The sequence below is a fragment of the Carya illinoinensis genome, chromosome 3 (assembly GCF_018687715.1).
Source record: "Carya illinoinensis cultivar Pawnee chromosome 3, C.illinoinensisPawnee_v1, whole genome shotgun sequence".
Classification (NCBI taxonomy): domain Eukaryota; kingdom Viridiplantae; phylum Streptophyta; class Magnoliopsida; order Fagales; family Juglandaceae; genus Carya; species Carya illinoinensis.
In genome coordinates this window covers 30532132-30604220 of record NC_056754.1, presented here as the reverse complement: position 1 = coordinate 30604220, position 72089 = coordinate 30532132, and the positions used below count along the sequence as shown (strand labels likewise).

The 72089-nt window shown below is 39.2% G+C and overlaps 2 protein-coding genes across 2 annotated transcripts; one reads left to right on the top strand and one right to left on the bottom strand.

Moving 5' to 3' along the window:
- Positions 1-42824: 42824 nt before the first annotated feature.
- Positions 42825-47700, top strand: LOC122304722. The gene is made up of 2 exons (XM_043116992.1): positions 42825-42852; positions 46385-47700. The coding sequence occupies exons 1-2, from the start codon at positions 42825-42827 to the stop codon at positions 47698-47700; spliced, it is 1344 nt and encodes a 447-aa protein (XP_042972926.1).
- Positions 47701-52507: 4807 nt separating this feature from the next.
- Positions 52508-57438, bottom strand: LOC122304721. The gene is made up of 6 exons (XM_043116991.1): positions 57236-57438; positions 56929-57079; positions 56430-56790; positions 54187-56090; positions 53317-53785; positions 52508-52632 (listed from the first exon to the last, which is right to left on the bottom strand). The coding sequence occupies exons 1-6, from the start codon at positions 57436-57438 to the stop codon at positions 52508-52510; spliced, it is 3213 nt and encodes a 1070-aa protein (XP_042972925.1).
- Positions 57439-72089: the final 14651 nt, after the last annotated feature.

Below are 72089 nucleotides of genomic sequence, written 5' to 3'. Positions count from 1 at the left end.
CCCCACGCACGGACACGGGAAAATCAAGACGTCTGGATGGTGACATCACGGGTCACCACCCTATCGACGAGTGCCAAGTGTGTGTACAAACAACAAATGTGCACGAAAGAACACGTAGCGGATACTAAAGTCATAAAACTAAGTACCAGAATTTCATTGTTTAATACAAAGCTATTCAAATCATATATACTAAAATATTACAAGATACAAACATAGTTTCAAACCAAATACAAAGCATAAACTTCAACTCAGAACTCCGGCAGAGCTGCATCCTCGGGCTCAGCCTCCTCCTTTTCCTCGATCTCTGCATCAAAATCTATGTTACCAAAAATGGTGCTGCAGGTAAGTAAAATCCAAACATCACTAGATAAAAACATATTAACTCAAACAACATGCATGAAAGAAAAGCCAATGCACATGAGTCATAAAACCATATATTTTCTACGCACGCCAAAAAAACCCGTCTGGCCCAAAAAACATATCATTTTCTGACTCATGCCAAAAGTCTCATTTGGCCCAAAACATTTCCTTTAAACAAAGCCTCGCCATTATCCCAGATAATGGCCCAAATCCAACTCATATCAATTATCCAATTAATCCGAATGCACCATGACCTCCCCTAGGGGTCATCCGCACACCCTGGCTCCTATGACACACCACAGGTAACGACCACGCGTGTGACACCTAAACGAGCGATGCCCAGTTCCGCGCCCCGCGTGTTTGTAGCCAAGTATCCTCTAGCCCTCGCCAGCGAATGGCCACGGAGTCGGTACGAGAGCGTTACCATCCCGCCCGCTCCCGTTGTCGCCCAACGACAACCCAAGGCACATCACTCAGTATATTACACTCCCGAGTGAATATATGAGCTCCACCGAGATAATATCCCATCTCGACTTGGGGTCGTGATACACACGCACCCGAAAGTCCATTTACGCCAATAAAACAGGATTTTCTCAAATAAATAAAATGCACATGCATGCACCATGTAAATGTAACCACAAGGCACAAACCAACCAACCAAGCACAAATCAATAAACCAAGCAACTCCGTCCTCAATCCATCTGACTCCCGAACTCCTCAGACTCAGTCTGGAATCAACCAACCAACAGATAAATTATTGTAAGAGCAAAATATGTTTAAATCTAAAAGTAGAGTTTGGAAAATATCTACAGTGTTATACGGTATTTTTTGAAAGCTCGCGGCGTTGCAAACTGCGGAGGAAAAGCAACGTAACAGTGTATTTTACACTGTAGCCAAGCAGTCCATCCTCAATCCATCCGACCCCCGAACTCCTCGGACTCAGTCCAGAATCAGCCAACCAACAACAATTAATTATGGAACGAGAAAAATATATTTAAATCTAAAAGTAAGGTTTGGAAATACTTACGACACTATATGGTATTTTTAGAAAGTTCGCGGCATTGCAAACGGCGGAAGAAAAGCAACGTAACAGTAAAATTTCACTGTGGCCGTGGGTTGTAAAATACCCACTTTTGAACAGGGACAAACTGTGACGCCCCCAAATTCCATTTGGGATCGAACGGAAATTTGAAGCGTCGAGACATGCAACACAAGGTTACCTGCCCCCTTTCATGACATATAAGATGCAATGTTCCTAACATGCATCTAACAATATGCAGTATTCGCAGCGGATAATTCTTTTTTTTTTCTTCAGCAATACTATGCACCAAATTGAAAATATCCCAAATGCTTAAAACATACTCCATACATAAAAACCTATTGAACAACTAAAATCACAACACTAGTCCAAAATAGTTATGATCCAAAAGTACTGGAGATACAACTCCATCGTACAAGTAGTAATTTAACTACTATATTAACATTAACGACGCACCGTCGTTCAATCGACTGTGTCTAGTTGGTCAGCTCCTGATCCTTCTTCAGGTCCTGTAACAAGATCTGCCATTCGAGGGGAATGGTAGTTGGGACTACCACAGTGAGATTTGATTTCAAATCTCAGCAAGTTAACAAAAAACTTCCACACATGCTAATGATGCATGGATGACAGTAAAAGCATAAATGTATAATCAAATTCATAAATAATTAAAGCATAATTTAGCGTACAACATAGCATAATTGACATAACTTAAATTGAAACATGAACTGAACTTGACTTGACATGAACTTGATCTGAAACTTGACTTAGTATGAACTTACTCTGAAACTTGAATTAACATGAAAAATACATACTCCACAGTTGTTGTGGCCCCATGTATTCTACGTGTAAATACATACTCCATAGTTGTTGTGGCCCCATGTATTCTACGCAAACTTGACTTAACATGAAAAATACATACTCCACAGTTGTTGTGGCCCCATGTATTCTACGTGTAAATACATACTCCACAGTTGTTGTGGGCCCATGTATTCTACACATCACAATGCTGTTAAATACATACTCCACAATTGTTGTGGCCCCATGTATTCTACACAAACTGAATGTACTCAAGATGAAACGTGACTAGAAAACTAAAGGACTGGAGCCCTGACGTAACATAACTTGATTTGAACATAACTTGAAATACATGACCAACTTGAGATAGAAACATTTCGTAACATGGCATAACATATAATAGACAACATATTTAACATGACATACTTGTAATGTACAGTAATACATGACAGAATATATTATGTAACAGATAAAAATTGATGGCAGAATAAATTCTGTATAATAGATAATTACGTGATAACTTGGCATGGCATGAAATATATGATAACATACATACATACACTATAGTTCCTTTACTTAGCACACATACACAGTAGACTGCTAGTAAGTTAAAAGCTAACTTACCTCGATCTCCGCATTTCTTATAAAACCTCAAGTGCGATTACGAGGAACTGTAATTAGTGATTTTAAAAGTTAGCACTAAATCACTAATAATTTGAAATATGGAAAAATACTAACTTAAAGAGTAAAATTTCCATTTTACTTTCTACATGTAGGAAAATGACCGTTTTACCCATAACTTAAGGATTTTGCATACTAACTCCAAAAGTTACCAAAATTTACATGCCTCATGTAAATTTTATCCTCAACTCAAATATCAATTTAGAAAAATTTAAAATTAATCACAACTATTAAAACTCCATAGGGCCGAAATTCCCATATGCTATTTCTATTGATTTTTGTTTCCAACTTGTTTTGATCAACCTTTTGATCTATGACTTATAAATATGTGATCTTCAAACCAAACCATCACATGGTTTAAAAAGATGTCTTAAAACCTATATAAGCTTCTAATTCAAGATCACATGGTTAAAAATTAACCAAAACATAAATTTAGCCAAGAACATCCACACTTTGGCTTATCTGAATATCTCTTTACATAAAATTTCATATCTTTGAAACTAACATCAAATATCTTCAAAATAATAATATAACATGTATATAAGATACTTAGGATCCTCCAATAAAATTATCAAAGTCATTAGAATAGGTTTAGACCACCAAAGAGTTAAACTTTCTCAAAACAGAAACTGTTTTTCCTCTTCCAGTTTCTAAGTTTCTAAATCTAAGAAAATCTTTCATCAAAACCTTTAATCATGCAAAAATCATCAACCAATAGTCATATATACATGTTAACAATACTCCATAAAAATTTCGGACCAATATCTATCCATTAGCTTGGTCAAAAACTCCAAACTATAACATATTCTCCAGTTTATCTCCCAGAATGACCTTTCTATAGTTTACATAATATTTGACTGACCAAATGATCTTAAAATGGGGCAAAGAAGATATCCATGTAAACTAGACTCAAAAAGGAACAACTTATATGAAGGAGACTTTATGATAAAACACTTACAACAGCTTCGAAATGGGCGTGCAAAAGAACTCCTAAAAGCTGTCCGAGAGAAAGTGTTTGATATTCTTTTAAAGGAACGTGTAAATGAAGATAAGTTCGTGGGTGATGGCTGGAGATGCTTATGGACGAGATAAGGGAGATTATAAGGCTGGAGTTGAGAGTTGAGTGTGGTTTTCTCCTACCCAAAATATCTATAAAAGATTATCTCAAAATATTCTATCCAATCATATCTATAAAAATCAGCTCAATATATTTTCCAAATGTGGAGTAGACTTGGAAGAGTAAGGTGGCTAAAATATTTCCATGTATATTTTAAATCTCTATTCTTAAGATATTTTCCAAATGTGTATTTTGCTTAGGTGTCATGATCTCACACCTTGATTTCCTTCACAATTCCATCTAATGGTTTCTCTTTGTACCAAGTATCTAATACTATTCATTATGTGTGGTTAAGATCTTGCCAAGTGTCCAAATAAAATATCGCTAACCTAATTTGGACATTTCACATTGTGATTTTGAAAACACTGCGCTTAGTACATTTACCAAGGTTACTATTCACTCCAAAAATAAACGTAATAAACTTAGTACTGAAAAATCCTAAATATTCAATTAAGCCTAGTGGTGTAGGCTATAATCTATTCTGACACTTTTAACTATTTCAAATAATTAAAATCGCATTTCTGGCACCATAGTGAGAGATAACACTAACTATGTTGACAGGCTAAAATTTATGCGATTAGTCGATTCGTGTAAACTTACAGAGTTTTCACGAGGTTCTTAAAGTCAATAGAAATTCCTTAATTGAATTTCTAGCAGACTGTTACACAAACCAAGGCTTGGGATTGATAGGGAAGGGTCTAAGGATGTTTATGAAGCTAGTGGAAGTGGAGTTTGGCCCTGGGTGGCGGCGGAAACGGTGGAGGAATGGCCGAAATGCCCAAAACGGAAACTAGCTCGTGGGAGCTGTTCCGGTGGCTGTTAGAGGCCGGAAATGGGTGGGTTAGGACAGCAAGGAGTCGGTGGTGAAGTGGTGAAGAGGTGGTGGCTGGAGGTGGAGCGACGGCGGCAGATCGAAGCAAAAACCGCTCTGCTTGGAGGTGGATTTCCGGCTAAACGGCGACTCCGTTGGTGGTGGAAATTGGTGGGGTGGTTCACCGGAGGGAGGGGAAGATTTTGGTGGGGGTGGTGTACTGCACGATGGCCGGCGGCGGTGGGTCTGGGCAGAAGAAGCTTCCGACATGGGAGAGGAGAGAGAGAGAGATGAACGGGGAGGGTTACGAGCGGGAAGGGGAGGGAAAAGGAAGAAGAAAAAAGAAAAAGAAAAAAAGAAAAAAGAAAGAAAAGAGAAAAAGAGAAAAAGGAAAAAGGGAAAAGAAAAGATGGAGGGAAGAAATGAGGTCCAGTCCTCACTCCGGAAACCAAAACAGATCCGCCGAAAACAACATTAAAAACCGTAAAATGACTAATTAAAATAAACACCGCATCAAATAAATAAAACCCAATTTATAACGCAATAATTTAAAATAAATAAACCAATATATTAATTAAATTAAAAACAACCCTTTAGTGAAAATAAACTTAAAAGCGGGTCATCACATCCTCCCCCCCTTAAAACAAATTTCATCCTCGAAATTTGCAAGATCAACCACCAACTTAAAACAAGTCACATAAAATCCTTTAAACCATCTGTGACCAAGATTAAGAAACGTACCATCTTTACTCAAACAAGTATGGGTATTGTTCCCTCATGTCCGCTACTCGCTCCCAAGAGAAGTCTTGAGCTAACGGATCTCCCCATGCCACCTTAACCAAAGGTATCGTCTTGGACCTCAACTGTTGCTCCTTCCAATCCATGATCTGCGACGGAACAACCTCACAAGTGAGATCCGGTTGCAACTGAATACTCTCTGGGTCAACAAAGCGTGGCTCTTGTTGTCCAAAGCTCTTCTTCAAGGACGATACGTGGAAGACATCATGAATATCCTCAAAATACTCTGGCAAAGCAACTCTATAGGCGATAGACCCTACCTTCTCCAGAATCTGAAAAGGGCCGACATACCTCGGATCTAGTTTCCTCTTCTTACCAAAATGCTTAACACCTCTCATGGGAGAGACTTTAAGATAAACCCAATCACCTTCTTCAAAAGATAACTCTCTCCTATTGGTATCAGCGTAGCTTTTCTGGCGACTCTGAGCTGCCGCCATTTTATCCCTGATGATCCGAACTTGGCTTTGCATCTCTTGAATTATTTCGGGTCCAATAATCTCACTCTCCCCGACTTTATCCCAACACAAGGGCGATCTGTACTTCCTCCCGTAAAGAGCTTTATAGGGAGCCATCTGAATGGTCGCATGGAAGCTGTTATTATATGCAAACTCTATGAGCGGCAAATGGTTTTCCCAACTCCCTTGAAATTCCATGACACATGCTCGCAACATGTCTTCAAGGGTCTGAATGGTGCTATCCAATTGGTCGTCTGCCTGTGGATGATATGCAGTACTGAACTTCAACTTAGTACCCAAAGCTGCCTATAAACTCTTCCAGAACTGGGACGTGAACCTTGGGTCTCGATCCGACACTATACTCTTTGGTATGCCATGCAGCCGCACTATTTCTTTCACATACAAGCGTGTCAACTTACCCAAAGAATCGGTGTTATTAACAGGCAAGAAATGAGCACTCTTCGTTAACCGGTCAACAATCACCCAAACAGAATTTTTCCCACTAGGCATTCTCGGTAAACCCACTACAAAGTCCATCGTGATGTCATCCCATTTCCACTCAGGAATAAGGAGGGGTTGGAGCATACCAGTGGGTCTTTGATGCTCGGCCTTCACTTGACGGCAAGTGTGGCATTTCTCAACATACAAGGCAATATCCCTCTTCATTCCATCCCACCAATAATTTTTCTTCAAGTCCCGGTACATCTTTGTACTGCCGGGATGAACTAAATAAGGGGCCGCATGAGCTTCTGCCATGATCCGCTCCTTGAATTCTGAATCCTTGGGGACCACTCTGCGATCTCGGAACTGAAGTATTCCATCTTTATCCATACTATAGTGCAACGGCCTCGAGATTTTCTGACTCTTTTTCTGATATTCAACAGCTTCGGATTCTTCCTTTGAAGAGTCTTTAATTCCTCAAAATCAGTTACCCGAATGTCAAGAACTGAAGATAGAATCTCTTCTTGCTGTGAACTTTCAATAAGGAGCCTTCTCATCCCACAAAGCAAAGAATCCAATTTCGACGGCTCGACTTCATCTTCCAAGTGCAATTTTCGGCTCAAAGCATCAGCAACTATATTAGCCTTCCCCGGATGGTACTTGATCTCGCACTGGTAGTCACTGATTAACTCCAGCCATCGCCTCTGCCTCATGTTCAGATTTTTCTAGGAAAACAAATGTTTCAAGCTCTTGTGATCAGTGTATACTTCACAAGCTTCCTCGTACAAAAGATGCCGTCAAATCTTGAGAGCAAAAACAATCGCAGCCAATTCCAAATCATGCGTCGGATAATTCTTCTCATGGTCCTTTAGCTGACGAGATGCATAGGCAACAACCCGTCCTTCTTGCATAAGGACACAACCCAAACTGAATTTAGACGCATCGCTGAAGACTACGAATGGCTTATGCGGTTCTGGAAGCGCTAACGTTGGTGCTGTCATCAACCTGTTCTTCAATTCTTGGAAGCTTCTCTCACACTTATCTGACCAAACAAATTCTGCATTCTTCCAAGTCAAAGCTGTGAGAGGTCCGGATAGGCGAGCAAATCCCTCAACAAATCTTCGGTAGTATCCGGCAAGTCCCAAGAAACTTCGGATCTCGAGCACTATAGTCGGATGCTGCCATGACAAAATGGCTTCCACCTTACTAGGATCAATAGCCACTCCGTCTCGGGAAATCACATGCCCAAGAAATCTGATTTCCTCTAACCAGAATTCACACTTGCTGAGCTTGGCGTACAACTGGTTTTCTCTCAATTTCCCAAGTACCAGACGAAGATGATACACATGCTCTTCAACATCTCGAGAATAAATCAGAATATCATCAATGAATACCACCACAAAGGAGATAAGGTCGAAATACTCAATTCATTAAATCCATAAAAGCAGTAGGGGCATTAGCTAACCCAAACAACATCACCTTAAATTCATAATGCCCATATCTCGACCTGAAAGCAGTTTTGGGCACATCCTTGTCTCTGATCCTCAGCTGGTAGTATCCCGACCTCAAATATCTTCGAGAACACGGCTGCTCCTTGAAGCTAATCAAATAAATCGTCAATCTGCTGGAGAGGATATTTATTTTTGATGGTCACTTTATTTAATTCCCGATAATCTATGCACATACGGAGGGTTCCATCTTTCTTTTTAACGAACAGCACTGGCGCACCCCACGACGAAGTACTAGGCTGAATAAATCCCTTGTCTACCAGCTCTTGCAACTGAGTCTTCAACTCTTTTAATTCAGCCGGTGCCATGCGATAAGGAGCTTTATGCACAGGAGCCGCTCCAGGTTCTAAGTTTATAACAAACTCCATTTCTCGGACAGGGGGTAGACCAGACAAGTCATCCACAAACACATCGGGGAATTCTTCCACAACTGGAATGTCTGCCAAAGTCTTCTTCTCAGACAGCGTAGACACCATCTGAACTAAGAATGCATCCGCTCCCCATGCAATCTCTCTTCTTGCTTGAATTGCCGATATAATTACCAGCTTTTCTTTTAACTTACTCCCTGCAAATTCCAGACAATCACCATCTGGAAGTTGAAAGGTAATTTCCCGATTTCTGCAATTAATACTCGCAGAATATCGGTAGAGCCAATCCATCCTGAGAATGATATCAAAACCCAACAGCTTAAACACCACCAAATCGGCATCCAAGAACCTTCCATTAAAATTTAACGGGCACCTTGGAACACCACACCATTTCACCATCGGGTAAAGCCACTACCAATGACTTTGGTAAAGGTTCCGCGACCAAATTACACATCTGCGCAAACGTGGAAGATACAAATGACTGTGAAGCACCGGAATCAAACAAAGTGCAAGCATAAAACTCATATAAACGAACTCTTCCTGAACCAAACACATCAACCCATGAAATCCAAAAACAAAGGAGAAACCAAATACACCAAAAATTAAATCCAACATAAAATTAAATTAAATTAATCCATACCTGTAATTACTCCAGCATCATGCGTGGTTGGCGTCTCATCATCCACATCTCCGGGTGTGACAGCATAAACCTGGGCTTGCACTGCTTGCCTTGGATTTGTTCTTCCACCGCGTCTACCTCCACTGCTTCCTTGAACTGGTCTTGGACACTCACGGGCAAAGTGACCCTGCTGGCCACAATTATAACATCGAGCCCCACCAGAAGGGCACTCACCCACATGGGCTCTATTACAAACTCCGCAAACAGGCACACGTCCTCCCATGCGAACACCTGAGGATGCTTGCGGTCGAGTTCCGGTTCGCTGAACAAATTTCTGAGGTGAACCCGAGCTGCATCCTTCACCAGAAAAACTCCGTCTCTTATGACCCGGAGGGGAGCCCATACTCAGATTATTCTCTCGCTCCACAAGGGTGGCCACATCCACTAAGTCCTGAAAAGTGGATATCCGGTGGCTGACCACCATACGGCGTATATCAAGGCGTAGTCCCTCCTGAGAATGCTCAGCTCGCATCTCCTCTGTGGCAATGAGGTGGGGAGCAAACCGCCCAAGTTCTATAAATCTTCGGGCGTACTGTTCCACTGTTGTGCTCCCTTGGACCAAATTTGAGAACTCTCTTGCCTTTTGCTTTCTTACAGAAGCGGGGAAGAAACGGTCGTTAAATTCTTTCTTGAAGCGCTGCCAGGTCACGGTGGCGAAAGATCCCAATTCTGCTTCTAGCATCACCCTCTTGGTATCCCACCAATCAGAAGCGGTGCCTTGCAACAGATAGCTGGCGTAGAGTACTTGTTATGCCTCGGTGCAACCACACACCTCAAAAGTTCTTTCCAAGTCCTTGATCCACTTTCTAGCTTGAAGTGGATCCTCTTCTCCAGTGAAGTGTGGAGTCATATGTACCAGAAAGCGCTCATAGGTGCATCCGGCTTGCACCATGCTACTAGGTCCTCCCGGGTATAGCCAAGGCCCTCCCTGATGTGGCCAAGGACCTCCTGGTTGCGGCCAAAGTCCTCCTTGTTGAGGACAAGGCCCTCATTGTGGCGGCCAGGGACCCCCTTATGGCCAAGGCCCTGTCTGCTGTGGCCTAAAATTCTGCTGCATAAACTCCGTCATCTGCCGTATTGCTTGGGCTATGGAGTCATCTCTTGATGTATTGTCTCGTGGCTCCTGAGTAGATTTCCTTGGTCTCACCATTTTTTTTCCTGCCACCACAACCTTTGACCCCCTTTAAGAAAACAAAAACAAATAAAACCAACAACAAACAAAAACAAAAACCAAAGACCAACACCACATAACAAGAAACAAAAAGAAACCAGCTTGCAAAAACATACTAAATAAATAAAAACAAGCAAACAAGCTCAAACAAATAAAACAAGTCAAATAACAACTTTACTTAACATAATTTTTAAAACATCCTGGTACTATCTACGGGACATGTGGTTTTACCCAGAGCCAAACCGTTCTGATACCACCTGTGACGCCCCCAAATCCCCACGCACGAACACGGGGAAATCGAGACTTCTGGATGATGACATCACAGGTCATCACCCTATCAACGTGTGCTAAGTGTGTGTATAAGCGACGAATGTGCATGAGAAATACGCAACGAAAAGCAAGTCAATAACTAAGTACTAGAATTTTTCTTGTTTAATACAAAGCTATTCAAAACATACATAAATAAATATTACAAGACACAAATATAATTTTAAATCAAATACAAAACATAACATCAGCATCCTGGCGGAGCCGCATCGTCGGGCTCAGCCTCCTCCTCCTCATCCTCGATCTCTGTACCAAAATCTACGATACCAAAAATAGTGCCGCAGGTAAGTAAACTTCAAACAACACTAGATAAAAACATATAAAACTCAACCAATATGCATGAAAGAAAAACCAATACACATGCGCCATAAAACCATAATTTTTCCACGCACACCAAAAAAACCTATTTGGCCCACAAAAACATATCCTTAAAACCAAGCCTCGCCATTATCCCAGATAATGGCCCAAACTACCATTTTCCCAAAAAATGGATCAGAAGCCTCAGTACATCCTTGCCATTATCCCCGATAATGGCCCAAACCACAATTTTTCCAGAAAATGGCCCACATCCGAAAAACCATAAAAACAATCCGGTTATGCATGCACCATGATCTCCCCTAGGGATCATCCGCACACCCTGGCTCTGTGCCACATCGCAGGTAACAACTACGCGTGTGACACCTAAACGAGCGATGCCCAGACTCGCGCCCTGCGCGTACCTAGCCAGGCCATCCTCTAGTCCCCGCCACTCTAGGGACCACAGAGTCGACACGACAGCGTTATCGTATCGTGCGATCCGGTCGTCACCCTGCGACAACCCAGAGGATGTCACTCAGTTTTATCCGCTCCCGAGTGACCAGAGGAGCTCCACCGAGATAACAACCCATCCCGGCTTGGGCCCGTGAGACACACGCACCCAAAACCATTTACGCCAATAAAACGTGATTTTCTCGATTAAAACAAAATGCACATAAACACAATATGCAACTCACGCCTCATGGCTCAAATAATCAAGCAATCACAAACAACCAAAACCAAGCACTCCGTCCTCAATCCATCCAACCCCCGAACTCCTCGGACTCAGTCTGGAATCAGCCAACCAATAACAATTAATTATTGAACGAGCAAAATATAATTAAATCTAAAAGTAGGGTTTGGAAAATACTTACGGCTCTACATGGTATTTTTAGAAAGCTCGTAGCATTGCAAACGGCGGAAGGAAAGCAACGTAACAGTGAAATTTCACTGTGGCCGTGGGTTGTAAAATACCCACTTTTGAACGGGGACAAACCAAGGCTCGCGATTGATAGGCAAGGGTCTAAGGATGTTTATGAAGCTAGTGGAAGTGGAGTTTGGCCGTGGGTGGCGGCGGAAATGGCGGAGGAAGGGCCGAAATGCCCAAAACGGAAACTAGCTCGTGGGAGCTGTTTCGGTGGCTATTAGAGGCCAGAAATTGGTGGGTTAGGACGGCAAGGAGTCGGTGATGAAGTGGTGAAGAGGTGGTGGCCGGAGGTGGAGCGACGGCATCAGATCGGAGCAAAAACCGCTCGGCTTGGAGGTGGATTTCCGGCTAAACGGTGGCTCCGTTGGTGGTGGAAATTGGTGGGGTGGTTCATTGGAGGGAGGGGAAGATTTTGATGGGGGTGGTGTGCCACACGGTGGCCGGCGGCGGTGGGTCTGGGCAGAAGAAGCTTCCGGCATGGGAGAGGAGAGAGAGAGAGACGAACGGGGGGGTTACGCGCGGGAAGGGGAGGGAAAAGGAAGAAGAAAAAAGAAAAAGAAAAAAAGAAAAAAGAAAGAAAAGAGAAAAAGAGAAAAAGGAAAAAGGGAAAAGAAAAGATGGAGGGAAGAAATGAGGTCCAGTGCTCACTCCGGAAACCAAAACAGATCCGCCGAAAACGACATTAAAAACCGTAAAACGACTAATTAAAATAAACACCACATCAAATAAATAAAACCCAATTTAAAACGCAATAATTTAAAATAAATAAACCAATATATTAATTAAATTAAAAACAACCCTTCAGTGAAAATACACGTAAAAGCGGGTCATCACAGTGTTACCATCCCGCCCGCTCCCGTTGTCGCCCAGCGACAACCCAGGGCACATCACTCAGTATATTATGCTCCTGAGTGAACAGAGGAGCTCCGCCGAGATAATACCCCGTGGTCGTGATACACACGCACCCGAAAGTCCATTTACGCCAATAAAATAAGATTTTCTCAAATAAATAAAATGCACGTGCATGCACCATGTAACTACAACCACAAGGCACAAACGAACCAACCAAGGACAAATCAATAAACCAAGCAACTCTGTCCTCAATCCATCCGACCCCTAAACTCCTCGGACTCAGTCCGGAATCAACCAACGAATAGATAAATTATTGTAAGAGAAAAATATATTTAAATCTAAAAGTAGATTTTGGAAAATACTTACAGCGCTATACTGTATTTTTTGAAAGCTCGCGGCGTTGTAAACGGCGGAGGAAAAGCAACGTAACAGTATATTTTACACTGTAGCCATGGGTAATAAATTATCCACTTTTGAACGGTGACAAAACAAGACACAAAATTGATAGGGAAGGATCTTAAGACGTTTATGAAGCTGAAGGAAGTGAGTTTTGGCCGTGGGTGGTGGTGGAAATGGCGGTGGAAGCGCCAAAAAGGCTTGAACGGAGTTGAGCTCGTGGGAGCTGCTCTAGCAACGGATCGGGGCCGAAATTGGGTGGGTTAGGTCGGTAAGAGGTAGAGGAAGAAGTTGTGAAGAGATGGTGGCCAGAGGTGGAGCGAAGGCGCCGGAAACGGCAAAAAGCCGTGCAGAAAAAAGGCCTCTAGGTGGTGATCGGCCTGCCGGATGGAGCTGGAAATTGGTGGGGGTGATCACCAGTCGGAGGGGGTTCGAATGGTTGGGGTGGTGTTGGCCACGCCGGCCGGATAGTGGCGGTCTGGGTGGAGAAGCAGGTCGACGACGGGAAGGAGAGGGAGAAGCAGCAGCGCGCACGGGGAGAAGGAGGGAAAAGAAAGAAAGAAGAAAAAAGGAAAAGAAGGAAAAGAAAAAGAAAAAGAAAAAGAAAAGAAAAGAGGAAGAAAGAAAATGAGGTCCAATCCTCCCTCCGGAATCCAAAAACTGATTCGCCGAAAACTATTTTAAAAACATAAAACGACTAAAATAAATTAAACCCACATCAAATAAAATAAAAACCAATTTAAAATACAATAATTTAAAATAAATAAAACAATATATTAATTAAATTAAAAACAACCCTTCAGTAAAAATACACGTAAAAGCAGGTCATCACACAAAATTCCTTTGTCATAGCATAACTGAGCATCATCATCATATTATATCATATCAAAGCATCATATGAGAATAGAGCCCGTGTTTAACCCTTGTGGTAGGGTTGTGCATGTTCGTAGTTAACTAAGCATAACCTATCATTGTTCGTCACTAAGGTGATGCACTCAAAATAGTGACCACTATTATATCCTGTGGTAGGGCCAAATGCCACTATTTTATTTCGTGGCAGGGTTGGAGGCTACTATTATGTCTCGTGGCAAGATCAAAGGCCACTCTTATGTCCCGTGGTAGAGCCAAAGGCCACTCTTATATCTCGGGGGGGGGGGGGGGGGGGTGGGGGGCTAGAGGCCATTACTGTATCCCGTGGCAGGGCTATAAATCAAAGCAAAGCAGAAATGTTGGTACCAACACATTAACAGAAATAAAACTATCGAAATCAAAACCAAAAATAGAATCAGAATGTCATGCCAAAGGTTTTCAGATGCCAAATCATATCAAACAGAGCACTAAACAGATTCACATCATCTTCAACTAATCAAAAATAGATTCAGAGCGTCTTCACTTAATCATGTATAAATTTTCAGATTTTATATTTGCTCTCTTTCAACAACTGAAAACTGAATACTAAAAAATTTCCTCATATCTACACCAATCATGGAAAAAAATACTTTTGTCTTTTAAACAAATTTTATGAGTAATGCATAACAAATAATTGAGTTTGTTTCAGTTTCTTTTCACAACAAAACATGTGTATTTTTCAAAAATCAACTTCAGTCCATTTATTTTTATCCAAAGTTTAGCATATAAACCCTACTTAACTGACTCTTGTAGCGTATTATCTAAGCCTTGGGTTCGACCTCTAATAACCTCACCACCTAAACCAGAAGATATTCCCTAAAGTGTTAGTAACTCGAGCAAGGACAAAACTAATTTTACTAACAAACCACTAACAAGCACAAAACCTACTTTACCTTAGATGATAAAAGAGATAAGGTACAGGTGCCTCGGCGAGACATGTGTGCTGGACAGGATGCTTACATGATGTTTTAGCCCCAGAGTTGGCTTGAATTCATAAATACCTGTCTGGATGGGAATGAGGATTCAATATAGGCTAGGATACGTGAAGGTAGTAATGGGTAAGTTGTCTAGGATTAGGATGCGTGACTTAGTCAGTCTGAGTTATGTGTCGACATGTGGTAAATAGAAGAATGAGACGGAGGTCTTAGTGTCTTAACCCTAAAGTGAATCACAGAGGTTCACTTTAAGGAATAAGACCCTAAAGGTTTTAGCATAGTAAATGACACGTAAGAGTCCAGGGATGGATGGAGAGTGTTCCAAGTGAGGCATAGTTCTATTTTTAAGTATAGTGGCTTATGCATTAGATAGATGATGATGTAAGGTTATGTATATGCATGTAGGTTGCCATCTCACACGCACATGAATGGACTACATGGAATGAGTATGACATGAAGTCTAGGTAAGTATTGCATTCATACTCTTCTAGAGTTTTTCCTAAATAATAGAGGGAGAAAATGAAAGCTTTTTCTATAAAATGAAGAAGAAATGTTTTCTCCATGAAACACAGTTTACATAAAAGAAAGTGAAATATAAGTTTTCAAGTATAAGTACGTAACGACCCTCCTTGGCTGCCCCTTTTCATGCACCCAAAGTACGTACGTGTATGTATGTGAATGGATGCTATAAGTGGTACATATTGTATGTATGTTCACGAAAGGAAATGAAAAGAAGGTTTAAAAGACACAAGAACTCACGTTTTCAAACGAAAAGAAATAAAACTGCTTTTAAAACGACTTTTATAAAAATGAGAGAAAGAAAACTACAGACATTTTTAAAATGAAAAGAAAGAAAACTACTCTTTATAAAATGACTTTTACAAAAAGAAAAACTGCTTTTAAAAAAAAATTATGAAAAGAAAGAAAACCATTTTTTAAAAATGCCTTTATGAACAAAATGAACTCAAGAACCGTAAGAACTGAATGTAAGGACTGTAAGAATTGTAAAGGACTGAATTGACTGAAAAAGAATGAAAGGACTGAAAAAGAATGAATAGACTGAATGGATGATGTATGAAAATACGTAACGGCCATATGAATGGAATGGAAATGGTACTGAATGGACTGGACTGGGTAGATTGCAATGCCGGGTAAGTAGTACTGGTAGTGCACCCAGTGCTGCACCCTGATGGAATGAATTCCTAACCGACCACGGATGGAATTAGGTCTAAAAGACTGCTGACCCCAGCACATGGGGTGTAACAGTGTGCCACGACTAATGAAAGCGATAAGAAAAGAATGTATGCATTATAAGAAAGAATGCATGAATGTATATATGCATGAATGATGTATGTATGAAAAAATGTATGCATGAACAGACACTTTAAGAAATGAAGGCAATGAGGCTTGGGGAACTATTTTAAGAAAGAAAATGTTTTTAAAGAAAAACCCCACCTCACAACGTTTTTTAAACGAACTGCACGATAAGTACGATATGTATGTATGGAATGATAAATGCATGACTGAAAATTTATGTTCTTATTTTAATTGTATGAGGTAATTCTTACAAGTCATTGACTCATTTTAGTTTTTATGTGTGCCCTCCTAGGGACAAGATGAGCATGATAGGTTAGGACGAGCACAGCCCAAGGGGAAGAGCACAAAGGCTAGGCAAAATATTTTGTACGAGAAACTTTAATTATAAAATTTAATTTTTTCTATTGTAATCTTTTAATTAAGAAAATGAATTTAATTTATAACATAGAGTCTTTTTTATTCTAGCATGAAAGGAATTTTTTTTAAAGAAACCGTAATTACCGTCGATTTTTATTAAAATTATTTTGAAAAGGACCCACCACAAGGACAGGTGTTACAGACCAACTGGAAACGATCAACTAAGTGACGGCGCAATGTCGACGATAGTATAGTAGTTAACTTAGTATTCTATTAGTATTTATGGAGTTGAATCACCAGTACTCTTTTAATTATAACCATTTTGAACAAGTGTTGTGATCTCAGATATTTAGTATGTCTTTCGGTATGAAGTATACTTTAAATATTTGGGATATTTTAAGTTTAGTGCATAGTATTGTTAAAGAAAAAAAAAATATCTGCAGCAGATGTATGTTAGGAACATTACATCTTAGACGTCATGAACAAGGACAAGTAACCTTGTATTGCATGTCTCAACACTTCAAATGTTCGTCCGATCCTAAGGGGAATTTTGGAGCATCGCATATTCTATCAACCACTTCAACAATTTCATCTATCTTAGCCGCAACTGACATTCCTTCCTCTAAATTACATTCCGGGGCCAAAATCTCAACAACATACAACTTCTTTTTCCTTGGTGGCAGATTTAACCTATTTTATTGCCAAAATGAGTTATATAAATAAGAGCACAACAATAGGTCCATCAAACAATACTATACCAAAATTATCAAAAATAAAAAAACCTCATACTAACTTTAGACTACAATAACAAAACTACCACTATTGATTGGCATCCAAACCAAATATAATGAGGATCAAGTCCAAATTCTACAATGTTTTTTTTAATCTATTCTCCAAATATAATCACCATCCTTTCCTAAGTGTCTACAAAATCATAGACCTAAGCTCTAATACCACCATTTTAATGCCCCAAACCCAAAACCATAAATGGACAAAGTTCAACCTATATTTTTAAAACTTGCTCCCTGTTTACAAATATATATTAAATACACAACCTCTAAACTATTCACAACTATAATACAATGATTATAAAAAATCCATTCACAAGTTCGACTATAGTCATTAAGTTCGAAATAATTACATTATAGATAATCTGACAAAAATTGTAAAAGTAACTAAGATATGACCATAAGAAAACTTTTTGTACAACCAAACTCATCTTCAAGCAACACAACCATTAAGCACCAAAACTTCTAACCTTAATTGACTAAACCAAGTCCACATTGGAATATTTGGCTCAAAAGCTATCAACTCAAAAGAAGAGACTTTCTACAACTCCCAAAAAGATGTGAAATGTAGTGAACAGTCACGTGCTCAATAACTAGCAATTTAATAGGGGTGTGGGAGTTGGCAATTTTTATTGACTATAAGAGAGTAAATTTCCAATAAAAATATAATGTGAGCCGTAAAATTTTATCTCAACCAATATATTTAGCCAAATATCATATTCAATGCCACATGATAATATGCCCTGAAGACATCATGCCACAACGGGTATCAATGTATCACAAAGATATCATGCCAGAAGACATCACGCCAAGAGGGATGTCAAACATGTTACAAAGACATTCATATCATGGTCTCAAGATTAAATAGCACGCTCATATTTAACTTTCAAAATTTAATAAACAACATAACATTTCTCAATATTCCAACCATTACAAAATTTGCACAATTCCAACAAGCAATGCCAAAATAGCATAAAAATATGCAGAAATCCAAAACTTACATGAGTTTGAAATATAATACCAAGTGCACCATTCCAAACAAAACCAACTAGTTCTTTTAGCAAAAACTCATTAAAGAGCCACTTACCTTGACTTTTAATCAAAATAGTTACACAATATTCTTTCATTAACTGTCACTTGGAACCTATTTTAGGACCATTAGACTGTGTCAACTTGTACACTAGAAATGATCTCATTTAGCTCTAAAATTTCACCAAATCCTTAATAACATGAATTTTGACTTGCCTAAAAATGTTATCCTCAAAATTGATAAACCCTAAATTTCTAGATTGTAAGTATGCTGCTGGATAGCACATATACCGGCCTCTATTCCCATATTATCTCAAAATAAATGTAACGCCCAGCCTAAACTGGTCCAAGCCCAAAGGAGACCCAGCCTGCTTGATGGAAATTGCACCGTTTTGGGGGTTAGTAGTTTTCTTTCTTCCCCCTTCCCTTTCTTTCTCCTCTCCTCCACAGTTCCTCCCGATTTTACCTCCTCCCATGCACTAATGCTCCTCCCCTTCCATTGCACACAATCCCATCTCTTTATCTCCTTTCTTGATACGTTCTCTTCCTCCTCTCGCTACGCATGTCTCTATTTCACCCTCCCCTTTCACACGCCACTTCAGTTTTCACCCCTAACCCTCTCTTTGAACAAAGCCATCCTCTATCTTTCTCTTGTTCTTGTAATAGGTTAGGTTAGGTTTGGTTACCGAAAAGTCCCCACATAAGCTCAACACCAGTAAGTCTCCGACACTCCTCCTCTCTCTCTCACTCTCTCTCTCTCTCTGTTTGCCCCTATGTCTCGAGATTTAGTTTCTTGTTTATTACCTAATGAGTTGACGACTCTACTCTAGGTTTGCTGTTGCTAACAAATCTAATTTGACTTAATTCTATTCGGCATTGATAAGCTCATCTCAAGGTCTCTATCTCTCTGTGCCTCATTCAACCATAGATTCTCACAATCCCCCCGTCCCTTTAATTCTCCCTCTCGATTGGTCATTGTCCCAATTGTTCACTACTTTACCACATATATGGTTTCTCTCAGCTGAACTTCACACACCCCTAACACAAACACACAATGGGCAGTCGTAGGCTGCTGCATTGCACAACCCTGTCTGAAGTGGCCATCAACAAAGTTGATGTAGCACATTGCATCATTTCCATGAACAACCCTAGTGAGCTTACTCTTGCTATGTCTCATTCTCTACCTCTCTTTATTTCTCTCTGTCTAACATGTTCCACTTCGATTTCATGACCATCCATAGTTTTTGTAATAGCACGCTAGGAATTTAACAAAGGAAATTCTTTAGGCTTTTAGAACCTTTTTGTTTTCACAAATCGATCAATCATGTAGGTTTAGTCTATCAGCATGGTTAGTGTTACCACTCATTATGGTGTGAAAAATGCAATTTTATTTATTTGAGGTACTTAGGAGTTTGAGAATGATGAATGGTCTGTGCAATTAGACTCGGATGATATAACACCCTGACTAATTAACCATTAGGATTAATCTTTAAACGCCTTTAGCTTAAACTTATGATTTTGGGATTTAAATATTTTTGTTATTATTATTATATTATTTATTTTATTTCATTGGAGATAGTTAGATTTATTTAGACTATGGCAATTAGTGTCATTAATTATTAAGCATGAAGGTTAAGAGAAGCAAGCCCATTCGTAATTCTATTAAGGCCCTTAGAACTTTAGAATGTTAATGGGAAAAGACTTAGAATCCTTTAACCAAGCCTGATAAGAATACAAGTCTTGGTTGGATAAGGGTTCGCCCAAGTTCGAGGAAGACTAAGGCCTTTTTAGGCCTAACTTGGTATAGGTTTGACGGATGAACCAATTATGTCAAGGCAAGCCTTTTAAGCCTCATTTTTGAGAATCTTGACACCTCTCATAATCCCTTAAAATCTGGAACCAAGGCCTCCCATCAACTTTCACCCAAAGCCCATGAACCATCAACTCACTCTTATGGCCTCTTTAAGCCCAACAAGGCTTTGGCTTCTTTTCACTCTTCAATTTGAAGCCCAATAAATCATACCATAGGTTTCCTCAAGCCCATATTATACCCTAAGAGATTCTTTGAGCTCAAATTAGGTTTTGAAATTGAGTTAAGACCATTAATAAACTTACCCATGATTAATGATCTTTAAACCATGTTTTGGAGCTTAATTTTCTTTCTTAATCTTTTTAGCCTTTTTGATCTGAAATTTTCTAATTTCATTATTCAATTTCATCATTATTAGATCATATTAGAACCCTAGATAAATATCCACACATGTCATTAATAGTAATGACATATCAAAACCCCAAAACTACACCAATCGACTTACATGCGTGCTCTTGTGTGCAATGGACTGAACTCCCCCTAGCCCTATATTTTTGTACCTTTTTCTCAAGGGTAATATGGTATTTAAACACCTAATATGATTCCTTTAGAACCATACCAAGCCTTAGACGAATTTGGTTTGAAGAACCAAACCAAAACCCCAAACTTATTGCACCCGAAGCATTAGTTGGATGGGAACTGGGTTGGTTGCATTTTAATCCCACTTTTGCCCATAGCCGAACCACCACCACACACCACCTCTATCACCACCAAATCCCCAAGAGACCCCCAAGGTCATCATGAGAATTTGATCAGAGTTTTCGACACAAAGAAGACACCAAGCCGATGGCATCAAGTCACCCTCAGTTGGCAACACACTTCCCTTCACCTCTTCCCTTTGAGCTGCCACTTCATCATCACTTGGCACCCAGTTCCCCCCACCTGGAAAATCCTACCAAGAATAACTCATGACCTACATAAAACAGTCATGAAAAGAGGACAAGAGGATGATCAAAACTATCCATGAAGTCATCTTTGAACCTGTTGGCTACATGATTGGTTTTTAAAAAACTTTTTCTTTTTATTTTAATGATGCATCATGGCAGCACGTACACCCTCTCCTTGCAATGAAGCACCTGGAAATGGAAGAAATCATTTGATTTGAGGCACTATTCACTTGCACAAGTTGATGCAAGCGAGCTCAAAACCTCATCTCCATGCACCCCTGCCCACTTCACCCAATCCTCTTGAACTTAGGACAATGTCCCCTCCCCCATTGCTGCCTATAAAAAGCCCCTTCACTCCCTCATTTCTGTGACACCTCATCTCCAAGCTGCTCTTAAGCATTGAGAGCCTTATTCCAGCATAGAGTTTAGTGAGAGTCCGAAAGGTGTGTGTGTTTGAGTGTTCTCATGAGTTCTTAAGTTAGGAGCTTGAGTGGGCCACGCCAATTGTAAGTTTTCTTGCCCTAGATCTTATTTTACATGTCAATTCTTATTTTCAAGTGTTGGAGTGAATTATGGTTGAATTTAGAAATGGTTACCATGTTTGATTCAAAACCGAATTAAGAATGGATTAAGTGTTTGAATTATTTTAAGTGAAAATTTTAGCCATGACATGTCTTAGAATATTTTGATATGATTTATTAATTTTCTAGAATGATCATTGAAGGTTTGATTTTGAGATCAGTAGCATGCCATGATAGGTTTTAATTTTACCTTGTATTGATAATCAAGCATGCATAATTTTTAATTAAGTTATGATTAAGGCATGAAGTTTTGATTTATTTCACCTAGGGTTGATCAATGAGCATTTAGAAAGGCTTGTGATTGGGATAAGAATGAAAATACATATTTTGGGTGAATTTTGAAAACATGCCTTTGTGATTTAGACTGAGAGCATCAATCTTGATTTGGGATGATTAAGGATTTTAGTTATGATTAAGTGTTGGGATTAACTTGCTCACCCAAGAATTTGCTTTTATCATGTCATTAAGGACTATAGTGATTATTTGTAATTAAATAAAATTGCCTAAGCATGCATTCATAAGGACCAATAGTTGAAAATGCACTTAAGCATCAACTTGAGTGCATGCCATGGGTTGGGTATGTTTGAGGTAGTTCCACTTTGAATTTTACAATTATAAAGTTATAGATGGTTTTAGACTATGAAAAATATGAGGTCCATGAAGTTTGGTTAAATTTAAGGTTTTTTTTGCAAATAGTAAAAATTCTAGGGCCTTAGTTGTAATTTTTGAGAGTTTAGAGGTAGTTTTATAAATACCCATTTTGAAGCCTTTTAATTATGAAAATATTTCTATAGTAGTATAAATCCTAAGTCAATATTAATTTGATTTTAGCCGTTATGACCTTTCAAACTTAGGAAGTTTATAAGTTGGCCTCTGACTTAAACTCTGATAAGTTATTTATGATTTATTGATAAATGCCACATTTATGTTATAATTGTCATTTTGACCATAAACTATCATGTTATATGATACATTCAATACATACATACATGGCATGTGATATTTTCACCATTTTTAGCATATTGCATATAAATGTCATTTTCACACAAAAGTTTGCTATGCACAAGTCATGAACTACATTTTTCAAACATAGCATGAAAAAAAAATTGTCACAACCCCAAAGGCTAGAATGGGGAATTATCCTAGTGAAACTCCTCTGTCCACTCTGGAGTGATTAAGAATGGAGTGGAAACCTCTGGATGACGAAGAATAGTTAACGGGCTTCGAATGGGTTCTTTTTAAAGAACACCATAGTGAAGTCAATGTTATGACACCTAAGGTTGGTGGGTGTACATGCTATGTGTGATGTTATGTTACCAATGCATTGAGAACGATTCTGAAGACAACGTAGTTTCAACTTGAATTATACTAGGGTCACTAGCAGGTACTCACAGTGCATATGTGGAACTATGATGATACCATACATAATGATATTATGATTAAAAATGCATTGCTAATAATGGTGAAATGTTATGATGTTTTTGCCAATGGAAGTGAAAAATGTTCCCTGTAAGAAAATGGGTGTCTTAATTTTCTGAAAATGTTGAGGAATTTGGATGGGAGACATATACTAATTTTTCTACATTTCATGTTTATCATTCATCATGCATGGTTGTTTAACTTACTGAGATTTCAAGTAAATCTCACCTCCTTGTGGACCCACTATCATTCTACTTGGAATGATCGAAGTTGTGTTAGGACTCTACGAGGACGGACTGGATGGACCGCTGCATCCAACTGATTGAGGAGCCAGACCTTGAGGAAAAACTGGATATCATCTTGATGTTTATAGCACTAACCCTTTTTCCTCTAGAACGTGAAACAATTGATCTAGTTTTGAAGACTTTTTATGATGATTAGCTGTACTAAGATTATGCTACTATTTTCTTTGAACTCATGATGATTATGAATGAATTGGGATGTTTTTAGTTATTCTGGCATGTCTTATTTAGTCATCCTTAATCCGTTGCGATATTGCATTTTGCTAGTTGCACTTATGGGATGCATTGCATATTAACTATCATGTACAGAACTTTGTAACCTTGTGTTACATGTCCAGATACTCTAAGCCTCTGTTCCATCCCAAATGGAGGTTGGGGATGTCATAGATGAATATCTAGGATTTTATGGCACAATGATACAATTTTCAATTTCTAGAATAACGCTTATTCGAAAACACGTTTTGAGTTTTTCAAAGCACTTCGGAATTGGATTTTTATAAATGATTTGCACTTTGAGGTTAGTATGATTATTTAGAATTTTACAGTACAAAATTTATTTATGCTTTTTTTGGAGTGAATAGTAACCTTGGTGTTAGTACCTAGACCAGGGTTTTCAAAATCATATTCTTGAATGTCAAAATTATGTTACAGAAGTTTTATTTGGATACTTGGAAAGATCTAGCCATACTTGGTGAATAGTACCGGCCAATTGGTACCAAGCTAATCCGTGAGATGGAAAATGTGAAGGAAATCAAGCTTTGTGATCATGTCACCTAAGCAAAACACTATTCCATCCAACCATCTAATTTGTGCCAAACTAAAGAGTGTTCCAACCCCAGAGAAACCCAACAATTAGGAATCCAATTGAAACCCCAAATGGTTTCCCTAAACCCCAAAGTTTGCCTCCAAACCCAAAATGAACCTAGTTTTAACTTAGTGTTTAATCACTTGATTAAATTACTCTCATATGCTATTAACCACCAAAATTCTTGTTATTACATCATTATTTATTCTTTTAAACCTTGAAAATTTTGTTGGGCTAAGACAAATTCAATTTGGGCTTGACATCAACCTAAACCCCACCAAGCCACTAAGGAAAGGCTTGTGGATGAAGTTTTCCCCTACCATGGTAGTCCTATCACTACCCAAAGCAGCCCCAATAGTGCTTGATGAGAAGGCCAAGAGCCATCTCACCCCTCATTCTCACACGGTAGATGTGGCAGAAATCCCTAGGTTGGTTTTGCCCCTGGTTTTGGCTAACACTACCTTAATCGAAGTGTCCTTCACACCCCTCCTATCACCTCTTCAAATGTTTAAAGGTTGTCTATCTCCATTCCTCTTGAATTTGGTCACTTTTTGAGCCTTTTCTTGGAGTAAAAACCAAAGAAGCTCTCGGACAGATTTTCTGGCTTGCTTTGCTAGATTTGTATGAAGCAATTTTAAGTAGTTTCTCACAAAGTATTCTTCACAAAATTGTCCTCCTTCATGTCTAGTTCCTGTTGATTTGTTTTTCATTAATGTTTGTGGTCATTTGAGGGGTAAAAGTTTGCTTTAAGCATGAAGAGGTCATTCTGGACAATAATCTGGGTAGTGTGTGATATTTTGATGATTTTGACCAAGTTATTGCCCACGTTTTGGTTTTATTTTTTTATTTTATTTTATTTTATTATGAAGTATAGGTAACATGCTAATATACAGGTTTTATGATACTCGTTGCATGTTATAAGTATTTGACGAGAGTTTTACTTAGATAAAAAAAAGCTGAAAACATGCTCCAAATTTGGATAGGTCTTTTGTAGCATGCTTGAATCTTTTGTTGTGAAAACATACTCCAATGGCTTTAATATTTATATATGATGTTCCTAAGAATTTGATTTAAATGAATTTTATATTTAGTTTAATGATTTATAGTGATTAGTTTAAAGAGATGATTTTTTATACATGAAAAGGTTCGAATAGGTCATGTATTTGAGGCTTCTTGGTAGATTGATGTTTTGATGAGAATTTGGCCATATGATCTTGAGTTTGATGCTTGGATCTATTCTAGTCCTTAATTTTTATCCATATGATGTTTTTGATTTGTGATTTATTTCATAAAATATTTTAGATCAAATGGTTTGATCAAAACGAAACCATATAAGAATCAATTTTGGTGATAGTGTTAAGGCCGAATGCTTTAAGATGGTTTTTTGTGTTTTAGCTTGATGATTCATAGCATGATATTTTTTAGGAACATGTTATGAATGTATTGGAAGTATCTTATTGAAATTTTGAAGTTCTTGGAGTTATTTTGAAATGAGATAAAATCTTGAGAATAAAGGGTTGTGCTTAAGGTTAAAAACATGAAGTTTTGTATTGAAAATATTTGTAGTTTTTGTGAAGTGAGTGTTGTTGGCTCTTCTAGTATGTTATTTGAGAATAGGATATGATTTTTTAGGCTACAATATTTTGGTTAGGCATGAAAAATGAGGTTTGATAGGATTGCAACAAAAATCAAAAGATTTTGCCTATGTAAGTTTTGGCCTAGGCATGTTTGACATAGTTGTGATGTGTTTTAAACTTTTCTAATTAGATATATGGATTTAGGACAAAATTTAAATGATGAATATAAATTTTGGTGAGTTTTGGACTTAGGATGTGTGACGACCCGCTTTTGAGTGTATTTTCGCTGAAATGGTTGTTATTTTAATTAATATATTAGTTATTTATTTTAATTTATTTGCATTTTAAAATTGTTTTTTTTTTTATTTAATTGATGTTGTGTTTTATTTCTTTTAGTTGTTTTGTGGTTTTAATCTCGTTTCGGCGGTTTAGTTTTGTTTTCCGGAATGAGGATTAGACCTCATCTTTTCCCTACACCTCTTTTCCTTTTTCCTTTTCTTTTTTTTTTCTTTTTCTCTTTTTTCCTTCTTTCTTTTTCCTTTCTTTTCTTTTTTTCTTTCTTTTCTTTTTCCCTCTCTCTCCCCGCATCGACCCCCCCGGTCTCTCTCTCTATTCTCTCTCCCTCACGCCGGAAATCTTCAACCGTTCGAACCGCCACCGTCCGGCCACCGTGTGGCTCACCACCGGCACCGTTCGACTCCCCACCCTCTGGCGAACCTTCCCACCAAAACCCACCCCCATCCGGCCGGCCGTTTGGCCGGAAAAGCCCTTCAAAGCCCGCACGGGTTTGGCTCCAATCCGCCGCCGTCGCTCCACCTCTGGCTACCATTTCTTCACCACTTCATCACCGGTCCCTTGCCGTCCTAACCCACCTATTTTCGGCCACCAACGACCACCGGAATAGCTCCTACGAGCTAGCTTTCCTTTTTGAGAAATCCGGCCTCCCACCGCCGTTTTCGCCGCCACCCACGGCCAACCACCACTTCCAATAGCTTCACAATCATCCCTAGACCATTCCCTATCAATCCCAAGCCCTAGTTTGTCCCCGTTCAAAAAGTGAGTTTTTCACAACCCACGGCCACAGTGAATTTTCACTGTGACGTTGCTTTTTCTCCGCCGTTTGCAACGCTGCGTGTTTTCTAAAATTGCCATATAGCGCTGTAAGTATTTTTCAAACCCTATTTTTAGATTTAAATATATATTGCTCATTCAATTATTTTATTGCTGCTGGTTGGTTGATTCCGGACTGAGTCCGAGGAGTTCGGGGGTCGGATGGATGGAGGTCGGAGTTGCTTGATTTATTGTGTTATGGTTGGTTGTATGTTTTGTGCGTTGATAATTGCATTTGCATGGTGCATGCACGTGTATTTATTTTATTTGAGAAACCCTGTTTTGCTGGCGTGAATGGATTTTCGGGTGCGTGTGTCTCACGAGCCCAAGCCGGGATGGGTTATTATCTCAGTGGAGCTCCTCTGGTCACTCGGGAGTGGATAATACTGAGTGACGTCCCCTGAGTTGTCGCTGGGCGACGACGGGAGCGGGGCTAGAGGATGGCCCGGCCAGGTACGCGCGGGGCGCGAGTCTGGGCATCGCTCTACTCACCGACTCCGTGGCCCTTCGCTGGCGAGGGCTAGAGGATGGCCTGGCCAGGTACGCACTGGGCGCGAGTCTGGGCATCGCTCGTTTAGGTGTCACATGCGTAGTCGTTACCTGCGGTGTGGCACAGAGCCAGGGTGTGCGGATGATCCCTAAGGGAGGTCATGGTGCATGCATAACCGGTTTGTTTTTAAGGTTTTCGGATGTGGGCCATTTTCTGGGAAAATGACGATGTTGGTTTTTCGAGGATTTGATCCATTTTCTGGGAAAATGGTGGTTTGGGCCATTATCTGGAATAATGACGAGGCGTGGTTTTTAAGGATATGTTTTATTGGGCCAAATGGGTTTTTTTGGCGTGCGTGGTAAAAATGTGGTTTTGCGGGACATGTGCATTGGCTTTCCTTGCATTCCATGTTGCTTGAGTTCTATGTGTTTTTATCTGGTGGTGTTTGGGTTTTACTTACCTGCGGTACCATTTTTGATTCCGTAGCTTTTGGTGCAGAGTTCGAGGATGAGGAGGAGGAGGCTGAGCCCGAGGATGCGGCTCTGCCGGGTTGCTGAAGTTATGCTTTGTATTTGATATTTTATTATATGCATGTTTTGTAATATTTTATTTATGTACGTTTTGGAATAGCTTTGTATTAAACAAGAAAAATTCTGGTACTTATTTTATTGACTTGCTTATCCGCTGCGTGTTTCTTTGTGCACATATGTTGCCTTTGCGCACACACTTGGCACACGTCGTTAGGGTGATGACCCGTAATGTCATCATCCGGACGTCTCGATTTCCCCGTGTCCATGCGTGGGGATTTGGGGGCGTCATAGGTGGTATCAGAGCGGTTTGGCTCTGGGTAAAACCACATGTCCCGTAGGCAGTACCAGAATGCTTTTTAAAGTTGTGTTTTGAAAATTATGTTAAGTACAGTTATTTGATCTGTTTTATTTGTTTTATTTGTTTGAGTTTGTTTATTTGTTTTTATTTATTTAGTTATGTTTTTGCAAGTTGTTTCTTTTGTTTTGGTGTGATGTGGTGTTGGTTTTTGGTTCTATTTTGTTGGTTGGTTTTATTTGTTTTTGTTTTTCTGAAAGGGGGTCAAAGGTTGTGGTGGCAGGAAAATGGGAAGGCCAAAGAAATCTACTCAGGAGCCACGGGACAATACATCAAGAGATGACTCCATAGCTCAAGCCATACGGCAGATGACGGAGTTTATGCAGCAAACCTATAGGCCACAACAGACAGGGCCTTGGCCACAACCAGGGGGACCTTGGCCACAACAAGGGGGTCCCTGGCCACCACAAGGAGGGCCTTGTCCGCAACAAGAAGGATTTTGGCCGCAACCAGGAGGTCCTTGGCCATATCAGGGAGGGCCTTGGCCTTACCCGGGAGGATCTAGCAGCATGGTGCAAGCTGGGTGCACCTATGAGCGCTTCCTGGTGCATAGGACTCCACACTTCACTGGAGAAGAGGATCCGCTTCGAGCTGGAAAGTGGATCAAGGACCTGGAGAGAACTTTTGAGGTGTGTGGATTCACCGAGGCGCAACAGGTACTCTACGCCAGCTATCTCTTGCAAGGCACGGCGTTTGATTGGTGGGATACCAAGAGAGTGATGCTGGAATCAGAATTGGGATCTTTCACTGCGGTGACCTGGCAGCGTTTCAAGAAAGAGTTTAATGACCGCTTCTTTCCCGCATCGGTAAGGAAGCAAAAGGCGAGAGAGTTCTCAGATTTGGTTCAAGGGGGCGCGACAGTGGAACAGTACGCCCGGAGATTCATAGAACTTGAGCGATTTGCTCCTCACCTTATTGCCACAGAGGAGATGCGAGCTGATCATTTTCAGGAGGGACTGCGCCCTGATATACACCGTATGGTGGTCAGCCATCGGATATCCACTTCTCAGGAATTAGTGGATGTGGCCACCCTGGTGGAACGAGAAAAAAATTTGAGTATGGGCTCCCCTCCAGGACATAAGAGGCGGAGTTTTTCTGGTGAAGGAAGCAGCTCGGGTTCGCCTCAGAAATTTGTTCAGCGGACCGAGACTCGACCGTAAGCATCCTCAAGTGTTCGCATGGGAGGACGTGTGCCTATTTGCGGAGTTTGTAATAGAGCCCATGTGGGTGAGTGCCCTTCTGGTGGGGCTCGATGTTATAATTGTGGCCAACAGGGTCACTTTGCCCGAGAATGTCCAAGAACAGTTCAAGGAAGCCGTGGAGGTAGACGCGGTGGAAGAACAAACTTGAGACAAATAGTGCAAGCCCGGGTTTATGCTGTCACACCCGGAGAGGTGGATGATGAGGCGCCGGCAACCCATGATGCTGGAGTAATCAGAGGTATGGATTAATTTAATTTTAAGTTGGATTTAATTTTTGGTGTATTTGGTTTATTCTTTGCTTTGTGGATTTCATGGGTTGATGTGTTTGGTTCAGGAAGAGTCCGTTTGTATGAGTTTTATGCTTGTACTTTGTTTGATTCCGGTGCGTCGCAGTCATTTGTATCTTCCACGTTTGCACGGGTGTGTAATTTGGTCACGGAACCGTTGCCGAAGTCTATGGTAGTGGCTCTACCCGATGGTAAGTTGGTGTGGTGTTCCAAGGTTGCTTTGGGATGCCCGTTAAATTTTGAGGGAAGGTTTTTGGATGCTGATTTGGTGGTGTTCAAGCTGTTGGGCTTTGATATCATCCTCGGGATGGATTGGCTATACCGATATTCTGTGAGTATTAATTGCAGAAGTCGGATAATTAGCTTTCAGCTTCCAGATGGTGATTGTCTGGAATTTGCAGGGAGTAAATTAAAAGAAAAGCCGATGATTATATCGGCGATTCAAGCAAGAAGAGAGATTGCATGGGGAGCGGATGCATTCTTGGTTCAGATGGTGTCCACGCCGTCTGAGGAGAAGTCTTTGGCAGACATTCCAGTTGTGGAAGAATTCCCCGATGTGTTTATGGATGACTTGCCCGGACTACCCCCTGTTCGAGAAATGGAGTTTGTTATAGACTTGGAACCTGGAGCGGCTCCTGTGCATAAAGCTCCTTATCGCATGGCACCGGCTGAATTGAAAGAGTTGAAGACTCAGTTGCAAGAACTGGTAGAGAAGGGATTTATTCAACCTAGTACGTCGCCGTGGGGTGCACCAGTTTTATTTGTTAAAAAGAAAGATGGAACCCTTCGTATGTGCATAGATTATCGGGAATTGAATAAGGTGACCATCAAAAATAAATATCCTCTCCCGCGGATTGATGATTTATTTGATCAGTTTCAAGGAGCAGCCGTGTTCTCTAAAATTGATCTGAGGTCGGGATACTACCAGCTGAGAATCAGAGACCAGGATGTGCCTAAAACTGCTTTCAGGTCGAGGTATGGGCATTATGAATTTAAGGTGATGCCGTTTGGGTTAGCTAATGCCCCTGCTGCTTTCATGGATTTAATTAATCGGGTATTTCGACCTTATCTGGATTCCTTTGTGGTAGTATTTATTGATGATATACTGATTTATTCCCGAGATGTTGAAGAGCATGTGTATCATCTTCGTCTGGTACTTGGGAAATTGAGAGAACACCAACTGTATGCCAAGCTCAGCAAGTGTGAATTCTGGTTGGAAGAAGTTAAATTTCTTAGGCATGTAATTTCCCGAGACGGAGTGGCTGTTGATCCTAGTAAGGTAGAAGCCATTTTGTCATGGCAGCGCCCGACTACAGTGCGCGAGATTCGAAGTTTCTTGGGGCTCGCCGGATACTACCGAAGATTTGTAGAGGGTTTTGCTCGCCTATCCGGACCTCTCACAGCTTTGACTCGGAAGAATACAGAATTTGTTTGGTCAGAGAAATGTGAGAGAAGCTTCCAGGAATTAAAGAACAGGTTGACGACGGCACTAGTGTTAGCGCTCCCAGAACCGCATAAGCCATTCGTAGTCTTCAGTGATGCGTCTAAGTTTGGTTTGGGTTGTGTCCTTATGTAGGAAGGACGGGTTGTAGCCTATGCATCTCGTCAGCTAAAGGACCATGAGAAGAATTATCCGACGCACGATCTAGAATTGGCTGCGATTGTTTTTGCTCTCAAAATCTGGCGGCACTTCTTGTGTGGGGAAGCTTGCGAGGTATTTACTGATCACAAGAGCTTGAAGCATTTGTTTTCCCAGAAAAATCTGAATATGAGGCAGAGGCGATGGCTAGAGCTAATCAGTGACTATCAGTGTGAGATCAAGTACCATCCGGGGAAGGCTAATATAGTTGCTGATGCTTTGAGCCGGAAATCACACATAGAAGATGAAGCCGAGCCGTCAGAAATGGATTCGTTGCTTTGTGGGATGAGAAGGCTCCTTATAGAGAGTTCGCAGCAAGAAGAGGTTTTATCTTCAGTTCTTGATATTCGGGTAACTGATTTTGAAGAATTGAAAACTCTCCAAAGGAAGGATCCGAAGCTGTTGAACATCAGGAAAAGAGTCAGAAAATCTCGAGGGCCGTTGCATTATAGCATGGATAACGATGGGATACTTCGGTTCCGAGATCGCAGAGTGGTCCCCAAGGACTCTGAATTCAAAGAGCGGATCATGGCGGAAGCTCATGCGGCCCCTTATTCAGTTCATCCCTGCAGTACAAAGATGTATCGGGACTTGAAGAAAAATTACTGGTGGGATGGAATGAAGAAGGACGTTGCCTTATATGTTGAGAAATGCCACACCTGCCGTCAGGTGAAGGCCGAGCATCAAAGACCTGCAGGTATGCTCCAACCCCTCCCTATTCCTGAGTGGAAGTGGGATGACATCACGATGGACTTTGTAGTGGGTTTGCCGAGAACGCCTAGTGGGAAGAATTCTGTTTGGGTGATTGTGGACCGGTTAACGAAGAGTGCTCATTTTCTGCCTGTTAATAACACCGACTCTTTGGGTAAGTTGACCCGTTTGTATGTCAAAGAGATAGTGCGGCTACACGATATACTAAAGAGTATAGTGTCGGATCGAGACCCGAGGTTCACGTCGCAGTTCTGGAAGAGTTTGCAGGCAGCTTTGGGTACTAAGTTGAAGTTCAGTACTGCTTATCACCCGCAGACAGACGGCCAGTCAGAGTGCACCATTCAGACCCTGGAAGACATGTTGCGAGCATGTGTCATGGAATTCCAAGGGAGTTGGGAAAATCATTTGCCGCTCATCGAGTTTGCATATAATAACAGCTTCCATGCGACCATTCAGATGGCTCCCTACGAAGCTCTTTACGGGAGAAAGTGCAGGTTGCCATTGTGTTGGGATGAAGTCGGGGAGAGTAGGATAATTGGACCCGAAATAATTCTAGAGATGCAAAGCCAAGTCCGGATCATCAGAGATAAAATGGCGGCAGCTCAGAGTCGCCAGAAAAGCTACGCTGATACCAGGAGGAGAGAGTTGTCGTTTGAAGTTGGTGATTGGGTTTACCTTAAAGTCTCTCCCATGAGAGGTGTTAAGCGTTTTGGTAAGAAGAGGAAGCTAGATCCGAGGTACGTCGGCCCTTTTCAGATTCTGGAGAGAGTAGGGTCCGTCACCTATAGAGTTGCTTTGCCAGATTATTTTGGGGATGTTCATGATGTCTTCCACGTATCATCCCTGAAGAAGAGCTTTGGACAGCAAGAACCACGCTTCGTCGACACAGCGGGTATTCAGTTGCAACCGGATCTCACTTATGAAGTTGTTCCGTCGCAGATCTTGGATTGGAAGGAGCAACAGTTGAGGTCCAAGACGATACCTTTGGTTAAAGTGGCTTGGGGAGATCTGTTAGCTCAAGACTTCTCTTGGGAGCGAGCAACGGACATGAGGGAGCAGTACCCGTATTTGTTCGAATAAAGAAGGTATGTATCTTAATCTTGGTCACAGTTGGTTTATGTGCTTTCATGTGGCTTGCTTTAAGTTGATGGTTGATCTTGCAAATTTCGAGGACGAAATTTGTTTTTAAGGAGGGGAGGATGTGATGACCCGCTTTTGAGTGTATTTTCGCTGAAATGGTTGTTATTTTAATTAATATATTAGTTATTTATTTTAATTTATTTGCATTTTAAAATTGTTTTTTTATTTAATTGATGTTGTGTTTTATTTCTTTTAGTTGTTTTGTGGTTTTAATCTCGTTTCGGCGGTTTAGTTTTGTTTTCCGGACTGAGGATTAGACCTCATCTTTTCCCTACACCTCTTTTCCTTTTTCCTTTTCTTTTTTTTTTCTTTTTCTCTTTTTTCCTTCTGTCTTTTTCCTTTCTTTTTCTTTTTTTCTTTCTTTTCTTTTTCCCTCTCTCTCCCCGCGTCGACCCCCCCGGTCTCTCTCTCTCTTCTCTCTCCCCCACGCCGGAAATCTTCAACCGTTCGAACCGCCGCCGTCCGGCCACCGTGTGGCTCACCGCAGGCACCGTTCGACTCCCCTCTCTCCGGCGCACCTTCCCACCAAAACCCACCCCCATCCGGCCGGCCGTTTGGCCGGAAAAGCCCATCAAAGCCCGCACGGGTTTGGCTTCGATCCGCCGCCGTCGCTCCACCTCCGGCCACCATTTCTTCACCACTTCATCACCGGTCCCTTGCCGTCCTAACCCACCTATTTTCGGCCACCAACGACCACCAGAACAGCTCTTACGAGCTAGCTTTCCTTTTTGGGAAATCCGGCCTCCCACCGCTGTTTTCGCCGCCACCCACGGCCAACCACCACTTCCAATAGCTTCACAATCATCCCTAGACCATTCCCTATCAATCCCAAGCCCTAGTTTGTCCCCGTTCAAAAGTAGGTTTTTCACAACCTACGGCCACAGTGAATTTTCACTGTGACGTTGCTTTTTTTCCGCCGTTTGCAACGCCGCGTGTTTTCTAAAATTGCCATATAGCGCTGTAAGTATTTTCCAAACCCTATTTTCAGATTTAAATATATATTGCTCATTCAATTATTTTATTGCTGCTGGTTGGTTGATTCCGGACTGAGTTCGAGGAGTTCGGGGGTCGGATGGATGAAGGTCGGAGTTGCTTGATTTATTGTGTTATGGTTGGTTGTATGTTTTGTGCGTTGATAATTGCATTTGCATGGTGCATGCACGTGTATTTATTTTTTTTGAGAAACCCTGTTTTGCTGGCGTGAATGGATTTTCGGGTGCGCGTGTCTCACGAGCCCAAGCCGGGATGGGTTATTATCTCGGTGGAGCTCCTCTGGTCACTCAGGAGTGGATAATACTGAGTGACGTCCCCTGAGTTGTCGCTGGGCGACGACAGGAGCGGGGCTAGTGGATGGCCCGGCCAGGTACGCGCGGGGCGCGAGTCTGGGCATCGCTCTACTCACCGACTCCGTGGCCCTTCGATGGCGAGGGATAGAGGATGGCCTGGCCAGGTATGCGATGGGTGCGAGTCTGGGCATCGCTCGTTTAGGTGTCACATGCTTAGTCGTTACCTGCGGTGTGGCACAGAGCCAGGGTGTGCGGATGATCCCTAGGGGAGGTCATGGTGCATGCATAACCGGTTTGTTTTTATGGTTTTCGGATGTGGGCCATTTTCTGGGAAAATGGCGATGTTGGTTTTTCGAGACTTTGATCCATTTTCTGGGAAAATGGTGGTTTGAGCCATTATCTGGGATAATGGCGAGGCGTGGTTTTTAAGGATATGTTTTATTGGGCCAAATGGGTTTTTTTGGCGTGCGTGGTAAAAATGTGGTTTTGCGGGACATGTGCATTGGCTTTCCTTGCATTCCATGTTGCTTGAGTTCTATGTATTTTTATCTGATTGTGTTTGGGTTTTACTTACCTGCGGTACCATTTTTGGTTCCGTAGCTTTTGGTGCAGAGTTCGAGGATGAGGAGGAGGAGGCTGAGCTCGAGGATGCGGCTCCGCCGGGTTGCTGAAGTTATGCTTTGTATTTGATATTTTATTATATGCGTGTTTTGTAATATTTTATTTATGTACGTTTTGGAATAGCTTTGTATTAAACAAGAAAAATTCTGGTACTTATTTTATTGACTTGCTTATCCGCTGCGTGTTTCTTTGTGCACATATGTTGCCTTTGCACACACACTTGGCACACGTCGTTAGGGTGATGACCCGTGATGTCATCATCTGGATGTCTCGATTTCCCCGTGTCCATGCGTGGGGATTTGGGGGCGTCACATGATGTAAAATCATTAAGTTAGGGGTAAAATGATCTTTTTGCCCAATGTAGAGGGGTCCAATAGTAATTACACTAAGTTTGTAATTTTTTTATTTTTTTATTTTTTAATGTTTCTAAATTGTTGTGAGGAGTTTTTATTATTTAGAAATTTCTACTTACAGTTTCTCGTATTTCGTGCTTTTAATTCGTCATGCAATAATTACTGTAAGTTAGCTTCTAACTTTTTTTTTTTTTTTTTTTAAATAGTTAGGGCCACATGTCCTAATTTTATTAAAATCTCCCACTTATGGTTTAGGAATACTGTGGTTACAAACCGACCTTATGGGATTTACATATAAACAATAAAACCATCCCATCAACCAAAAAAACAAAACCCCACAAACCAAAGTAAAACAATCTAACATGCCTAACAAATCAAAATACTGATCCTTTATTTTTAATCACAATAAAATGAATTACATGACAGATGAATATAAGATAAACCCAACCTTTCAAAATGTAAGAAACCTCTCAACTTTGTAGGAAGCTGATCATAATCTTCAAACATTCTAGTTCAACCTTCCTCTCGACAAAAGTCAACACGTCAGTGGTCTTATATCCTTCTCTAAATTGGTGAGAAATAGAAATGGAAAAATCTGAAGAAACTTCCAAAAATTCTTTCCAATAATCCCATAAATATGTGATTAAACTGAAATATTACATATTTTATACAATTAGAACCAATATAGTTTAATTCTTTTATTACATTATTATTGGTTTTAGATAGAAAAAATGATTAAGATGCATAAATTCAAGTTATGATTTAAATTGATTAATAGTATGAATTTATGCTTAATTTATAACTTGTGGTTTTATTGGATTATATATTCTTTTCACATGCATAACACATCTTTGATATTTTATTCTTTATTTTTATTTTTTTTTCTGATTTCTATTTTTTAATATATAAATAGATGAAGAATGTGGGTAGAAAAATATAAAAAGTAAAAGAATGTGGGTTGCTTTTTGTTTTCTTTCCGCAAGAGACTTCATATGACTTTTGAAGAAGATTAAATATGACTTGCTTTTTGGTTCTTCACACGTGGCATGGATAGAGAGGTTTATTTGTATTGGATTTTGACCTATGGCACACCTTTTTCTCTAGATTGAAGAGTGCCGCACAAGAGGAATTCAATTGACATTAGGATTTTGACCAAGGGCACGGCATCATTTTATTTTACCTAAGCTGTAACACATTTTAGGGGGGTTTTTCAATTCAAGCCAGACACATATTCTCTTTGGAGCATTTTTCAGCCACACCAATTTTTCTCTTGGGGCTTTCATACAACATCGCACGGAATTATTAATTGGTAGAAGAGGAACTGCAGTGCCATTGAAGAACTCCTTGAGGGGTCTAATCGATACTACAGTCCAGCCTCCTCCATTGCTTTCAATCTCCATCTCCGTTCATTTGATTTGATCTTTTTATTCCTTACTTTTTATTTAATTTCAGTTTGAGGTTTATAATGTATTCTTAATATTTTTGGATTAAAAGTTGAGCATTTTATTTACTGTTTATTTTATTCTATGTCAATTATTTTTCTTATTTCTTTAAGCTCTATTAAATATGCATTACAATTACATTTTAGATTAATTTAAGTTTTATTATTTAATTTTTAGATTAATTAAAATTATTTAGCGTAATTGAATCCTTGATTGTTCATTTCAATTTGTTAGTCTTTTACGTTCAATTTCGATACTAAAAAAAATCTAAAAGTATGAATCTAGTCTATGACTAGTGCCCTTTTTATTTTCGTTGCACTCTTCCATTCATTGTATATACTATCACTTTTATTTACGAAACTTTTTACCATTTTATACGAGTTTAGATTTAAATAGGTTTTCCCGAGAAGACGATCTAGGAATTTTATTTCTAATTATTACACGACATCCTCCTACACTTGGGATAGCCTTTGTGCTACTTATTTTTGAGTGAGTCAAGTTTTTGGTGCCTTTACCGGGAAATAGTTATCTAATTTAAATTTAAACTCGTTATTTTTTATTTTCTTATTTTTTCACTATCTTATCTCTGACTACATATTTCATTTGCCATCTACCACTCAGTCGCTTGAATCTTATTTATGCTATTTAGACTGACTTTTCATGTCATGGGTGAGAGATAGTTCAAATAGGTTGCTTAGAGTTACATCGAGCATTGAGATTAGTATACACAGCTCAGAGATAAATAGCTCTTCTGTCTCTTCTATGAGCAAGGATATTGAAATTGAACAAACTATGGCTGCACCTGCACCACGCACTCTTAAGGATTATTTGCAACCCACTTGCACCACTACACCTTCATGCATTATTTTACTTGAAGATGCACCTAATTTTTCTATTAAGCATAGTATGATGTCAGTGATACCTCAGTTCAATGGGATGGATTCTGAGAATCCTTACCAGTACTTGACAGATTTTGAGTTGGCTTGCACTACTTTTATTACTAAGGCCATTATTGATGAATTTATTAGACTTCGTTTATTTCCTTTCTCTTTAAAGAAGAAAGAAAAGATTTGGTTTAATTCTTTGAGGCCTAATTCTATCTCTAGTTTGTCTGATATGCAGCGTGAATTCTTACAAAATTTTTTTCCTTTTCAGAGAACTCAGTTTTTGCAAGAGCAAATCAGCCAATTCAATCAGAAACCTGATGAGACTTTTCAGGCCAGTTGGGAAAAATTTAAAGATTTGGTAAATATCTATCCACATCATGGTTTCAAATCTTAGATGCTGGTGAGCTATTTTTACACTGGTCTCACTCCAGAATGCAAGCAGTTTGTTCAGACGATGTGCAAGGAACCCGAGGAAGAACTATCATTTTTTGATTATCTTGCTGAGAGTGCACAATAGTGGAACACTCGTACTGATCGAGTGCCGTTAATAGCACAACCACTAAGGGCTATTTCTAGAGGGGCAGATATGAGCTTAAAGAAGAAACTGATGTTCAAGCCCGAATAACTGCTTTAACTAGAAGACTGGAGGTCATGGAAATGGAAAAAGTGAAGGTTGTGAAAGTAGTAGAGGCATGTTCTATATGTGCTAATTCGAACCATAAGACCCAAGACTGCCCGATTATACCAGTATTTCAAGAAAGTGGGTCTGAGCAGATACAATAAGTTAATTAGGTTAACATAGCACAGAATCAAACTTTTTCCAACACATATAATGGAGAAATGATCAGCCTGGCTGGTCTCCACCATCTCAGTAGCAACCATTTCATCAGGGTGCTCCTCAGCACTAGTATCAGCCATATCAGAGTTCTCAGAGTTATCGTTTTGTAGCGCCTCCTTTCAGCCTCATGTAGTTGCATAGAGTTCTTAGCCTCCATCATTTGCAAAGAAGTCTCTAGATGACAGTATGGCACAAATGTCCAATACACTTAAGCAATTCATGCAAATTTAGGCCATCACAAACAATCAGAACACTCAGGCCATAAATGAGTTGCATGAAACTATTAATAAGTTGAGCACGACCTTGAGCATCCTAGAGAAAGGAAAATTTCCAACACAGCCTCAGCCTAAATTTCAAGTATACAGGCAACAACAACAGCAACTGCATAATGTCTCAGGGGACGTTATTAAGACATTGAAGACCGTTCTTACTTTGAGAAGTGGGAAGGAAGTTCCTTAACCTGAGATGACCATGGATAGACAGGTAGTTAGTTCTAAACCTGAAGATGTAACACAGACAGATGAAGCTGAGAAAGAACTAAAGGAAGTGAGGCCAGAGTCGAAGAAGCCTGTGAGTGGAGAGGTTGAAACTAGTACGGGGTACCAACCTATGGTTCCGTATCCTCAGAGATTGGCAGTTGGCCAAGAGAACAAATATCACACTGAGATTCAAGAGATTTTCAAGCAAGTCAAGATTAATATTCTACTCTTGGATGCCATACAACAAGTGTCTTGATATGCAAAATTTTTAAAAGACTTTTGCACAGTGAAGAGGAAGTTGAATGTAAAGAAGAAAGCTTTCGTAATGGAGCAAGTTAGTACCTTGCTATTGAGCGAGACTCCTCAGAAGTTCAAAGATCCTGGCTCTCCCAATATTTCCATTATGATCAGTAAGTCACGCATTGGGGAGTAATGTGAACTTTCTACCATTCTCAGTGTATGAGCAGTTGGGATTGGGTGAGCTAAAAATGACCTCCATCATGCTACTGTTGGCTAACAGATCAGATATAGAGCCGAGGGGTATTGTAGAGGATGTGCTGGTCCAGGTGGACAAATTTTACTACCAGTGCATTTTATAGTTCTTGATATTCAGCAGTTAGTCTCCACTATTTACCAAGCTCCTGTCATCCTTGGAAGACCATTTCTAGCTACATCAAATGCTTTGATTAATTGTAGAAGTAGAGTTTTGAAGCTTACTTTTGGAAACATGGCACTTGAGTTGAACGTTTTCAATGCTTGCAAGATGCCTGCGCATTTTGATGACACAAGTGATTTGCATGTTGTGGAGAGTTTGACACCAACATAATTTATTTGCTCGACTTTTCCTTTCTCTAATAATGATTCTAGTTTTTAGACACTTGAATTTTTACTTGATGAAAAAGCTCACCATGTTGATGAAGATGTCTTTGAATTTTTGGATTGTTTTGTAGATTCTTCTTTACCACTTGAAGTACAATTTGCAGGCGCAAGATGGAAACCCTAGTTTGAAACTCTACCGCCACCAAACATACTTAAATCTTCAGAGGAAGAAGTTCCCTAGTTGGAACTGAAACCACTTCTTCAAGATTTAAAATATGTGTTTCTTGGTTCTGAAGAAGGCACTTTTCCTGTGGTGATTTCCTCAAAGTTAAATCAAAAGGATGAAGCCTAGTTGATTGAAGTCTTAAAAAAGCATTGAGGCGTAATTGGTTGGACAATAGCTTACATCAAAGGTATTGATGCTGCTGTTTGTACCCATAGAGTCCATCTTGAAGATGATGCTAGACCGGTTTGTGATGCTCAATGTAGGCTCAATCCTACCATGAAGGAAGTTGTTAAAGAGGAAGTGCTTAAGCTGCTTGCAGTAGATATCATTTACCTCATCTCAAATAGTAAGTGGGTAAGTCCAACTCAAGTGGTACCAAAATAATTTGGTTTAACTATTGTCAAAAATGATAAAAATGAGTTGATTCCAACTAGAATGGTTACCGGTTGGAGAATGTGCATTGATTATAGAAAACTTAATTTAGCTAGTAGAAATGATCATTTTCCTTTACCATTCTTGGATCAAATTTTAGAAAGAGTAGCTGGTAATGCATTTTATTGCTTCTTGGATGGATACTCTGGTTATTATCAAATTGTTGTAGCGCCTGAGGACCAGGAGAAAACTACTTTCACCTGTCCTTTTGGCACCTTTGCTTTTACGAAAATGCCTTTTGGTTTGTGTAATACTCTAGCTACTTTTCAGAGATGCATGATGAGTATTTTTTCTGACATGATTGGTGATATTTGTGAAATATTCATGGATGACTTCTCTGTTTTTGGGAAATCTTTTGATAGTTGTTTGCATAATTTGGCACGTATTCTCCAGAGATGTGAGGAAAAAAATCTTTTACTTAATTGGGAGAAATGCGAATTTATGGTTACTCAGGGCATTGTCTTGGGACATATTGTATTCTGGGATCATCTTGCACGACATTCTCTTGCACTTGGGATAGCCTTTGTGCTATTTATTTTTTAGTGAGTCAACCAAACCGTACAACTCTTGGAATTTATCCAATCCACCTCTACTTTTGAATCACATTCTATTTCAACTTGGGACAAACCTTTTCCTTACACAGTTTTATACGTTCCAAAAGTGCTCTAAACTCTACTTCATTATTAGTACCATGGCCAAAATTATGTGAAAAGACAACCAAAAACTGTCCACCATAGTCTCGAATCACCCCCTACCACCAATGCTACCTGAATTACCCCTGTAACTACCGTCCATATTCAGCTTTACCCAGTCTTCCTTTGGCTTCCTCCATTGAACAATCTGAGATTTGCATGATTTAGATACTGGTACGTTAACGTCCAAAGTAGCTAGAATCTCAACATCTATATGAGAGGCATGTCCTCTAACCAGTCTCTTGGAGAAAGAACGAAGCCAGGCCTTCATTGCACGTCCAATAGTCTCAACCAAATCAAGCTGCCCCTCCATGCGCACCTTGCATCTACAAGTCCATAGCTTTTAGAAAATCAAACTTGGTAAGATACCAATAAGAAATTCCCTTCAGGTAGACTTTTGAGCAAAAGCAAACCAATGCATTACCCTTGACCACCATGAAGAATGTTGCACTCTCGGCAACCCCAGTGTAGTCTCTGTAATTCCCCATAATTTCTTAGCAAATTCAACCATGCATAAAACATGATCATTCTATTCTTATTTGGCATCCAGACTAATATATTCGCACCTCCTTTACCCGTAACAATGAGACGAGTAATTTCATCAGCCTTTTGTATACCCACCAACTAAACAAAACGTGTTATATCCCATCCGTCTTCAATCCATAAATCTTTGATATGCAAAGAAAAATTCATCACTGCTTAAGCATATGTGTTGGTAAGAGAACAATTGTATATGTTCTTATGTTATTACATATGTCATGCTAGGGCTTGAAAAAATTCAACATATGTCATGTTATTACACATTTTCTCACATCACAAAATTCTTATGTATTACACATTCTGTTCTATCATGAAATTTTTATCTGTTACACATTATGTTCTATCACGATATGTTTATTTGTTACACATTTTATTATATTATGAAATTTTTATTTGTTATACTTTTTTTATCACAAAATGTTTATCTGTTACACACTATATTATGTCACAAAATGTTTATCTGTTATGCATTATGCCATGGCTTGAAATGTTTTCCTGTTTCATGATTATACGATGTCATTCATTTCATGTATATGTCACATTACATTTCGTCAAGTCATCTATGATTTCATTTCATATTACGTCATTGATGAAGTGTTAGAAATGCATAATTAAGTTGTTTTAGTGAGTGCTTTATTACATCAAAGAAGGGTTGAATACTTAATTATGCATCAAAATTTTAACACTTAATGAAAAATTTATTGATGATAATATTTTGCACATCAAAGTCTCATATTTGCCCTTGAAATACTTAAACTATAATATCATTCGATTTATATATTGTAGGGCATTTATGGAAGGAAAGAAAGAATGGGACCTATGAAGAAATAAAAGAATTGATTATGGTTTTTGTAGAATCTCATCTAGCAGGAGATCAATTGCATATCACGTTGGAGACAGCCGGACAGCAGCACACCACACGTGCTGACCATTGCAAGACAAATAGAACATGGATGCAGAAAACATGTTGCTGGAAGGCAAGCTGCTCATTTAAGCTTTCTTGCTTCTGCACATGGAAGGTCACCACAGAAGCATGGGCTGCACATTTGCTTTGAATTGTATAATAATATAGCATCACATGGACAGCTCACAAGACACACGACTATAAAAAGAAAGAGGGCTGAAATGCTAGGGGAGTTCAGTAGCTTAGCTTGGAGTTGTCATTTTCTTTCTTTTGTTTCAGACACTAGGCTTCAGAATTTATTTTGTCACAGCTTTTACTTTGTTTTTTTTTTTTTTTTGCTCCAGACCTGCTAACAGTAGACTGGAGTGGTACTTCGTTTTATTTCTTTTTCTTTGGTTTTCGTTCGGCTACATTTTTTATTTTCTCTTCTTTTTCATTTGGACGCAAGGCGGCTTGCTTTGTCTTCAAGCATTTATTTTTCATTCCAGACACAGAATTAATTGGCGGTAGCCCTTTTTAGCATTCTAATTGTCTTCCGGTTTTAGGACCTAGGGAGTAGAGTGTAGCTGAGTTTTAATTTCTTTACTCTTTTTCGTTTGAGGAGAGGCGGCTGTAATGAATTTATCCTTTCACTTTGTTTTGGTTCCAGACCGAGCACTAGGTAGCTTATTTTTTGTTTTACAGGAAGTGGCTTGTTTTTTTTTGTCTTACACACATTATCATTCTAGCAGCTTGTTTTAGACTTCACCTGGTTTTTGTTCGTTGGAGAGCTTTGGGCAGTAGAGTAGATTTTATTTCTTTACTTTTCGTTTAGACCTTGCAGAGCTGGTTTTGGATTTTATTCACCTTTTGCTTTTCCATTCGGCGGTAAAGGAGTAGTTTTTAGAGTTTTATAGTTTTTTCTAACGTTGAAGAACAGGGGGAAGTCGGCGTGGTGCTGCTCTCTCTCTCGTTACAGTTTTATTTTTCTATTCTTTTCTGGGTTGTTGCAAAAGAAGAGACGGCTGGAAGCTCAGCTCAGTTTAATTTTAGTTTTTCATTTTTCCCAGTTGCCGTAGTTACCTTAGGGGCTCTGTTTTCATTTTACTTTTTCTCTGGTTTTCCAGACCTTTTTCTTTTCTTTTCTACTTGTGTTGGTTTCTGTTTGCAGACCAAGAGCTATCCGACACATAGTTATTTACTTTCTTTCCAGTTTTACGCTCGGTTGGTCATATTTTATTTTTATCTCGTGTTCAGTCCTCCTTTACGTTGGTAGACGGTGGCACTTTCTCGGGTTTTTGTGTTTTTTTCTCTCTTCATTTCTTTTCCTTTTTTCTTCATTCGGCACTCAGTTTTTTTTTTTTATAGCTTTGCTTAGATTAATTTTTGTTGTTAAGAATATCATGTGTAGCTAATTTTTTTAAGCTTGGGTTGTGGAATGGGACTTGATTTTTTTTAGGTTCTAGATCATTGCTATATTTTATTGATAATTGTTGATTTCACTAAGTTACTAGTTGGATTTAAATTGAAAATAGATTGCGGCTCTTGCTCTTGATTTGTTGTTGACGTAAGGCACAACAAAAACTTGAAAATTATCAAGGCTTCTCTCAGTTGTTTGTTAATGTGTGTTCGGCTAGTAAAGTTGAAAATCCCTTAGAAAAATATTGCAAAAACTTGAGCTTAACCTTTTTATCTTCCGTTTATCAATACCTTGATTGGGTTGTTAATCTAGAAATGTATCTAGGATCTAAAATAAAGAGCGTCTCATACCCTACCCAAGTGTTTGTTAATTTGCCTTTTTGATTAGAAATTTTAATTTCAGCTTTGATTAATTTTTTTTTTTTTGTGGGAATTGAATTCACTCTTTTCTATTCTTACCTCATATTCGATACTTTTTTCCACAAATGCTTTGATAACCCTCTGTCCCTGTGGAATACGATCCTGGACTTATCCTTGTATTACTTTGACAGCTTCTACACTTGGAAGACATAATTTTAAGCTGGTCAAGTTTCTGGCGCCGTTGCCGGGGACAATGGGTGTTTGTCAAAGCATTCTCTTTTTTCCTGAGAGGATGTTTGTGGAGCTGTGAACCTCTTCACAGCCTGGGTGACATCTTTACTTCTCATTTTACTTATTTACTTTTATCTTGTTTTGTGCTGAAGTTGCATGTCTGGTTGGACTAGAGATAGCACATATAAACTTGCTAGGACTGAATCATTGACCTCATCATCGAGTGCATCATCTGTTTCTCTTAATTCAGTATTTGAATCATCATTTGACACTCGTAGTAACATGGCTGAAGAAGAAGAACACAATAATAGGGAGATGGAAAATCCCAACAGGACACTTAGAGAATATTTGCATCCTATTAGACCACCACTCCATTGTGCATCATTACACCCTTGAATGCTCATAATTTCAATTTTAAACCTGGAATGATACCATTATTGCCTCATTTTCATGGATTGGATTCTGAAAATCACTACTTGCACCTCAAGGAGTTTGAGGAAGTATGCTTCACATTTTTGGATCAAAACTGTACTGAGGAGATTGTTAGATTGAAGTTGTTTCCTTTTTCTCTTAAGGACAAAGCAAAAACATGGTTGAATGCATTGAGGCCAAGATCCGTTGGAACATGGCAAGAAATGCAAGCTGAATTTCTGAAAATTTTTTTCCAATGCATCGCACCAATGCTTTAAAGAGACAAATCATGAATTTTTCTCAAAAGGAAAATGAAACTTTTTATCAAAGTTGGGAAAGATTCAAATATCTCTTAAATGCTTGTCCACACCATGGTTACGAGAATTGGCGCATTATTAGTTTTTTTTATGAAGCTTTGGTACCTAAGATGCGACAATTTGTTGAAACCATGTGTAATGGAGAGTTCTTTAATAAGGAACCGGAAGAAGCATTTGCATATTTTGATTACTTGGCTAAAAACGCTCAATCATGGGACACTTTTTGTGTCTATGATAGAGTTGAACCATTGAGGACCGTAAGTGGGGGGGGGGGGGGTAAATATGTTTTAAATGAAGAGGATGATTTGAAAGCTAAATTTGCCTTATTGTCAAAAAAATTGGAGGTGATTGAGTTGAAGAAAGTGCATGAAATTCAGGGCATTCCAAAACAAGGAAAATGTAACATTTGTGAGGATATTAGTCCTATAACATCTGAATGTCCTACTATTCCAGCTTTTAAAGAAGTTTTGTGTGATGCTTCTCATCCTATTAACATGATTTCTAAACCTTTTCTTGCACCATATTCTAACACTTATAATATAGGTTGGAGAAATCATCCTAATTTCAGCTGGAGAAATGATCATCCCACAAATTCAGCACATCCGGGAGCTGGTGCACCTCAATATTCAGTTCATACCCAGCAAAATGCACTAATTTCAACCCCTAGAAGACCCATGGATGACCCATTTCAACAAATGGCTTCTACTCTTTAGCAGTTCATGTAAAGTCAAACCACCATAAATAACCAAACTTCTCAAGCCATCAATGACATAAGGAATAATTTGACCAAGCTGAACACAACCTTGAGTGCGCAAGAGATTTTCCTGTCTCAACCCCAACCAAATCCTCAAGTCTAAATTGCTGCCATAGAGTCTTTATCTTCTTCAGAAGCAAATGTCAAGACTTACAAGGCCGTAATAACTCTCTGTAGTGACAAAGAAGTTGAAACATTGGGTAATGAAGCTGGCAAGAAAGGTGAAAGTTCCATTTCTAATGCACAAGGTAAAAATTCTGATGTTGATGTTTCTTTGGAACCAAAGGTAACTCCTCCGGCACCCTTTCCTCAAAGATTGGTTCCTTTACATAAAGATAAACATCATGATGAGATTTTGGACATTTTTAGACAAGTGCGCATTAACATTCCTCTTCTTGATGCCATTGAGCAAATCGCCACGTATGCCAAATTTTTGAAATATTTGTGTACGGTTAAAAGAAGACTTAATGTGAAAAAGAAGGCATTTCTCACGGAACAAGTTAGCCCCATTATCCAATCCAATATTCCTCCTAAGTATAAAGATCCGGGTTCTCCAACAATAGCTTGTGTTATAGGAAGCTCCAAAATAGGCCAAGCACTACTAGACTTAGGTTCTAGTGTCAATTTGCTTCCTTATAACACCTATGAACAACTTGGTTTAGGAGAGTTGAAACCAACTTCTATCATCTTGCAATTGGTCGACCGTTCAATTAAAAAGCCTAGGGGAGTGGTGAAAGATGTGTTGGTGCAAGTGGATAAATTTTATTATCCCGTTGATTTTGTGGTCTTAGATGTTCAATTAACTCCTCACTCTGTTTTTCAGGCACCCGTCATTTTAGGGAGGCCATTTTTGGCTACTTCCAATGCTTTGATAAATTGTCGCAGTGGCATCCTTAAATTGACTTTTGGCAATATGACGTTGGAGTTAAATGTGTTCAACACTTGTAGGCAACCACAAGATTTGAAAGAACTCCAGGAAGTGAATTGTTTGGAATCTTTACTTGCTGAAGAATTTTTTTTAGAGCAAGAGAGTCAAATGGAACTTGTTTTACCTGGAACCTTAGAAAATAGTGAATTGTTGGATACTAATGTAGTAAATTCTAGTGCAGGTAGCAAAATGGACTCATTGTGGCAACTTAAGTTTGAAGATCTGCCACTTCAATCCATACACCAACAACCATCAGATGAAGTTTCTCCATCACCGGTTTTGAAACCACTACCTGAATCGCTGAAATATGTTTTTCTTGGGCCAACTAACACTTTTCCATGTATTATCTCATCTTCTTTGTCATTGAGCAAGAGGAGCAACTCCTACGGGTTCTTAAGCAACATAAATGAGCACTTGGATGGTCGATTGCCGACATCAAAGGAATCAACCCCACCATTTGCACACATTGAATTTTCTTGGAGGAGAATTCATCACCAACTTGAGAATTGCAAAGGAGGTTGAATCCTACGATGGAGGAGGTGGTTAAAAATGAATTCTTGAAGCTCTTGGATGTAGGTATCATCTATCCCATCTCTGATAGTCAATGGGTAAGTCCTACTCAAGTAGTTCCTAAGAAATCTGAGGTTACAATTGTGAAAAATGAAAAAGATGAGTTAATCCCAACTAGAACCATCACAGGATGGTGCATGTGCATTGATTTTAGGAAACTAAATGCTGTCACAAGAAAGGACCATTTTCCATTACCATTTTTAGACCAAACTCTGGAAAGAGTTGCGGGCCATAGTTTTTATTGTTTTCTTGATGGTTTTTCGGGATATTATCCAATTGAAATAGCCCCTGAAGACCAAGAAAAAACTACTTTTACTTGCCCATTTGGAACTTTTGCATTTAGGAAAATGCCCTTTGGACTTTGTAATGCACCCGCCACATTTCAACGATGCATGTTAAGTATTTTTATTAACATGGTTGAGCATATCTTGGAGGTGTTTATGGATGATTTTTCAGTTTATGGTGATTCATTTGATGCATGCCTTACTCACCTCACTGCTGTTTTGGGTCGATGTGAAGAGAAAAAATATGCTCTTAAATTGGGAAAAATGCCATTTTATGGTGCGGCAAGGTATTGTCCTTGGTCACATCATCTCAGCCCGAGGCATTGAAGTTGACAAATCTAAAACTGATCTAATATCGAAGTTACCCATTCCAAAATCAGTCAAAGATATTAGATCATTTTTGGGACATGCCGATTTAATAGGCGTTTCATAAAAAACTTTAGCTCCATATCGAGACCTTTGTGTAAGTTATTAGCTAAGGATTGCGTGTTTAATTGGACTGATGCATGTCAAGTTGCTTTTGAGCAACTCAAATCTATGCTTGTCACTGCACCTATAATTCAACCACCTAACTGGTCACTGCCATTTGAGATCATGTGTGACGCTAGTGACCTTGCCATAGGTGTTGTCCTTGGTCAGCGGAGAGGTAAGCTTCCATTTGTGATTTATTATGCAAGCAAAACACTTGATGCAGGTCAGAAAAATTACTCCACCACTAAAAAGGAGTTACTAGCAGTTGTTTTTGCTTTGGATAAATTTAGAGCTTACATTTTAGGCTCTCCGATTGTTATATTCACTGACCATGCAGCTCTTAAATATTTGCTCACAAAGAAAGATGCCAAACCTCGACTGATTGGATAGATTTTGTTATTGCAGGAATTTAATATCAGCATCAAGGATAAAAAGGGAGTAGAAAATGTGGTTGCCGATCATTTATCTTGACTCGTCGTTGAAAATTCTGAGCCTTCTACTCCCATTTCAGATTCCGTTCCAGATGAACAGCTTTTAGCTGTTGATTCTTTACCTTGGTTTGCTGATATTATCAATTTCTTGGTGACAGGACATACCCCACCACATTGGAGTTCTCAAGACATCAAAAGGTTTAAATTGGAGGTCAGATCTTTCTTTTATGATGACCCATATTTATTCAAATATTGTTCTGATCAAATTTTGAGAAGATGTGTGCCTAATTGTGACATTCCGCACATACTAAATTTTTGTCATGCTAGTGTGTGTGGAGGCCACTTTTCAGCTAAGAAAACAGTGCCTAAAATCTTGCAATATGGTTATTATTGGCCCCACATGTTCAAGGATGCTTACAATTTTTGTAAGGCATGCGAACCATGTCAAAAGTTAGGAGGAATCACCCGTAGAAACATGATGCCCTTACAACCCATTTTAGCATTAGAAATTTTTTATTGTTGGGGGGTTAATTTTATGGGTCCTTTTCTATCTTCATTTGGGTATCTTTACATTCTTGTTGCTGTGGACTATATTTCTAAATGGGTCGAGGCAATACCATGTAGGACCAATGATCATCGGGTGGTGTTAAAATTTTTGAAAGACAACATTTTCACTCAGTTTGGGATACCAAGGGTTTTAATTAGTGATGGAGGTTCCCACTTTTGCAATAAACCATTTGCAGTGTTAATGAAAAAATATGGGGTCCATCACAAAGTTTTAACTCCTTATCATCCTCAAACCAATGGCCAAGCTGAGTTGGCCAACCGGGAGATCAAAACCATTCTTGAAAAAACAGTCAACCCAAATAGGAAAGATTGGTCTTTGAGGCTTTCAGACACTTTATGGGCTTATAGGACAGCTTTTAAAACTATCCTAGGCATGTCTCCCTATCGTTTGGTTTACGGTAAAGCATGTCATCTCCCAATTGAGCTAGAACACAAGGCTTACTGGGCTGTCAAGCAATTTAACTTCTCTACTAACAATTCTGGTGTTTTAAGGAAATTGGAGCTGAATGAATTAGAAGAATTGAGACATGATGCCTATGATAATGCCAAAGTTTACAAGGAGAGAACTAAGGTTTTCCACGACAAGCACATTTTGAGAAAGAGTTTTCTCCCCAATCAAAAGGTTCTCCTCTACAACTCTAGACTCCATGTGTTTGCCGGTAAACTTTGATCCAAATGGAGTGGTCCTTATATTATTCAGACAGTGTTTCCTCATGGGGCTGTTGAAATCCTCAATCCACACAATAGTAATATTTTTAAGGTTAATGGACAGTGACTCAAATATTTTCTTGACCATTTTTCACCAGAGGATACCACCATCCATCTATTGGACCCCGACCCTCCAACCGAGCCTTGATGTTTGACTTGTTTGTCATCTTATTTCACTGCTTCTTTGCATTTTTCTGTTTTACCTTTTAGTTTATGCAGGTGTGTTTTTCTCTCTTCTATTTTTTGTTGTTCTCTTCTTGTCATATGTTTCTCTTCTGCCCAATTATACCAGTTTTTCAAGAAAGTGGGTTTGAGCAGATGCAATAAGTTAATTGGGTTAACATAGCACAGAATCAAACTTTTTCCAACACATATAATGGAGAAATGATCAGCCTGGCTGGTCTTCACCATCTCAGCAGCAACCATTTCATTAGGGTGCTCCTCAGCACCAGTATCAGCCATATTAGAGTTCTCAGAGCTATCCTTTTTTAGCACCTCCTTTCAGCCTAATGTAGCTGCATAGAGTTCTTAGCCGTATCATCTACAAAGAAGTCTCTAGATGACAGTATGGCACAGATGGCCAATACACTTCAGCAATTCATGCAAATTTAGGCCACCACAAACAATCAGAACACTCAGACCATAAATGAGTTGCATGGCACTATTAATAAGATGAGTATGACCTTGAGCATCCTAGAGAAAGGAAAATTTCCAGCATAGCCTCAGCCTAAATTTCAAGTATATAGGCAACAACAACAGCAAGTGCATAATGTCTCAGGGGACGTTATTAAGACATCGAAGACCGTTCTTACTTTGAGAAGTGGGAAGGAAGTTCCTTAACTTGAGATGACCATGGATAGGCAGGTAGTTAGTTCTAAACCTGAAGATGTAACAGAGACAGATCAAGCTGAGAAAGAACTAAAGGAAGTGAGGCCAGAGTCGAAGAAGCCTGTGAGTGGAGAGGTTGAAACTAGTAGGGGGTACCAACCTATGGTTCCCTATCCTCAGAGATTGGCAGTTGGCCAAAAGAACAAATATCACACTGAGATTCAAGAGATTTTCAAGCAAGTCAAGATTAATATTCTACTCTTGGATGCCATACAACAAGTGCCTTCATATGCAAAATTTTTAAAGGACTTTTGCACAGTGAAGAGGAAGTTGAATGTAAAGAAGAAAGCTTTCCTAATGGAGCAAGTCAGTACCTTACTATTGAGCGAGACACCTCAGAAGTTCAAAGATCCTGGCTCTCCCAATATTTCCATTATGATCAGTGAGTCACACATTGGAAGAGCTTTACTTGATTTGGAGAGTAATGTGAACTTTCTACCATTCTCAGTGTATGAGCAGTTGGGATTAGGTGAGCTGAAAAAGACCTCCATCATGCTACAGTTGGTTGACCGATCAGTTATGGAGCCGAGGGGTATTGTAGAGGATGTGCTGGTCCAGGTGGACAAATTTTACTACCATTGCATTTTATAGTTCCTGATATGCAGTAGCCAGTCTCCACTATTTACCAAGCTCCTGTCATCCTTGGAAGACCATTTCTAGCTACATCAAATGCTTTGATTAATTGCAGAAGTAGAGTTTTGAAGCTTACTTTTGGGCACTTGAGTTGAACGTTTTCAATGCTTCCAAGATGCTAGCGCATTTTGATGACACAAGTGATTTGAATGTTGTGGAGAGTTTGACACCAACATAATTTATTTGCTTAACTTTTCCTTTCTCTAATAATGATTCTAGTTTTTAGACACCTGAATTTTTACTTGATAAAAAAGCTGACCATGTTGATGAAGATTTTTTTTTTTTTTTGAAATAGCTGGTAGCCACCCACATAGCAGCCCCGTCCCAAGTTTATTAAGAAAGCCCTCACATATGGCGAAGGAAAACAGTGGTTACATCACTATCAACAGGGATTTTACAAAAAATAAACAAAAAACCAAAAAAATTTCTGTGATCAAAGGAAAAAACAAAGAAAAAATTAACAACATAACACAATTACATCCTAATATAATGAAGACCCCACATATCCGTACGAACTAAACCACAAAGGATTCCCCTATCAAGAGCCAACCCTGTAAAAAACTTACCTCTATTAAAAGCCCCTTCTTTGGCAAGATAGTCTGCAACCATGTTTGCTTGTCTAAAAATATGTTGGATGGAACACTGTAAATCAGCAAACAAACTCTGGATGTCATCCCAAAAATCCCACAAATACCATAAACTGCATTTACCAGCCTGAATCCATTTCACAATAACTTTTGAATTGGACTCCACCAAGATGTCCCGAATACCCAACTGTTATGCCAACTTTAACCCATCCAGTAAAGCTCTCCCCTCAGCAACATTATTGGAGACTTGCCCATAATGAATAGCAAAACCTGCCAACACTCGACCATCATGATCTCTAATAACCCCTCCGCCACCTGCTAATCCAGGATTTCTGAGCGAACTACCATCAACATTGAGTTTATACTGACCTCTATTTGGCTTAATCCAAGCTATAGCTTTCATACTTTTTTTTCTAACATGAGAAAAAGGGCAATTTAATTCCTGTAAAACCTTGATATCATTTGCATGCAATCTATCAAATTTGCGATGCGGAGAAAAAATATCAATTAACATCAATTTAATCCTTCTTACCACACCCTTCCAATGAGTAAACTTTCCTTCTATTCTATGCTCACACCGTGCTCTCCACAAAGCCCACGTGATAATAATAGGTAAGATACCATGACAACAACTTACTTGAGAAGATTCTGACGCTCGAATCCACCAAACATTCATAACCACAGTCTAGTTTTGGAGGTTAGGCAACCGAACCCCCAAAATACCTACAAAATACCTCCAAACCATAGCAGCCAACTCACCACTACAAAAAATATGATCAATGGATTCTTGTTGTGGTAAAACACAACAATGACATTTTGAAGCTAGAGGAATACCTAGCTTAGAAATGATATCATCCACAGGTAAAACATGTTTTTTAGCACGCCAACAAACAAAAGACATTTTTTTTGGAACTAAACTATGCCAAAGCCATTTTTTCCAAAGACAAATAGTTCCAGTCTCTCTAATTAAATGCCAAGCAGATTTGGTAGAGAAAGTACCATCCGGATTAGGCTTCCAAATGCGCACATCTGAACCACCTGAGATATGAATTGACGAAGCAATTATTTTCTCAACCATCTCTTCCGACACCAGCAAACGCGATTTGACCACATCCCATCCAGAACTATTTAAAATATTAGCCACCAATAAATTCTCATCGGCACTAATCTCTTCTGTATTAGCAATGGCCCCATCCCCCAACCAATTATCAAACCAAAAATTACAAGCACCACTTTTAATCAAAAGACATGAATTCTGTTGCACAATCGGCATCACAGATAAAATACCTTTCCAAAATCTTGAACCTGTGGAATTATAAAGAGCCATAGGGTGCTTATCAGCCACATATTTCCTCAGAAAGAATTTTGCCCACACCGAATTCCCCTCCAACAGTTTCCAAGCAAATTTCATGAAAAGAGACCTTTGCACATCATGTAGGTTCCGAATACCCAGACCTCCTTTCTCAACCTGCAAACAAATATTTTTCCAAGAAACCCATTTTCTTTTTTTTTTATCATCAGTTGAATTCCAAAGAAAATTAGAGAAGATACTTTTGATGGCCTTGAAAACACCCTTAGGCAGATTCATAACAGAGAGAACATGAATTGGCATACTAGATAAAACATGTTTGAGAAGAATAATCTTACCCCCAAAAGAGAGAATGTTACTCTTCCACCTAGCCAATTTTTTCTGCAACTTTAACAACAAAGGTTCAAATAATTTGATAGTCATCCTTCCCACATGTAGCGGAACTCCCAGATAAGTGCATGGCCATTTCCCCTCCATAAAACCTGTGATCCTGAAAGACTCCAATTTTCTAGCAACAGAAAACTTAGAGGGAAAAAAATAGATGACTTAGCTGAACTGACCATTTGCCCAGACATAGATTGGTACGCTTGCAAAGTCTTCATAATCTGCAGGAGAGATCTTTTACCCCCATTTGAAAAAATTAGCACATCATCAGCATAAAACAAATGAGAGATCAGAGTACCTCCATTAGAATTAAAAGGCTTTACTCTTTCCTGTTGAAAATCAACATTAATCATACGAGAAAGCAATTCTTGAGATAAAATGAAAAGATAAGGCGATAGGGGATCCCCTTGCCTAATACCACGGGAAGGTTTGAAAAAGCCCTTCAAAGAACCATTAAGCATCACCGAACACATAGGAGAAGAGATACAATTAAAAATCAGGCCCCTCCAATGATATGAGAAACCCAACCTCCTCATCACCTCCAACAAGAACCGCCAATTTACCCTGTCATACGCCTTTGCCATTTCAATTTTAATCATAACATTACCACCTCTCACTTTCTTGTTCATACTCTGAACCATTTCTTGAGCGATAGAAATATTATCAAAAATGCTTCGGCCTTTAATAAAGGCTGATTGTTCCTTAGAGATTATTTTCTTCATAATTGGTTCCAACCTATTCACCAGAACCTTGGATAAAATTTTATAAACAACAGAGCATAAACTGATAGGCCTGAATTGCGAAAAACCCCTTGGGTCATCCACTTTCGGTATTAACACAATATTGGTGGCACCAAAGAACGTAGTTAAAGGCTTACCCTCAAAGAATTCAATTGCCAACATCAATAAATCTTCTTTGATAATATCCCAGGCATGATGGAAAAAACTAGTAGAAAACCCATCAGGCCCTGGGCTACTATCTTGTGGGATCGACCAAAGCGCCTCCTTAACCTCCATCAAATTTGGAACTCTGCAAAGAAATTGATTATCATCCTCAGTAATAATAGAAGTTATAAGATTCATACCAGGCTCCTCAAAAGACACTGCCGACATGGTTAATTGCTGCTGGAAGAAATCAACAGCCCCCTCAAGGACTGCTTCACCGGATTCAAGAACACTACCATCTTCAAGAATCATACTCTCTAAAGCCTTAAATTTCTTTTTACATCTAAGAGAAGCATGAAAGAAAGCTGTGTTTTCATCACCTTCACAAATCCACTTAACTCTGGATTTTTGACACCCCATAATCTCCTCTCTATGCAAATATTGGAGATGCTTTTGCTTACATCTCAAAAGTTCAACTTCCATATCTTGAGTATAATTTTGCTGTACATTATTCTCCAACACAAGGAGCTCCTCTTCAATGACTTTAAGATCTACTTCCACTTTACCGAAGACCTCCCTATTCCATTTCTTCAACACTTGTTTTAATTTTTTTAATTTTCTACTAAATTTCACCATCGGGCATCCTTGAAATTCTTGCCTCCAACACTCACTTACCACACCTAAAAAATCCTCATGCAAACACCACATTCTTTGAAAATGAAAAGGTGTAGGACCAACCCTCCTATCAACCCATAAAGAGGTAACCATAGGGCAATGATCAGACGAGGTTCGAGGAAGATACATCAAACAACTGTTAGGAAAACTGGATAGAAAACCAGTATTCACCAGCACTCTATTAAGCCGAGCCCAAATTCTTCCACCCCCTAACCTCCCATTACACCAAGAAAAACGATTACCAGAAAAAGGAAGATCAACAAGACTACAATCTTGAATACAACTATTAAACTCATCCCGCCCCCGAGAAGACTGACAAACTCCACCAATTTTCTCACCTTCCGACTGGATAATATTAAAATCCCCACCAAGAAAACATGGTATATTATCACCACCATCTAAATCCTGAAGATAAGACCACAGGACCCGACGTTGTTCTTGAAAACAACTTGCATAAATAAAAGTAGCCAACACTCTAGAATTACCAAGAGAGAACCAACCTGAGAGAGCTTGAGCCATCACTGAATGCAGTTGAAACTCAATGCCATCAGTCCAGAACAATCAAACTTTACCATCTGCTTCCACATTATTATAGAAATTTGGAAGATGTAACCACCGTGCCCAATGAGCACACTTATTAACAGAAAGAAAAGGTTCTAAAATTGCTACAACTGATGGATGGTATTTATTCTTAATCTGCCTCAAACTTGCCTTCGAAGAACAAATCCCTCTAATATTCCATACAAGAATATTCATCAATTAATAGTGTTTATTGGAACGTGTCATTCATTCAAGAACAACAATCGGTTTTTTTTCTTTTTTCCCACAATATTTTTTTTTCCTCGGAGCTTCAATCTCACTATCCGACTCATAACACTTGGTAGCCAATTCTTCAATCTCATCCTCATTATCATTATCAGTCAAAGAATGTGCTAAAAAAGGATACCGTAAGCAATTATCATTACCTATAGCATTGTAGCAAACTTCTCCTTCAAGAGCTTCATCAATCAGCTTTAGAAAGCTTCTAGGGGACCCACAGATTTCTACCAAATCATCACCCTCTTCCTTTTCACCCAGATTTTCAGCTTCCTCATACCAAGACAACTTTCCAGCCGATTGGTCCCTATACACATTCTGTTCCGCTACACGTTCTTCCTCCGGTTCCATCAGCCGAATGGCTTCAGTCATCTTCATCCCATTCTCCTCCAAGAGAGCTTGAGGCTGTAAAAATAAAACACCATTAGAATCCATAAATAAAATCTCCAACTGATCAGACTAAGCAATACTCTATTTCTGGGCAATCCGATCCAGAATTTGTTTCCGTCGTCCACTCGGTATTTCCTTCTCCTCCTCTTCAACCTGCACTTTCTCTTCTGTTTTCTTCTCCCCTACCACCTTCCATACTTTGGTCTCTAACCCCTTCCCATTGGCAACTGAATCCACTTTCTTTTTCCCCTTCAAATTATACTGACTTTTCGATTTGCAGGAGCCTTCCGAATGCCCCTGTTTTCTGTACCAGTTACAGTACACCGGCAGGTTCTCATATATAACCTCTTAAAAAATACTGCTCTCCAGCCCAGGTGATCCTATCCAGAAATGCTTCTTCAACGGCGCCGAGACATCCAACTCAACACAAATTCTAGCCGCTTCCAGTCTGGTAACACACAACGTAGGATTATCACATTTCAAGAATCGGCCAAAACCATCACCAAAACTCTTCAACATGGATGTTTGGAAGTAATTCGGAGGTAGTCCAGGTAGTGTAAGCCAAACAGGGACGAACAGGGGTTCATCTTCTTCATTAAAACTCGGAGTCCAGTGGAAGATCTTATATGGAACACCATTCACGTCTGAGCATCCTCTAGCCATAACAGATACAAAGTCACCCTCGTTAATCAATCAGACCAGTATATTCTGAGTGTTTCTCAATTGACCAACCACCGGCATCTCTTTAATACCCCATCTACTTTTAATAAAAACTCTAACTTTGTCCAAAGAAGGCCAGCACCGTTGAAACTTCAAAACCATAGCAAACCGAAAAGGCTCTGCTGATTTCGCTACTTCAGCCTGAGAGAATGTAAAGAACATCTCCCCATCCACAAACCGGGGTTCACGAACAGATATGTCCATGGAAGGCAGAGGTTGTGGCCGGTTAGCCACCACCTCTTCAAAACCCCTTCGAAAACCAACTCCAGCAGCATGCAACGAAGAAGAAAGACCAACTCCAGCCACCATTCCAGGCACCCCCAATGGCTGGGCAGCAGAGGTCAAGGACGGCACTACAGGGTTTTCCATGCAAACCCTAGGGTTACGTAGATTCTAGAGAGAATCTGGCCATGTCATCATACGTTATATTGCTTATTTACCATGTTGATGAAGATGCCTTTGAATTTTTGGATTGTTTTGCAGATGGAAACCCCAGTTTGAAACTCTACCGCCACCAAATATACTTAAATCTTCAGAGAAAGAAGTTCCCTAGTTGGAACTGGAACCACTTCCTCTAGATTTAAAATATGTGTTTCTTGGTCCTGAAGAAGACACTTTTCCTGTGGTGATTTCCTCAAAGTTAAATCAGAAGGATGAAGCCCAGTTGATTGAAGTCTTAAAAAAGCATTGAGGCGTAATTGGTTGGACAATAGCTTACATCAAAGGTATTGATGCTGCTGTTTGTACCCATAGAATCCATCTTGAAGATGATGCTAGACCGGTTTGTGATGCTCAATGTAGGCTCAATCCTACCATGAAGGAAGTTGTTAAAGAGGAAGTGCTTAAGCTGCTTGCAGTGGGTATCATTTACCCCATCTCAAATAGTAAGTGGGTAAGTCCAACTCAAGTGGTACCAAAATAATTTGGTTTAACTATTGTCAAAAATGATAAAAATGAGTTGATTCCAACTAGAATGGTTACCGGTTGGAGAATGTGCATTGATTATAGAAAACTTAATTTAGCCAGTAAAAATGATCATTTTCCTTTACCATTCTTGGATCAAATTTTAGAAAGAGTAGCTCGTAATGCATTTTATTACTTCTTGGATGGATACTTTGGTTATTATCAAATTGTTGTAGCGCCTGAGGACCAGGAGAAAACTACTTTCACCTTTCCTTTTGGCACCTTTGCTTTTACCAAAATGCCTTTTGGTTTGTATAATGCTCCAGCTACTTTTCAGAGATGCATGATGAGTATTTTTTCTAACATGATTGGTGATATTTGTGAAATATTCATGGATGACTTCTCTGTTTTCGGGAATCATTTGATAGTTGTTTGCATAATTTGGCACGTATTCTCCATAGATGTGAGGAAAAAAATCTTTTACTTAATTGGGAGAAATGCGAATTTATGGTTACTCAGGGCATTGTCTTGGGACGTATTGTATTCTGGGATCATCTTGCAAGACATCCTCTTGCACTTGGGATAGCCTTTGTGCTATTCATTTTTTAGTGAGTCAACCAAACCGTACAACTCTTGGAATTAATCCAATCCACCACTGCTTTTGAATCACATTCTATTTCAACTTGGGAAAAACCTTTTCCTTACACAGTTTTATACATTCCAAAAGTGCTCTAAACTCTACTTCATTATTAGTACCATGGCCAAAATTATGTGAAAAGACAACCAAAAGCTGTCCACCATAGTCTCGAATCACCCCCCACCACCAATGCTGCCTGAATTACCCCTGTAGCTACCGTCCATATTCAGCTTTACCCAGTCTTCCTTTGGCTTCCTCCATTGAACAATCTGAGATTTGCATGATTTAGATACTGGTACGTTAATGTCCAAAGCAGCTAGAATCTCAGCATCTATATGAGAGGCATCTCCTCTAACCAGTCTCTTGGACAAAGAACGAAGCTAGGCCTTCACTGCACGTCCAATAGTCTCAACCAAATCAAGTTGTCCCTCCATGCGCACCTTGCATCTACAAGTCCATAGCTTTTAGAAAATCAAACTTGGTAAGATACCAATAAGAAATTCCCTTCAGGTAGACTTTTGAGCAAAAGCAAACCAATGCATTACCCTTGACCACCACGAAGAATGTTGCACTCTCGGCAACCCCAGTGTAGTCTCTGTAATTCCCCATAATTTCTTAGCAAATTCAGCCATGCATAAAACATGATCATTCTATTCTTATTTGGCATCCAGACTAATATATTCGCACCTCCTTTACCCGCAACAATGAGACGTGTAATTTCATCAACCTTTTGTATACCCACCAACTAAACAAAACGTGTTATATCTCATCCGTCTTCAATCCATAAATCTTTGATACGCAAAGAAAAATTCATCACTACTTAAGCATATGTGTTGGTAAGAGAACAATTGTATATGTTCTTATGTTATTACATATGTCATGCTATGGCTTGTAACTTCATGTATGTTTGTTACACATTTTCTCACATCACAAAATTCTTATGTATTACACATTCAGTTCTATCATGAAATTTTTATCTGTTACACATTATGTTCTATCACGATATGTTTATTTGTTACACATTTTATTATATTATGAAATGTTTATTTGTTATACTTTTTTTATCACAAAATGTTTATTTGTTACACACTATATTATGTCACAAAATGTTTATCTGTTATGCATTATGCCATGGCATGAAATGTTTTCCTGTTTCATGATTATACCATGTCATTGATTTCATGTATATGTCACGTTACATTTCGTCAGGTCATCTATGATTTCATTTCATATTACGTCATGTCTTGAGTACAAAGTGTATCTTGGAAATAGATTTTCCACGTCAAATGAAGTCTGTCTATATTTATCACGACCCTAAGTGCTTAGATGAGATAATAACCTAGTATAACTCCTTTGTTCAAGCTAGAGTGTCTAAATTAGTGTAAAATCCACTAGGTTGACAAAGTACCATCAACAAATTTTAAATAGAGTTTAATTAACTGGTCACTGCAGAGAAGTTAGGCACTAACACCGATGGCACCTCCCACACATTGAATTTCATGTTATATGTACTTGTGCTAGTGTAGACACCTGTCACATGATATATAACTTACGTTTTCCAAAGCATGTGTAGATACCTGTATTGTGATGTCAGCAAGGACACATAGCTCAAAGGGAACCGTATAGCACCCATATGTTCGTATTTATTAATCATGTTTAATCATTGAACAAGATTCCAAGTTCATGTATTTCAAGTTTAAACTCATGTTATTTGAAGTTCAAGCTTATGTTATTTCATGTTTAGTTGACGCTCAAGTTCATTTCATGTCAAGTTTAATTTTAGTTTAATTTCAAGTTCAGTCCATGTTCAAGATCCTTTCATGTTAGTTCAAGTCATGTCATAATATGTCATCTTAATTGCCAAGTCACATCAACCTTATTTATGATCATATTATGCATTCATGCTTTTATTATCATGCATGCATATTTAAACTGTCTATTAAGTTATTTGTTAGCTTGTTGAGATTTTATCTAAAATCTCATCGTGGTTGTCCCAACTACTATTTTGAAGGTAGAAGATGTGTTAAGACCAGTAGATACAATGGACAATAGCCAACTGGAGACAATCGATTAGGCATCATAGGCATGATGTGGAGGTTAGCCTCCTTGCTCCAAGTCATAGGTAGTATTATGGCATCCCTAGTAGATGATCTAGGAACTTTGTCTTCTACACTTATGTTGTACTCGTGAACGTATATCAATTTAATGGTAAAGTACTATGTTTCAAAGTTTTTGGGATATATCTCATTTGGTGCATAGTATTACTGGAAAAAAATTATCCGCTGTGAATATTGCATATTACTAAATGTATGCTATGTGTATTCCATCTCTAATATTCATGAACGGGGGCAAGTAACCTTGTCTTGCATGTCTCAACTCTTCAAAGTCCATCAGATCTCATGTAGAATTTGGGGGTGACACAAAATGGTATCCGAGCAATACATCTCTAGGTCAAAACCACATGTTGCTATGAATTGCACAGAATATTAGGAATGAATTTTAGTCTGTGTTAATCTTGAAATTCTTGAGTATAAGAGTTATTATGTGGTTTTGATACAAGTGCCCGTGTATTTCAGGAAATGACACATGACGCGCGGTAGGAAACCTAGAAACCTTGGTGGAGATATCAACCAAGATAATAAGAATTCCCCAATAGATTAAGAACAAGAATTTTCTGAAGCTATACATCTATTGACTGACGTACTTAAACATCAGTAATAACGGTAAGTGCATGCACCTAGACTTGAAGTTTCTAATCCACTGTTACTCGAACTTTTCCAATAATGAAGGACCTCTAAAGGCAAAGAAATGAATTACTGATCTTGAAAGGATGTACGAGATATGTGGATGCACTAAGGACTAAAAGGTTTTATATGCTTGATACCTATTTCAAGGAGAAGTTGGAATTTGGATGGATACCTGAAGGCATCTTCTAATATGTGAACTAGGAACCTTTGTTGAATTGACATGGGAAAGATTCAAAGAAGAGTTTGATAACATATTCTTCTTGGATTTTGTCAAACAATAGAAGGTGTAGGAGTTTGCATCTTTGACTTAGGGCAGTCTAATTGTGGAGCAGTACACTGCTAAGTTTATGGCCTTGGGGAGGTTCACACCTCACCTAATGTCTACAAAAAGAATGCTGGTGCAAAAGTTTCAAGGAGAACTTCAGCCTAGGATTTATAGTCAAGTAGCCTATTGATTCACTCAAAATAATGCTTCCAAGTATAAAAGCACGTTTAAAATATAGTGTGAGTGCCCAAGGTCATTTCCACAGGGTCAACTATGTTAACATAACCCAACAAAAAGTAAATAAGTAAAAAAATATAAACAAAGTGGGGGATAAGATATGGTAGAACAACTCCTCTTTATGAAAGAGGTATGTTATCAAATACGGAAGAGGGGCTATAATGCAATGGATTGTAGTGAATGTAGGATGATTTAGAGGTGAGACAAGTGAAACATGAGTTCAATTCTCCTAAGAATAATGCAACTGTAAGAATCAGATTAACAATGTTTAAAGTTGAGACAATAAAATGTAGAGTGTGAGTAAAATCTTTAAAATTGGAAAATATTTGTTAAAAGGAAAATACTAGGGATACACATTCAGGGTTTCCTCTATCATCAGGTTATAATTGTTGGGCGCATCTGTTTATGTTAACTTAATCAAAATAATAACACTTAAGAAATAAAGAACAGGAAAACTTAGATAAAGGCACCGAATGGAATAAATCCTTTACTTCATTATCATCCATTTTCATCTCAAGACTCATAGTGGATAGATCCTTGATTATTTCAAGGTCCTGATGTGTCGTGAGTCTACAACAAGTCAAGAACAAGAGATTTATCCAAACCGATAGTAAATAAGGCATGAACATACAACAATAGATTTGTATCAAGTATAATAGCAACAAATAACCATCAATAATGATGGAAGGAAACCCCTTCCTCTGCAACCCTGGCTATAAAAATTAGCCCAAATCATCCTTTGATAGATGATTTGAAAACCCTAAAAAATAAGGATAAAAGTAATTGTTCTGAAAAAGAAATCGAGCTAAAGATTCCAAGAGTGGACAAGAATCGATCCCCCTCTGTGGTGAATCTGAGGCCTTTTTATCCTCTCCCTCCATCATCTCCATCTTCTAACTCTTCTAACCGAATCCTCTCAGTTTCTCGGTTCTGCCCTCTAAGGGATGAGGCGTTCCTCAATCGTTCCTGATGAATGAAGGCGAGTTACAGCAGAGGCTTTCATGCAGGCCCTACTCATTGGGTCTGGGCTCAATGGTGGGCCATATGCTGATTTTCGGCTTTTATTATTAGGACTAGGCCTTAATACCTGCAAGCAGAACATTCAGCCCATTAAACAAGTAAAATAGTACATTTATCCTCTTAATTAGCAATTTCAAAGGTCCAGGATTTTGTCTGAGAATCTTACAGTTAATCTCACTTTTTGGACTATTTTATCTTGATTTCTCTCAATTGTAAGCAGATATTATAACCAAAATATCTTGACAATCACCTATCATCGAATGGAAACTTACCATGAGTTGGTAAATTTTTATGCGATAGTAGATGCTGAGCAAAGAGGTCTGGCTATCCAGATTAATCCCAAAAGAAAGAGGACCATGTTGTTCATTGCAAGCAGTAGTGCCGAGAAGAGAAGATCTTTTCCCAACCCAGCTAAAGACAAGGGAATAGCAATAGAAAGATAGTCACCAACTTTCCACACATAGTGCCAAACTGTGGAAAGCATGACACTGGAGAGTGCCATTATGGATATGGAGTTTGTTTTCGATGCGGAAAGCCCAGACACTTGAAAAGAGATGGTCCCAACACCACACAAAGTAGTGGAGTTGGTGATAAATAGCTAAGGCCCCACATCCTAGTGCACACGTTTATGCTTAACCCTAGGTGATATCGATGTTGAAGCATCAGAGACGGAGGAAGCTGGCATCATCACTAATATTTCCTTACTCTTTTACATTTGTTTTGGTATGAATGATATGATTGGTATTAATAGTGGTATCCTGTTATATTATTATTATTAAACATCAACCTATTAAGGTTCATGGCTTGTGTACTATTTGATTCGAGCACCTCATAGGCCTTTGTGAACCGAGTTATCACCTCGAAGAGTTGTAGTCACTTCCTGACAGGAATATAGCTAGCTTGTACCCATTTAGTTAAGGATTTTTCCATGGAGATAGAAGGAAGGAAAATGAAGGCTAACTTGTTAGTATCAGTCAAATGGAGTTTGACCTAATCTTGGGGGGATGGATTGGCTATTCAAGCACTATGCTAAGATGGATTTTCAGAAGCAAGAAATAGTGTTTGAACCTCTAATTGAAGACAAGATGAGCTAAAGGCTAGAAGTTGTATGCCAAACTCAGTAAGTGTGAGTTCTAGCTTCTTGAAGTGAAGTTTCTAGGTTACATAATCTCTAGTAGAGAGAGTAACAATAGACCTCAGTAAGATTGAAGCAGTATTGAACTGGCAAAGACTGACTAGTGTGCATGAGATTCAAAATTTCTTCGGACCAGCTAGTTATTACAAAAGGTTCATGGAAGGATTTGCTAGTTTGTCTGGACCACTCACCACCTTGAATAAGAAAAATGGGAAGTTCATCTGGAGTGATAAGTGTGGGGCGAGTTTCTTGAGTTGAAAAAAAGACTTACGACAGCACTGGTACTTACACTACCGGAGTCTCTTAAGTCTTTTGTAGTGTATAGCAATGAATCTAAAGCAGGACACGAATGTGCGTTGATGTAGGAAGGGAAGGTAGTTGCTTATGCTTTACGTCAATTGAAGGATCATGAGTAGAACTATTCTACTCATGACTTGGAGTTAGCTACATTGGTTTTTGCAATTAAGATTTGGAGACATTATTTGTACAATGAAAAGTGTGCAATTTTCACATATCACAAAAGCCTCAAGTACCTTTTTGAGCAAAAGAACCTTAACATGAGGCAGAGGAGATGGTTGGAACTAATTAGTGACTATCAATGCGACATCAAATACCACTCTAGAAAGGCCAACGTGGTAGTTGATGCTTTGAGTCACAAGAGCAAATCGGAAGTCTTCTGTTCCACTGTAGTCAGGAAGTCATTATGATCGCAGTTCAAGACTTCATTCCATTGGATTGGGAAGAATAGACCTTTAGAAGGAAGACAACAGACTTGCGGAAGTCATTAGAAAAGTTAATTGGTAGAAAGGATCGAAGGACTTCAGTAGCATAAAAGATGGAACTTTGTATTATAAGAACCAAAGAGTCATTTCAACAGATCAGGAGTTGAAAGAGAGGGTGTTAAAGGAGGCACATAACACTCTTTACACTGCCCATCCTAGAAGTACAAAGTTGTACCAGGAACTAAAGCAGCATTTTTGGTGGAAAGGAATGAAGAAAGCTGTGGCTGAATTTGTGAATAAGTGTTCACTCTGTAGACTAGTTAAAGTAGAACATCAGAAGCCAGTAGGTGAGTTGTAATCACTACTAATCCTAGAATGGAAGTGGGAAGATATCTCGATGGATTTTTTGGTGGGTTTTCCATGGATCTCAACTGAGAATAATACTATCTAAGTGATACTTGACCATTTGATGAAAAACACTCAGTTCATACGCATCAAGAATACATATTATTTCAAAAGATTGATGAGAGTTTACATATCACAGATTGTTAGATTGCATGGAGTGCCTAAGACAATCATGTTAGATAGAGACCCCCATTTTACATCTTTATTCTGGCAGAGTTTGCAAAATTTGATGGGCACTAGTTTGAAGTTTAGTAATGCCTATCATTGACAAACAGATGGGCAAATAGAGAGGATGATTCAAATGTTAAAAGACATGCTTAGAGCCTGTGTAATGCAACATGAAGGAAATTGGGAGAAACAACTACCTCTGGTAGACTTTGCTTATAATAATAGCTTTCAAGCCACCATTCAGATGGCACTGTATGAAGCCTTGTATGGTAGAAAGTATAGATTCCCACTGTATAGGGACAAAGTAGGAGAGAGTAAAGTAATTGGACCAAAAGTCCTATAAGAGCTAAAGGATCAAGTCCACACGATCAGAGAAATGATGGAAATGGCACAAAGTCGACAAAAGAGCTATGTTGGTAACTGAAGGAGGAGTATAAAGTTTGAAGTTGAAGGTTGGGTTTTTGTGAACGTATCTCCTATGAGAGGAGTAAGTTCATTTGAGTTAAAAGGCAAGTTGAGTCCAAGATATGTGGGACCCTGTGAGATAGTGGAAAAAGTGGGAGCAATTACATACTATCCGGAGCTACCAATTGAGTTCCATGGAATCTATAATGTATTCCACATGTCCTCGTTCAAAAGGAGTTTTGGGAATCAGATGCCAGCAGTGGTAGACCCCGATAGCAAACTTTTGCAATCCAACTTGACCTACGAAGAAAAGCCTGTACAAATAATTGATTGGAAGGAAAAAGAATTTTGGAATCACAAGATCACATTAGTCAAAGTACTTTGGCAAAATCATAATGTTCAGGAAGCAACTTGGGAGAAAGAAGTGGATATACAAGCCAACTACCCTCAGTTGTTTGGAACCTAATCTAGTCTTGTTTGTCTTTGTCTCAGCTTAGTTAATATTTTTATGATTCACTTATGTATGGGATTGATTGCATCAAATATTGTACTTCATTTGCTTGGATATCGAATAAAGTATATGTTTTGTTCAAGACTTTTGTAGACCATTTGTAGTGTATACTATGAATTATTTTCTCAGTTTTGCATGTCTTTTTGCAATTCCATGGCATGCGAGCAAAATGCTACTAGGAAACCAACCCTTTTCATACAGCTAGCACGATAAATGAGGGAAGAACATCATATGAGGCAACTTATTGAATTGGAAAGGCAGATAGTTGCCCATTGGCAGAAGATTGAGGTGACTTGTTGAATTGGATAGGTGGGTAGCTACCTATTGGCAGAACTTCTACCCTAATTTCTCGACCCTTTTTGCACAACGAGTGTAAGAAATGAGGGAAGAATTGCATAAGAGGTGACTTGCTAAATTGGATAAGTAGATAGTGATCTATTGGCAGAAGATTGAGTGCTAGGAGCACCATCGCACCCACATAATGGATATAGATAGAAAGGTGGTAGGTTATGAGAGAAGGGTTTTGCCTCACGAAGAACGTTACCCACCTCTTCACCCAACACTTGAATGGTTCAAGATAACTTTAGAGTGGTTTTAGTCTGTTTGCATGGTCGGTGTTACCACTCCCTTTGGTGCTAGAACGCGATTTTGTTTATTTGAGATACTTAGGATTGTGAGAATGAGAAACTATTTTCACCATTAGAGTCAAATGAATATTTATGATTTTATAGCATAATAAAACAATTTTAGATTTCTGGAATAATGCTTGTTCGAAAATGCATTTTGAGTTTTATAAATGATTTGCCTTTGAGGTTTGTATGGTTATTTAGAATTTTATAGTGCAAAATTTATTTGCATTTTTTTTTCAGAGTGAATAGTGTAACGCCCGTCCTTATGATGGGTCTTTTAGAAAATGATTTTAAGAAAATAGACAAGAATTACGGTTCATTTTTAAATTTATTTTCCTTCCATTCCAGGATACAAAAGACTCTATGTTTATAAATAAAATATGTTTCTTAATTTAAAATGTTACAGTAAAAAAAAATTAAATTTCTAAATTAAAGTCTCTCGTACAAAACATAGGCTATCATGCCCTTCCCCTTGGGTTGTGTTCGTCCTAAAGCGTCATGCTCATCTTGTCTCTGGGAGGGCATATATAAAAACTAAAATGAGTCGATCACTCGTAAGCATTACTTAATATAGTTAAAATTTAACAACATAAGTTTTCAGTCTTGCATTCATCACTCCATACATATCATACATAGACATTTAATTAATTTTAAAACGTTGCGAGGTGGGATTTTTCTTCAAAAAGGGTTTTCTTCTCTTAAAACAGTTCCCCACACCTCACTACCTTCATTTCTTAAAGAGTTTTATAATGCATACATCTTTTCTTAACGTGCATACATTCTTTCTTATCACTTTCATTAGCGATTGCACACTGTTATGCCCAATGTGTGAAGGTTAGTGGTCTTTTGGACCCGATTCCATCCGTGGCCACTGGTTAGGAATCCATTATGTTAGGGTGCAGTACTGGGTGCACTACCAGTACTACTTACCCGGTATTGCAATCTACCCAATCCAGTCCTTCGATACCTTTATCCGTTCATTCATGGCCGTTATATCTTTTCATACATCAAAACATTTAGTCCTTTCATTCATTTCAGTTCTTTCAGTCCTTCAGTCTGTTCATTCTTAAAAGTGATTTAAAAACATGAGTTTAAACATCATCTTTCATAGCATCATTTAAAACATTAGTTCATAGGGAAATTTCAAAACACTTTCTTTGCATCGTTTAAAGCATGAGGCGTCAGCCTCACATTTTATTTTGTAAAAATACATACAATACTTACTACGTATAACATTCATTCACATGCATACACTTAATACTTTGGGGTGCGTAAAAAGGGATTGCCAAGAAGGGTCATTACATACTTATACTTGAAAACTTATACTTAGCATTCTTTCATAGAACATGTTTCATATCATTTTGTAAAGCATCGTAAAGGAAAAGCATTTCATTTTCATTTATTGATAAAACTCTATAAGAGTATGAACATAATACTTACCTAGACTCCATGTCATACTCATTCCATGTGCGTGTCAGATAGCAACCTACATGCATACACATAATCTTAACGTTATTCTCTATCTAATGCATAAGTAACTATACTAAAAATAGAACTACACTTCACTTGGAACACTCTCCGTCCATCCCTGGGTTCTTACGTGCTATTTATTATGCTAAAACCTTCAGGGTCCATTTACCGTCACTACCTTTGTGTTTCACCTTGGGGTTAAGACGTTAAAATCTTCATCTTACTCTTCTATTAACCCCATTCCAAAGCATGACTCAAACCAACTAAGTCATGCATCCGGTCCTAGACAACATACCCAATACTACCTTCTGCTTCCTAGCCCATACTCAATCCTTATTCCCAACCATACATGCCACATGACTTTAAGCCAACTCTAAGGCTTAAACATCATGCAACCATGCTTAGGGTAGATTACCAATTACATATGATAAATCCGTTTGGTACACGTGTCTCACCAGATGGACATTTACCTAACTCTTTATCACCTAAGATCAACTTATAGTCTAATGAACGCTCGCTTGTATAAACAAATTCATACTTTGATACCAACATCTACTCAAACCCAGTCAGCAGGACCTTCCTACTTCCCTGCCCGTTTACAAGTTCATCCCAACACTTGACACTACATGGCTCCATTCACTACTACATCTCCATCACGTCACGCAACTCGAGACAAATTTCAAGTTACATTATTGTGATAACCCGCTCCTTCTTTTTTCTTTAATTATTAGCCTCGTTCTATGTGTCATACCCTGATTGCGTGTTTTAAAAGATATATAGTGGATTTCAAAGCAAAATAGTTATTTTAAAGCTTATGAATATTTTAAATATTTTGGAAATATTTATAAGTGATATTTCTAGTATTATCGAATTAAACTGGTTTTTAAATAACACAATTATAATATTTTAATGAGCTCTAAAAATATTATAATTGTGGATAATTATTTACATTAAATATTTTAAGTCATTTAAAATATTATGAGATTTAACTTTATGTTGAAAATTCTAAATTTAATTTAAATGCTTTTATAATCTTTGAGTAATTAACGAGACTTTATCATATTAAATAATGATGAAGGAATATTATTTTATAAAATTTAGTTTCTAAAATAATATTCTATCTTAATTCCTATTAGTGTTTTATTTAAAATAGAACACTTACGTGTTTTCAAATCATTTTTTAAACTCATCGATAGATTGTTTTGTAAACCCCGAAACGAAGGACTTGGATTAAATACTCAAGCCCCTAGCCTTGCTCCCTCACTTTTTCCTTTCCTCTTTCTCTCTCCTCTCCCTCTCTCCCAACCCGACGTCTCTCTTCTTTTTCTCACCATTTGGTTGCTTCTTCCAGCCGGCGCCACCACCAGCTGTAGTGCTCAACCTCCATTACCAACAACTTCCTTCCCCGCCAACAAGCTTCTCCTCCCACCAATGCACACCACGGCAGACTCTCTCTCCTCCCACGGCATCTCTAGCAAAAATGGGTAAAAACCCATCCCTCTCCTCCTAGCGCTACAGTACACGGTAGCTATAGCCTCACTGTAGGTCACTAGCTAACCCTCACCCTCCAGCCAACATCCCCTCTCACCAGCGAGCTCCCACGTGCTCTCTCTCTCCTCCTAGAGCAACTTGGCTAAAATGAGTTTCACACCGATTTCCTCCTCCTAGCACCACCGTACATGGCCAAGATGGTCAATGAACACCGCCAACGACTACACCACCTTATGGGCTTCCTCTCCATACTCTCATTTCCCCATATCTCTCTCTTTCTTGGTTGGGTCTCTACACCCACTTACACTCGGTTGCACCACCATGCACCGCTACCCACGGTACCTCACCACCACCATCATGTCCCTCCCATCACCATGACCTTCCCCAACATTTTCATGCCCAACTGAGCTACACACAACTCTCACTCTCCCCCACTCTTTCACGGCTTATCCTTCACTTCAAGGTCTGATCTGTCGCCATGAGCAACCGCCCAACCACCACCTCGCCACCGTAGCTCCACTACACCTCCCTCAAGCTCTTCCATGCTTAGCCATGATGTTCAGCCCATCCCCACCTCCCTCACGCACTCTCTTACCTTCGGATGCACTATTCACGACGTGATGCGACTAGGCTCCGCCAACTTAGATCGCCAAGAGGCCACCTTGAGCCTTTCCAAGACCATGCCTAGTTATTCTCAAGCCCAAATTGCCACTTTACGTGGTGGATAGCCACCGTGCGCAGTGTAAACTGCCACATGCAACTCCTCCAATGTCTTGATCGTGACGTGCAACGAGCAATGCATGGGTTATCCCTTCGCTGGTAGAACCCACTATCTCTCATTATTTATGCTAATATTAGTTGGTTGGTTGGACTGTAGACTGTGTAGTTAGTAATTGTGGAGTTCGTTGCATAGTTGTGAAGGAAATGTAGTTGTGAAGTGTTGGGTTTGACTGTGTAGTGTGTTATGAAGTATGGGTGTGAGGTGTGTCGTAGTTGTGACGTGGCATACTATTGTTAAGGGAGTACACGTGGAGTGTGCTCTGCGTCATGTAGTGACGCACCGTGTGATGTGCATCGCGATAATAAGTGAGGTAGCGAAGGGAGTATGCATGGTGTGTACTCCATGTCGTGTAGCGATGCACTATGAGGTGTGCATCCTAGTGATGTGTGGCATAGAGTGAAGAGAGTACATGTGGCATGTGCTCTGTGTTGTGTAGCGGTATCGTAAGGCGTGTCGTGAATAAAATGATGGTTGCGTGGTTGAGGTGACGGGTGTCAGATGTAGCGTTAGGAACTGGGAACTGTGGCCTATAGTCCAAGGTGACGGGTGTCAGATTGTAGTTGACTTATGGCTGAGAGTATGTGTGAAGTGGTAGAAAAGTATTAGAGAGTGCAGCGGAAGCATGACGAGCGTCGTGACATGACTTGGGATTTGTCTAGAGGTACGTGACATGATAGAGGTGCATTTGTGGATGCAGTCCTCTCGTATCAAGTGTTGGGATGAACTTGTACAGGGCCAAGAAGTAGGAAGAGTCCTATCAACCGAGTCTGAACAAGTTGGTATCGGAGTATGGAGCTAATTTATACAAGCGAGCATTCATTGGACTTATAAGTTGGTCTTAGGTGAAAAAAGGGATAAGATAAATGTGCCTCTAACGAGACATGTGTGCCATACAGGTTCACCATATATAATGGGTAATCTATCCTCAGCATGGTTCCATGGTGTTTTAGCCCTAGAGTTAGCTTAAAGTCATATAACCTGCCGGGATGGTAATGAGGATTTAGTATGAGCTAGGATACATAAAGGTAGTAATGGGTAAGTTGTCTAGGATTGAGATGCGTGACTTAG

Coding starts and splice junctions, on each gene's coding strand:
- LOC122304722 (XM_043116992.1), top strand. CDS start 42,825: ATGGATGCAGAAAACATGTTGCTGGAAG. Junction 42,853..46,384: donor AGAAAACATGTTGCTGGAAG/GCAAGCTGCTCA, acceptor TATCTTCTTCAG/AAGCAAATGTCAAGACTTAC.
- LOC122304721 (XM_043116991.1), bottom strand. CDS start 57,438: ATGGCTAGAGGATGCTCAGACGTGAATGGTGTTCCATATAAGATCTTC. Junction 56,791..56,928: donor AAACAGAAGAGAAAGTGCAG/GTTGAAGAGGAG, acceptor TTATTTTTACAG/CCTCAAGCTCTCTTGGAGGA. Junction 53,786..54,186: donor AATCTATGTCTGGGCAAATG/GTCAGTTCAGCT, acceptor ATTTGTTTGCAG/GTTGAGAAAGGAGGTCTGGG.